The sequence below is a fragment of the Hydra vulgaris genome, chromosome 06 (genome assembly GCF_038396675.1).
Source record: "Hydra vulgaris chromosome 06, alternate assembly HydraT2T_AEP".
In the NCBI taxonomy this organism is placed as follows: Eukaryota; Metazoa; Cnidaria; class Hydrozoa; order Anthoathecata; family Hydridae; genus Hydra; species Hydra vulgaris.
The window spans coordinates 4,474,691-4,546,779 of NC_088925.1; the positions used below are offsets into that span (position 1 = coordinate 4,474,691).

Sequence of the window (72,089 nt, forward strand, 5' to 3'; positions counted from 1 at the left end):
CACATGGAATATTAATAAAAGTCTAAAAGGGTGTTGGCAAACTCTTCATGGAATATTAATAAAACTCTAAAAAGGTGTAGACTAATTTTTCATAATAGCCTGGCTTGGCGTCAAGATTATGAAACAGTCACGGATGCAACAAAATACCCTCTTTTGTGCAACAAGGCGGGTTGAAAACAAATCTGTTGCAGATTGTGGCATTGAAACCTGGCCTAATATATGCAAGTTAATTGAGTTTTGGGAAAAGTTACCATCTTCAAAGCAACCCAAATCAAAAAGCTTTTTAATTGTCAAAAAAGCTGTTAAAGACAAATTTATTCTTTTAAAATTTGAAGTTTTCAGCTTTGTTGCCATCACATTAGAGCCACATTTATTCAATAACAAGCCAATAATTTTATGTATGTATAGTGACTTAGAAAGACTGTTGCGGACCATACTGAGCTTGTTTGCGAAAAACAAAGTTATTGATAATTGGTCTATACCAGAAGTCGATTTTCATAAAAAAGATTATCAACTTAAGGGAAATCAAATCAAACTAGGATTTGCACCTGAAACAAAATTAGCTTCTTTACAAAAAAAAGATATAAAAACATTTACTGATATTCAAAGTTTCCCAAAGGGAAACTTTGAATATCAGTAAATGTTATTATAACTCCATTAGGGTCTATCATTATATGCAGTTCTCATGTTTTTAACCCTAATGCATTGATAACAATGACTCCAGAAAACGCTGAGAAGGAGTACAAATCTTTATTGACCCACTTGAATAGCTTAAAGTATCTTTCACGAGTCTTTTCTGATAAAGCTATAAATCTTTTTACAAATTTCTTTAGAGAATCAAGGTTTTATCAAAACAACTTTCATGAATTCAATAGAGATAGTTTAGATGAATTTTATTTTGTGAAAGTGCAACCTAAATAAATATAACAAGTTAGCATCAACTGTCAAAATACTTTTGACACTGAGTCATGGACAAGCTTCAGTTAAGAGAGATTTTAGTATAAATGCTGCCGTACTCGAACAAAATTTGAATGAAAAATCAATAACTGCAAGACAATTAGCTAAAGATCTCATGCTATCAAATAATCTTCAGTCACGTAATATTGAAATTACAAACAAAATGATAATCAATGTAAATTCAGCCCATGAAAGATATAGAATGTACATAAGTTAAATATCAGGCACAAATAAAAAAGAAGAAATTGGCTAGGAAAGTTGTTAGCGATGAAATAAAAGATGTGGAAACACGAAAAGATCAACTGAAGAAAACCAGTGAAATGTTGAGGCTTGAATTTGTAACATTTGTTGAGGAAGCCGAGGAGAAGCAAGATTCAGGTTTAATTTTTAAAGCTATGAAACGAAAAGCAAATGAGAAAAATGAAGAAATTAAGAAACAAGAGCTAGCACTTAGTATCTTAGATCAAAAGAGAAAGTTACTAAAATAACTTTATATTGAATGGATCTCAAGTAAAATTTATATTTTGTTACATTACTTTGTTCAATATATCTTTTTAAAAAAATTTTAATTGTATGTTTGTAATAGAAGAATAAAAAAAGGAATTGGGTTTAATTATCAATAAATTGCATAGAAAAATTATAATAAATAATAAGGAAAACTCAGGAAAAATGGATTTCTAAAACTGCCATGACCCCAGTTAGAGAATAAACAATTTTTTGAATCTTTTGAAAAAAAAATTTATATTTAAATGTCATATACAACCAAAACCAGAAGTAAATCAGCTTGTCAACTTAGTAACTTGATTGGAAAGAGTTCAGAGTTTCTTCCATCAGAACTCCCAACTTCAAGAGATATTCTCATGTATGGCCTATATTTAAGGGAGATTAGTGGAAAAGATTACAGAAACTATACTGTAGATCAGCTTGTAAAGGATATTATTCCAGAAATCTTGTTACAGTGGAAAAAAGCTAATTCTCAATTTATAAATCCAGTTGTTAATTCTGAAAGAAGAATCAAATGTAAAGTAAAAGATTTGTGGTTGTTGGCAGTTAAAGTTAGTAATGGCAATGTAGCCTCGCCAATTAGAAATAGGTTTATGAAAAAAACTTGATAAACTTTTTGATTTGTTTACATGCATTTGTAAAATACTTTTTTGTTTAGAGAATTGTGAAGAAGACTGTGACAGAAAAGCTTACATTGTATGTACTTGTAAAAAAGAAAAAAAAATTCCTCTTCTTGAGTTGAACTTTGTTAGATATGAAAGTGAAAAAGTTGGAAACAAAGCTATCCTTCAAATAGCTGGCATCGTATTGAAACTCGAAAACAAAATAAAAAAATTGAAAGATTTTCAATAGAAAATCAGGTTTCACAAATAAAAAAATAAAAAACAGACTAGGAGATTCTTAATCAAGAAAATGATTTTTTTTTCCCAAGAGACGAAGACGAAGTCTGTGAAGATATAAATGATAAATTAAAAACTAATATTTCAAAAACAAAAATAGTAAAAGAAAAAAGTGTATTATATAACACCATAAATACAAAAAAGATAGAATTAGCAAGCTTGTACCCAGCCAACACTATCATGTGTTTTTAAAACCCTAAAACGTTAACACCTTTATACGTCTTAATTCAGATAACTATAAGACGTCTAATTGTATTTATTTTAAAAGCCTTCTAAAAGATGACTACTAATAGGGGTCTTATATTTATCTGAATTAAGACATCTAAAAGTGTTAACATTTTAAATGCGAAAAAAAACGTCTAAAAGGACTGTTTGTGCCGACTGGGTGGCATCATACAGGTTTGAGAGAAACTGCCAAAATAGCAACCACTGCCCTTGTTTTTGCTAAAATTATCACTAAATGTGATAATTTTAGCATCAATAAGGGCAGCAGTTGGAAAAATTAAGGTGAAATTTTGTGTTTGATTTTATTGACAAAAGTTTGCGAAACTTTACACAATTCAGTAATTTCCCATTGTGAATGCTCTGAATGCTGTATGCTGAAGCTGCATTTCTCAAATTTTGCTTGGACTTATGTCCTGACCCTTATCCATTTTTTATTTTTTTATTTAAAATTTCTATTACAACCTTTACACAAAAAATGTTAATAAAATGGAACTATATAATATATCCCACTATTTCTTGTAACTTTATAAAATGTATTTAAAATAATAAAACACTTTTTACTAGAAAAAAACTGTTCAAATATAAAAAAATGTATGTGACAGGTCAACCCTGTCCTTTTTAAAATTGACGAAAATTCACATTGCTCATTATTATTTTCTATTTTCGAGTCAATCGGTATATTAAACTTAAGAATTTTTAAAGCAGTTTAAAATTCTTTGAAAATTCTGTTTCAAAGTTATTATGTATCAAAAATATTTGATGTTTCTTCTAATATATTGCAAAAGTTTATAAAGGTTTTTCAAAAGAATTTCATGATTTTAATGAATAACGTGTGATTAATGAATTTCATCAAAAATGCATTAGTCGCGCGTTATTAATTTGCTAAAGAAAACTAAAGCGTACTTTTCTTTTATTTGTAACTCCATTGCAATAGACAACTTTCTTCCTATTTGCTTTATTCGTATTTGTTTTTTCACTAAAATCTTCGTTGATAAAAAGGCTTTGATTCTAGAGTTTTGCTTTTAAAAAAAAAGAAATTTCACTTAATTTTTCCAGTTTGATTTGTTCCTTTGATTATGATGTTTTCGCTATCTTATTGCTCATCCTAGCTTAATTTAAAAAATATAATTTTATTCTCCGTATCTTGCTAAGTTTTATTTTCATTTTCTTCTAAATCATTTATTCTAAAGTTTTTTGTGCGACTAATTATGCTTATTTAGTACTAATAACCTTTTCTTTTTTTTATGTTGGCTGTTTTCACTTCCGTGATGGTTCCGTTGATGTTGCTGTTATTGTTTTTCAAGTGTTGCTTAAGTTTTCGTATTTTTCACTTACTTTCGTTTGTTTTCCTGAATTCCTTTACGATTATTTTATCATATACAACAACACAGTATTTGCCATTATTCCTGTGCAACTTCCTTTGTGCAAAATTTTTTTTTCGTATAAATGCTGCTTCAACTTAAAAATCTTCGATAATAAATATTATATACCGATAAACCGATCGATAAACCGAATCTTTCAGTTTGTTTGCATTTTTTCGTATAATTGTTTTATCTTTATAGTCAAGGAACTTTATTATAATAGTTCTTGGCTTACTTAAATTAAGCTTAACAGTCCGATGGGCTCCTTCAATATGTACTACATTTATATTAAGTTGGTTTTCTAGTAAGTTTATTATTTTGGTTTCAGAATTTTCCCAACTTTCTGAACCTTTTCCCGGAATTCCTTCAAAATATAGATTATTTCTTCTTCGGCGATCTTCAAGTTGTCATACTTTATTCTTACCCTTATTTCCTAATTAAGATTTCGAAGGTATTTTTTTTTTCTAAATTCTTAACCATTTTATCATGAAAATCTTGTGTAAACGATAAACTTTCTTTGATATCTTTTTGAACTTTTTCATAATTCAACAACTGATTCTTTGTCAAAGTAAGTTTCGTTTTTCTTTTTTTATTTTCCGTTTTTAAAGATTCGCATGTGTTTATTTAGTAGTATAATATCTTTTTGTAACACGTCTATTCGATCGTTGGTAATTTTTAAGTTTCCGCTTATCAATTTAAATATATCTTTTGCTGTTTCTGAAACATCTCTTGAAAAATTTTCCGTGCTAACTTTATTGATATTTTGTAGTCTTTAATTATAGACATTTTATTAAACAAGAAAAATAATATTGATATTAGAATATATCAGAATTCAATACTCCGTTTTTCTTTGAGCAGCAAAAACACGTTCTTGTCTATTAAATCGTTTCGTAAAACTTTCAAAGTTTTGTTTTTTTTAAAAAAGACTTAGCTCTAAGTTTTTTAAAAAAGACTTAGCTCTGAGTTTATTATATTTTAGAAATATTTCCGATCCTCGCATTTATTATACTATCCACTGTTTGTTACCCACTATTTGTAACCCACTGTAACATTTAACAACTAGGTTAAATGGTAGTTTTAACATTTTCCCATTGATATGTCTATATGAAAGCAGAAAATAAAATAACTAACAATAGTTCATTGCTTACATTCAACATGAAAAGAATACATTTAGTTGCTATAATTCAAGAGTTAGGAACCATTTATTATACTATCCACTGTTTGTTACCCACTATTTGTAACCCACTGTAACATTTAACAACTAGGTTAAATGGTAGTTTTAACATTTTCCCATTGATATGTATATATGAAAGCAGAAAAAACATTTTTTTAGAAATTTTAGAATCTTGTTTATTATATTTTAGAAATATTTCCGATCCTCACATTTATTATACTATCCACTTTTTCAAGAGATATTCTCATTTACATTGCTTACATTCATCATGTAAAGAATACATTTAGTTCTTATCAGTAAAAAAACTCATGCTTAAGCAGATGGTGCTAATTATCAAACCTCAAAAACCAAAGTATGCAACATTTGATGGCATAGTGCATGTTTTAAAATTTAAAACTTGCGTATAAAATAACTAACAATAGTTCATTGCTTACATTCAACATGAAAAGAATACATTTAGTTCCTATAATTCAAGAGTTAGGAACCGTGATAGTTTACTCGAGGCTCTTCTATGTGAGTTTTTTAGACTGGAGGATCCACACTATGAAAGTATTGACCAACCTGAAATTATAAATCTAAAGAAAACTCTAACAATATTTAAATGTAAATTCCGATCCAAGTTGCGGAAACATTCAAGAACCTTCTCGAAGACTTCTGGAACACGAGCGAATTTGGTTGGACAAAGATGTAAAAGTTGATAAAAAACGTTGCAGCACGTCCAGGTAGAAAGTGCAAGGAGCAGGAAGATTTAGGTTGAAAAAGTTTAAAGTACGGAGATAAGTTTTCCGATAAAAATGAAAACCGAAAATGCCTTGACCAAAATATAGTGCAACCTTTCTGATGAACAGTATCAAGTTATTAAAAATTTATCAATAATACGCAATACATAATCCTTCACTTCATGAAATTAAAAATGAGAGACGCAAATGTTATTCTAAGGGTTTCATTGTGACAAAAACATCTGCTTCAACTCCTCTACTGGGTATGTTTAATCATACTCTGACAAGGATATTAACTTTTAAGGAATGCCAAGACTCTATGAGAATATTTTCTGAAAATGGCACCATCAAAACCACCTTTAAAGGCCTACTTCACGGGGGGAGGTTTAAAGGTCTACTTCACTTTAAAGTTAGTTTTGATGGTGCCTCCAGTCATAGTGTCTATAAACAAAAATATACTGATATAAATATTGATGAGGTCCAAGTTAACAAGCAAAGTCTTTTCCAGACAGCTATTGTTACCCTTTAATTAACCATCATGAATAAAAATGTATGGTTAAATAAGAAGCCCTCTAGTTCACATTACTGTAGAACCCTACATCTCCAATATCAAAAAGAAACGGAAGAATTGATCAAAAGTCTATATGAACTTTTAAAGGCAGAAATGAATAGACTAGTCAAGTTCTAGGTAAAGTTAGAAGTAGAGGAAAGCAAACCGGATAAGACTATTACATTTAAGTTTAAACTAGATTTAACCATGTGTGATGGTAAAGTGGTTAATGCCCTCACTAAAACTCTGACCTCCCAATCATGTAATGTTTGCGGAGCTAAGCCCACTGAACTTAATAATCCTGCATTGATCTAAACCAATCAATGAAAAAGCTTTATCTTTGGGCCTTTCTACTCTGCATTGCTGGCTCAGATCTTTTATATATACTTTACATTTAGGATATAAGTCAGACATTAAAAAATACTTTGCTAAATTTTTTTAATTTTTTACTGATGCTGAAAAAGTATGAATCGCATCTACCTTGGAGTGTTCCGAATTGAATTAAATTGTGCAGAATATGTAAACATACTTAAAAATACTAGATAATTATTCTTTAACTTGAATTATTATTGAAAATTTATATTTTATATTTTTATACTTTATATTTTTATACTTTATATTTTTTATATTTTATATTTTTTATACTTTATATTTTATAGATTAGACTTTTATTACTTAATTCGATTTTAGAAACTTTGAAAAAACCCGCTGGGAAGCCATTTTAAACTACACTTAGCAAAATTAAAATATCTACTACATTTTAATATGTATTAAATTAGGGGCTTCTAAGAAATAAACCATTAACAGAAGTTGCACACACTAAGGGTGGAAATAGCGGCAAAAGAAAACACCATGGGTAGTATACCTCTTTCAATAAAAACAGGCAAAATTTTGCGGGAGACATGTTATTTTGGAATATGGAATAGGAGATTTTTAACGCAAATCTACCACCATGGTATAATCTAATAGGGATTAACCAGGGCCGAATTAAGAGCCAAGTGGGCCTAAGGCTGCAGATTTGGAGAGGGCCAACAGCTTATTATTAAAAAATTACAAAAAGATACAAAAAGTTAAAATGTCTTTTTTTATAGTTATATAATTTAATGCAGTTAACATTGTTTTCAAAATATTTACTGTAAAGAATAGTTTTTAATTTAATGAAAAATTGCAAAAAATTTAAACAATCTACATTTATACTTGATGCATTGTCATAAGAATGTCCTCTACAGTTTTTAATGCTTATGCCATTCTCTTCTAAAAATGCAAGTAGTATTTTTGCCATGTTAACTCGTTTGAATGCGAAACATCCGGTGTTGAGTCTATTGAGACAAAATAGTATTTTGCATCTTTTATCTCTTGTATGACCTAATCACTTATAATTAAAATAAAATCATCACAAATTTTTGATGAAAAATATGATATGTGGCCTCTACCTTTGTTAGCGCGTTGTTGAATGAGTTCTGAAAGAAATGGATCATACTCCAACATCCTACGTAACTCCAACATCCTAAGTAATTTCTATTGTTCACAAATCCAATAACCTCGTTATTTCCACGAAAAGCAATACCTCTTGCCGATAATAGTTTGATTACACTTGAAATTCGTTTAAGAAGTTAACTCCAATAGTTCCTTTCAAACGTGTACTGTTCTAAAAAACTTTTCTCTTCGCTTCTGTGTAGTTTTTATATAAATAACTTTTTCAATAATATTTTTGTACAAAGTACTGACTTTATGGCAACTTTAATCCCTGACTGCATTCTTCCAATTGTAGTAACCACTAATTGCTAACAATGACGTTTCTTTAGCTTTTGCAAATAGTTTACAACTAACTCAGAATATCTTACCAGTTTTTGGAGAATAACAAAGCTAATCACGCTGAACTTTCTCCCCGTTTAATTGCTGTCGAAAAAAAAAAGATTTTAAACAACGTCTTTTAAACGTATTACCTGGAAATATACCTTTTGACATGCTGAAATTGCTTTTCATGTGTGAAAACTAGCAATTCCTTTAAAACAGAAGTAATCGTGCAAAACATTAGCAACCTTCCACATTCCTACATTATCAAGAAACTTTGTATCTATATCTGGAAGTTTATCATTGGATTTCCTCTTTAACCTCTTCTGCTAGACTTTTTACTAGTACTGGTTTGTCTTGAAGTTCTTTTATCTAATACCTCCATACCTTGGTCATGATCACAGGTTTGACAAGTTTCAGTTGCAATTGCGCTACCAAGTTCAATATTCGATACAAGCTTGGTATTGTTGTGGAATTGATAGAGTTCAGTAATCTTTATAGTTACTGCCAGAACTTTTTTGTAACTTTTTCTTTCTTAAATTTTGATTTCTCCCATCCGCTTTTATATTTTTTCATGATTATTAATTTTATTTTAATAAAAAGTTATTTATTAAAATAAAATAATCGTTATATTATTTTAATAAAAATAGTATAACGAGCAAACTGTGTGCACTAAATTTTTTTTTATTTTATTGAATCGGATATAAACAAAATGAAAACGAGAAAAAGACATTCGTGCAACGAGGTAAAATATATTGTGGCAGTGCCTAGGTTTCCGATAAATAAACATCCGATAGATTAACATTTTTTTAGGGATCGTACATAAATTATGTAACGTGAAATTAAATTTTTAGACAAAAGACAAATGGTTAAAAGTTTTCCTTCGCAGAGCCTTTAATTAAATCAAGTATACAAACAACTTTACAAGTGTGAAAACTGCCGCGCAAAAGGGCAAAATGATGTCCAACTTATATTTTTAAATAAGTTTGGCGTTGCGTAATTTATGGACAATCCCTTACAGTGTCTAGATGTTTGAAAGTTAAAGTGAGGCCTTAGCCTACTATAATTACAAGGCTGGGTATCTTGCTTTTTGGAGCAAAAAATTAGAAGGGTAACTTTTCAAAACATAAATGTATCATATAACATGGTTGGCCACACATACCTTAATAAAAACTATAATATTTACAAGGGTTTTTGTGTACGGAAGTGTGTATAAAGTGTAAAATTTGTTTGACATATGATAAAAGTCCGATAAATTTGACACTTTCCTTTGCCTGATGATTTTATTTTTATAAAAAACTTATACCGCTGAAATAAAAGAATTTTATATCGTACTTAGAAAGTACGATATAAAATTCATTGGGAGCGATGACATTTGCCGTGTACGTCAACCGGCCGGAAAACGCTTCGATTTACGTTACTGCCATAAGACCGTGGAACATGGTAGAGGCAATGTAATGGTCTGGGGATGTTTTTCTGCTAACGGTCTAGGTCCAATACATTGAAACGATGGAATAATGGACCGTTTCATGTATAAAAATATCCTGAAAGATGTTATGTTACCTCATGCTGAATGGAATATGCCAATAAAATGGGTTTTTCAGCAAGACAACGATCCGAAACACACTGCAAAAGTAGTCAAGCAGTGGTTTCAAGACAACCACTTATCGGTGATGGATTGGCCGCCTCAATCTCCGGATCTCAACTCTATCGAGAATCTGTGGGAGATCGTCAACCGCAGAATTAATCGTGAAGATGTTCGTAATAAGAATCAAATGTTTGAACAAATCCAAAAGGCCTGGGCAGCGATTCCACAAAGTTTCATTGATCACCTGATCGAATCTTTGCCTTGAAGATGCAAGGCTGTGATCGACAACAAAGGATTCGCCACGAAATATTGATAGCGAAATACAGCTTGGTCAACATTTTGTCGAGTTGCACTTGTTTGTCCAGAAGGAAATCAACTTTTTTTAATACTTTTGATTAATTGATTAATTTTCGTGTACAAATAATGAACTTTGTGATGAATAAAACTTGAAGAACTTTGTCTCTAAACAGTTACATAGTTGCTTCTCTGAATTGAAAAAATGCAGCACTTTTATATAAAGAAACTAACATAGCATTATTTGGTTGCAATCGTTTTGTCCGATACTGTAGTTGTATATACTCATGATGGTATTTTTTCAGTTAAGCAATAAATAATTGGAAGGAGGTTAAAGTGCCCAACCAAAGGTTACTCTGTTGCCAATTTTTAAATGTTTTTCTTTAAAATGTCTAGCAAAATTAATTGAATTTTTACTGGGGGTTCAAATTTTGATTGATAAATTAACATAACTTTCGATTGATAAATACTACCCACTGTTTAAACAACCAAACATTATTTTTTGGAAATCCAAAAATTGGATGCTTTTCAGGAATAAAATCAACTTGATTCCTCTCTTTTTATACCCAGTTTTACAGTAAACTACAGCACATGTATTAATCATATTATGAATATTTAAATAAACAACTTTATAAGACATTTAAGAAAGTCCGAAAGTTACCCTTCTAATTTTTCGGTCCGTAAAGCAAGATATCCGGCCGATTAAATATAGTAGGCCATGGCGGAAGTTAAAATATCCGATTGTTGATAATTTGGTTTTTTTGCCTGTTTGACGTTTTTTAAGATAGGCCTTTTTATTTGTCGATATATTTTTTTTAAAATTGATTAAGGGAAGAAACTGTTTTAAGACAGTCGTTTAAAAGTGTATTCCGTAATTTAGGTCCTCTGTTTGTTATCGAGTATTTAGTGGCTGAATAATAAGTTTTGGATTGACTATAATTATTGTTTGAAAATCTTGTGCTAAATATACGAAGTATCTTTTTAAATAATGAGTTAATTAATAATGATACTATTTTTTAATCAAGTTTAAACATAAATGTAAAAATATGATATAGATTTAATTTAAAAACGTTCAGTATATTAACTTTACTATAAAGTATTTTTGTATGGGAGACGATTTTTATTTGTAATAATTCTAATAGCATGTTTTAGCAGGGTTTGCTTTGCAACGTAAGCGCTGAACCAAGCAATAATTCCATAGTTTAGATAACAATGTATAAATAAAAAGTATATGTATTTCAAACAAATTTGAATTGAGAATTGCTTAGCTTTGTACAATATACCAATATTTTTTGGCATTTTATTCTCAATTACATTTAATTGTTTTCTTGATGTAATGTTTTCATAAAGAATTATACATATCATTAAACGATAAAAATGCTTTTATTAAAACTTAGCACTGATAGATTTTAAGTATAAATTATGCTGATTATTTGCTAACATAAAACAAAAAAATAGTTAAATGTAATCCTTTTTATGCGTTTTTTTCGTTACAAACAGGTGTTCGGTAGTATAGTTTGCAATATTCGACTGAATGCCGAATAGTCAAAGAAATAGCCTGATAGGCTGTATACTGAATAGTCGCCAATTATTTGTGATATCTCTAATTTATACTATGGCGCGGAATATTAGGTCGGGTAAATTAAAAAAAGCAACTGCTCTGAGTAAAAGCTAAAAAATTAAATTTATTAAACATAAAAATTAAATTTGTAAACATAAAAAAGCGGCTTCACTTTTCGTCCAATAAAAACCCCGCAAGTTAGACATCAAGTGTATATATATATATATATATATATATATATATATATATATATATATATATATATATATATATATATATATATATATATATATATATATATATACTTGATGTATCATAATAATCGTGTACAAAAAAAAAAAAAAAAATAATAATAATATATTAAATTATACACACAAACAGAACTGCTCTTTTTTTGTCGGCATTGCCGAATGCCGACCCTAATTCCGAAGGTTGCATCTGTCCAACATCTGTAAATACACTGAGGTATTATAACATCTGAAATTTCATTGATGCCTAATAACGACTGTGTAAAAAGTATATGATTACTACAGATGTAGTTACATCTTTTCATTTATCTAAGTGTTACAACATCTGTGCAACTACATCTGGAAATTTTACAGATGTAGTTACATCTTTTGAATTATGTTAAGAATAGCTACATCTGTACAACTACAACAGTGAATTCTACAGGTGTAGTTACATCTTTTCAATTATATAAAATATAACTACAGGATTTTATGAAACTATTAAATAATAATGTATTATTTTAACCAAATGTAGTCGCGTGTAAGATTTTTCATAGATGTAATTAAACCTGGAGGAAATTCTTCCAGGGCTATTGGACTTGGAGAAAAATTACCGGATGTAGTTACATCTTCGTAAAGATGTTGTTTGGGGTCATTGAATTTCCAGATGATTTTGGACAGATGTTGTTTGAGTAATAAAAAATACAAATGATTTTGGATAAAAATGTACAGATGGACTTAGACTACTCTACAGATGTTGTTGGACAGATGTAGTAATCTTTTACCAGATATCCTACTTCTTTTTTTAAAATAAATATAGCGTTGCGTAAATTAAGGGCAATTCCTTTTCTAATTTTAAAAACCGATTTACAATAAAAAAAATTTTTTTTTAATTTTCTACGGTTTCTTTGATGATAAAAATTAAAGTGAACAAACGAGGCTAGGATAGAGGTGGTGGTGGTAGGGGAAAGGAGGGAGCGGGAGGGGTATTAAAAAGCTTGAGGTGAGTGGGAAAATTTTCTTAAAAGCAATAGACTTCCCCTGCCATTTATTACCACCTGAGAGTTTTAATATTAGTAATATGCTCAGCTCGTTAATCTGTATGAAACCATATAACAGACTATAATTGCTCTCCCGTTTACTTATAGTTGCCCCCCCCCCCCCGTTTGCTTATAATTGCTTCTTCGTTTTTAGAAAGTAGTTGCAAAAAGTAAAACTTTTTGCAAAAAAAAAGTAAGAAAAAAACTTATAGAAACTTTAAAGAAATCATAAAAATGATTTACAATTCAAACATAAAAAGTAAAACTCCTTTTTCTGACTTTCAACAACAATCGATTTCGAGCTCTAAATAAAAGAAATGTACCTATCAAATCTCCACTTAAATTAGTTAAGTAACTTCAGAGTTCAAAAGTTCAGTAAGTGAAGTAACTAGGTTTTGTCATTTTGTTATATTAAATTATATTTATAGCGGTTACCTACAAAAACTTTTTTAAAAAAATAAAATTTTTGTTTTGATATAATTTGAATACTTATGCATTTTTAAAAAATTTAGGAGTTAACTCTTAAATTTTATTTTAATTCTTGTAATCTCCTAATTTATAGTTTAAAACCATTAAAAATACATATTTTTCATAACATATTTAAAAATAAGTAGATACTTTCATATAAATATAAAAAAACTACCTGCTTTTAAAACAATCAAAAACTTTTTAATGCAAAAAACTATTCAGAAATAAAATCTGTTGCAACTTTGGTCTTATGTTAAATAGTAAACGACCGGGGTTGATATTTGAGCGGGGCCGGGTTTAATAAAATATAGCCAGGGCCGGGCTTGTGACCGGAGCTGCGTAAACTTCTAGACATCCTTATGTACATTTTTTTTTTCAAAATTTATGCTTGTTTTTGTATATATATTGCATTTATATGCATTTATAAACATCATCATGATCAACATAATCGTCATCATGATCATCATCATCATTATCATCATTGTCATGATCATGATCATGATCATCATCATAAATATATTCCTGAATTTAATAATACTAGTTATTTAATTCTGACATAAATAGATGCCAGAATTTAATAACTAGTAAATGTAAGTATATAATTATAATATATAAAGAAATATAAATTTATTTCTAGCCCCGGCTATCAACCCTGCTAAATCTTACAATTTTGCAGGGGCCGGATTTGCAAAAAGTCTCATTTTTAGCTGGGACCAGCCCCGGTCGTTTACTAATGTTAAATCGTGCATCTCTTATAACAAATCAATTTTACAATAATTCATTAAATACTAGATAACGTTATTAACGCTATTAACCTCATTTTAATAAACAAATGTGTTTAAATTTCTGTTAAAAGAAACAACAACTGCTAAGGGTAGTTTTTGCTAAATTTTGCTGAAACTAGAAAAGTGCAAGATTGTTAAGTATAAAACTGTTTTGGATAAAGAACTACTAAAAAAAAATTAAAATTAAGAGTTCAAGTCAAATATGCTAAAAAAAGTTTTATAAAAATTTTTCGCTCAGTGGAACACACAAGTCAAAATATCTTAAAATATATCTTTATAACCAATTTAAATGAGCTCATAAATGTAACTTTTTTTATAACCATTTTAAATGTGCTCATATATGTAACTTTTTTTATAACCAATTTAAATGTGCTCATAAATGTAACTTTTTTTATAACCATTTTAAATTTGCTCATAAATGTAACTTTTTTTAGATTGTTGTGGCTTTTAAGTTATAAAATAATTAAAAAATAATTAAAAAAAAACTACAAATTTCTGTTAATATCATAGTTATAATAGAATCCTCAATAGAATAAAACAAAAAGAAAATAACATGTTTGCAAGAAATATTTTTAGTAAAGCGGTAAAGAAAAACCCAAACAGCATGATGAAAAAAATTCTTAACATTGAAAAAGCTAAACGAGCAATACTAGGTAGCTAGGTTTATTGTGTTTTCTTAAATTTTAGAAGATATATTTTATTAACTTCAATGTGTAAATCTGAGCCTTTTTTATTATCTTTTAAAGATGATCAACTATTAAATAGACTGAATAATTTACAACATATAGTTTATAATCTTTTCAAAACTAAAAAAAGAGAATAAAAGTAAAAACTACAAAATATTCGATAAAAAAAGACAAGAAAAATAAAAAGTATTTTGAAAGAAAAATAAACTTATGTAAATAAAAAACAAAACTAAAAAAAAAAACTAAAAAAATAAATAAGAGCAAGTGAGAAAGTTTTATTTCATCATTAATGATTATAAATATCTCCTTATATTTTACCACTAGTGATGTAAATTTTCCGGTATAATTTGATTCAGAATTTACCAGTAAATTTTAAATCGGAGAGGGTAAATTTTCCTTAAGAAAAAAATTTTTTTTTTAAACAAAATAAAAATAAGTTAAAAAAATTTCAAAATTTACCAGGCGGTAAAATTTCCAAACTTTCCGGTAAATTTTACCCTCACAACACTATTTACCACCTTGCAGTTTCACAAACAATCGGAGCAAATATCTCCATTATTTTCCCTAAACCCCCTGGATCTTGTGACATTTTTGTTGCAGCTAAATTTTGTAGCTGCTAAAGTTCGTTTATATTCATATTATACTATATTAAAGAACTTTAAAAACAAAAAATAATAATAGTAATAAGGTCCAAGATGCTTAGGAAAAATGTAAAAGATTTCCTTAGAATAAATGCATTATGCCATTATCAAATGCATATTTTTCAGATATCAGGAATAGCAATTATGAGAATCTGATTATAAATGTATGTTAGATCAGTTCTTTATATTTCAATCAATGGCCAGTGGGGCACTTTCTTTGATTGTCCTGGTTTTTACTTACCTTTATCTAGATTATGTAGATTAAGCTTGAAATTTCAGACTTCCATGTGCAACGGTTTAGAAATTATAGCCTTAAAAACACAACACAATGGTCCCGGTTGATATACAAATAGTAAAAATAGACTACTTAGATTAACTCATAACTTTTTTTCTAACTTTCAACAAGTGTTTAATTTTTTCTTGAAATACTATTTAATAGACAGCTCTCTCTTTAAAATAGAGGTTTTTATTAACTTTTATAATATTATAGAGAAAAATATAACCTCAACATAGGATAAAATATGAAAACTGCTTAAAAAAAAAGCCAAAATGTTAACTGTAGTGTTTTTCTATTCATTAACAAGTCTTTACAGGTAAGTTTTTTGATTAGCTACTATTGTCTGCAATAAATGTACAAAATATAAGCAGCTTCTAGCACTTTATATTGATCTAAGATTAACAACATATAAGACAGATGCAACTATATAAAAATACTATTTTTCAATTATCAATGCTTGAGTGCAATATTGGAATCCAGTGCCCCTCCAACCTGCCTACTCATGTGAGGGAAGCGAACCAATTTTTCATTATTTCTTTAAAAAAAAAGTTACGGTTGTTTGCTCCCTTCTTGATCTATTTATCATAGTGAAAAGGAGGAAAATTAAACGGGCAGTTATTTTTTAGAGCTCTGCATTATTGTTTAAATGTAATACTTTTAAAATATTTTACACAATTAAGAGGTGTTTTATTTACCTATTAATCACTTTTTGCAACATTTTAAACAAAGCATATTCAAATTTTGTTTAAAAACAATCTTTGAGATTATATATATGAATTTCTATTCAAATATTATATATATGTGAACTTTCTATTAAAAAAAAATTAGTTAAAAAGCATTATTTTAACTTATAATTATAGGTTAAAAGCTGTTGCATCACTTAGTCCATCAACGGGATAATTAGCGTATTAAAAAATTGAATGGTAAGGAAATCAAAATATCATCCAAAAATTACCCCAAGAATTCCTTACGGCCTTATCATAGAGCACCGCGGAAGATCATTTAATAGGAAGTTCATGCCTCCTTCCCAACCAATGTCGCAGAGGTGGGGTTTGAACCATGTATCTTATATTTCTGAGGCAAGTGCAGTACCCTTGCGCCACAGCTGCTCGAGAAACATAATTAGTTTGGTATTCTGCATAAAGTTATTTTCAGTTTTTCAATTTTGTTCAGTTTTCGTTGTTGTTTTCAGTCAAATAAATTTTGCCTTATAGTAATGTGAAGAGCTATTAGTAAATATTTGTAAATTATTGGATTTATGTTGGCATTTTCTTATAAAGTTGTAGATTTTTAAGAAATTGAATCATAATTAGAAATAAGAAAAAACATTATGCAGAATACCAAGCTAATTATGTTTCTCAGAATTCTGATAAAAAGAAAGAAATGTCTAGAGTAAGATCTAAGAGAAAAAATGAAAGCCGAATCTAATAACAAAGCAGCTTGTACTGCTAAAGCAAAATTAAGAGTTGTAAAAATACGAAAAAGCCCTCTAAGGAAAAAACATAAAAATCGATCTCAAAGACTAAGCTCATCTTTTAAAAATGTTCAACAAAGAGAAAAGCATTGAAAAAAGTTTTATAACCACTACCAAATTCCAAAAATTCGGGTCTACCTCCAGCGTGTTCAAAGCTGTATGGTCTTACTGAGGAAAGACCATACAGTTTTTTGGGATAAAATTTTATAATGGGATGAAGTTTTATAAGTACAGTTTTATAATAAGGATGAAGCTTCTCAAATATCACCGGAAAAAAAAAATGTCACTCAGATTCAATTATCTGACAGAAAAAACAAAAAATATTCCGATACCTCGTTTATATTAGATGCTTAAAGAAGCTTTCGAGTTAATAAAAGAAAAGCATTAGCACATCAAAATCGGACCTATAGACCTTCGTAATGTGAAATTTGTTACGAAATTTCCGCATAATGTTCGTGTTTGTAGTTTGCATGAAAATATGCGATTTGACAAATTTGTTGCGTACAAAGGTATGAAGCAGTTCAATAAACATTTGCAAACTGTTGTGCATTTAGTTTCAAAGTATCCTGGGATGAGTGGAAAAAGCCTGAAACTAAAATATATGCAAACATCAAAAAAATTTTAAAGAGGTTTACTGTAACAGAACTCATCCAAAACATATCAGAGATGCGTGATAAGTTCGTTAAACACGCATTTTTAAAGAAAAGTCAATCAACAATTTTTAAGAAACTGAAGGAAGTTTCGATGAGTATTAATTCTGAAATTGCAATAATCCAAGTTGACTGGGCTAGAAACACTAGGTGTTTCTATCGAAATGAACCGCAAGCGGCTTATTTTGGTCAAAATCAAGTTTCTATCATGACCCTTGCAGTTAAGTCTTCAGTTATATCGTACATTGACAAAATCATTCACTTTATTCCTGATTGAGTCAAAGAAGTACACATATTCAGCGATAATGCCACTTCTCAGTTCAAAAACAAAACCATTATGGCTGCAATGGTAGTGTTTGAAAAACATTTTCAAACACTACCATTTTTACTACCTTTCAGAAAAAATTCTTCTGGGATTTCTTTGCAGCAATGCACAAAAAAAGAATGGTTGACGGAATTTGAGCTACTGTTAAGCGAATCGCAGCCCTGAGAGTTAAATCTAGTCAATGCGAGATCAGGTCAGCAGAAGGTGTTGCGTAAGAATTACAAGATTTGTAAATATCTGTAATTCATGTCAGAAAACAACAAATAAAAAATGAACTTGGATTCAGTTTAATTTTAAGCTATTCAAGAAAAATTAAAGATACATCAAAATCACATTATTTTTATGTTTAGAATGATAACATTGTTCTGATGCTATTTTCACCTGAGTATAACTAAAAATTATTACAAAATAACAAAACTTCTTAAAATGATTTTAATTCCATCTTTTTGCTTTGTCACTGAATGTTGCATCACTGAACTGATAGTTTTTTTCTGTAAAATAAAATGGTATGAAAACTTTGTTGTTTGTGGCTTTTTTATGACTGCCTTATTGCCAAATGAATAAGTTACAACAAAAAAATCTAATTAGTCTAGCTAGGATTAAAATTTCAGCGAAAACTCCATTTAAAAATATGCTGATAAAAAAACTCTTTTTTCCGCAACTTATCCAATTTCTCGAAGTCAATTTTATGCCACTTACTAAGTTTAAGTTATTTTACTTAAGTTATTTTATGCCACTTACTAAGTTTATAAGTTTTTTTCGCATCTTATGCATCATTAGGCATTAGTTTTTGACATTACTTTTTACTCCTCCCATAAAAGTCCAATAGGAGAGAGATCTTGTGATTGGGGAGGCTAAATCATTCTATACAATATTTAATCATTCTCGAACTCAGTAAAACAACTTATACAATAATCTGAAGAATATGTTTTGTATTTAAGCCTTAAGTCATTTTATTTTAAAAAAATAAATTGTTTCCCATTAACTCAACTTTCCAAAGGTATTTCATGACATTTTAAGTGTCCAAGTAAACTACTTTTTTTATTATTCCCTCTATTTTTACAATGTCACCTATGGCATTCCAACCAAACCACCCCTAAACCTTAACACTACATACCTCATGTTTTACAGTCAATAATACCCAATATTTTATCATACACTTAATGATGTTTTTCTTCAAACAAACAATCTCTTTTGAAACCAAAATTTACAATTTCTACATATCGGTCCACATATACAGTCATCGATGGTCCATTTTTTATGTAGTTTTGCCCACTCTAGGGCAAAGGGATTTTTATCAAAACATTTTAATCAAAATACTTTTATGCTTTTTAAATTATCTAATAGTGCAAAAATAAACATAAAAAGTAGTTAAATAAAAAATAGCATTTTAATGCAAAATTTAATGTCATCCGAATAATTATTAACGGTAGAGTGTGTGTGTGTGTGTGTGTGTGTGTGTGTGTGTGTGTGTGTGTGTGTGTGTCTGTGTGTGTCTGTGTGTGTATGTATATATATATATATATATATATATATATATATATATATATATATATATATATATACATAAATATATATATATATATATATTTATATATATATATATATATATATATATATTTATATATATATATATTAGGATGTGTCATACTTTATGATTTAAAAAAAAAAACGTTTTTACAAAAACCCAGTATATAGAAAACTTGTGTTCAACTATTTTAACATCAAAAACAAAACAAAAACAAAAAAAAAATTTCGGTTAAGCTACCGGGAAGTGTGTCTTGAAATTGCATACTTATGGTCAATTTTTCGTAATTAGCTTTGACCCTAACCATAGATACTGTTTTGCGTCCACGCATTTTTAAACGCAAGTAATTATTTACACCCACTCACTTTGAATTCTATGTAATATCAAAACTATATAAAGTTGCTGATTTATAAATTTTATGTTATATGTTAAAAAATATTATTAAAAAAATATTTACGCAAAAAGTTAGCAAATTACGAGCTTTGCTATTTAATCATGGCAGAGTCAATATCCTCAAGAACTAGAAAAAGGAGTGGATCAAAGCTTTCGAAATATATAGGGTCTAGAATAGATATTCTTGTATTGGAGTTACCAACGCTAAGAGATCTTCTTAGATATGGTCAGTTTTTGCAAGAAAGAAACAATAGAAACAAAAGAAATTATCCAATAAAATCTTTAATGAACGATGTTTACTAAAAGATAATTAGTAAATGGATCCACGCCAATGCTTTATTTGTACATCCTGTAATACATATTAAATATTATATTATTGCAACATTGGTGAATGATTGGAATGCAGCCAATTTGGTTGCTAGGGGAAAAGCAAGCGTAAAGGATAAAGATAGATTGGTGGCAAACCTTGACAAGTTGTTTGATATACTGAATTGTAATTGCCAAATTATTACTTGTCAAGAAAAAAACTGTTCGTCAGAATCTAACGATGAAGCCCACATTAATTGCACGTGCGAAAAAAAGAAAAAGATTCCAAAGAAAGAGTTAGTTTTTATACTTAGGCAAAGAGCTAAAATAGGGACTACTGGTCCACATCAAATTGGGTTAGCTGACTTGAAAAATCTGTTTTTATTTATTAATTATTTATATTACAAGTAAATCTGCCTGTTTCAACTTAAAAATAACAAAATATAATTAAATTTAAGTTACGGTATTTTACAAAGCATTAGTTAATAAAAATTCAATTACTTTATCTATAGTTAAAACAAAAAACGTCTCAAGAACAGCAACAAACAACTAAAAGTCAGGAAGAAATGTTTGAATTTGAATTGAGCGAAACAGAGGATCTATTTAGTAACGAATGTTTTGTAACAAACAGCAATACTGAACTCAATCTAATGTGTCAACAGAATGAAGTTCATGAACGTTTACAAGGACAAAGGAATTATGAAAGTATTTCCAACATAGCTTTAGCAAGCATACGGTATGGTACAGGCTTACGGAAAACAGTTGCAATTGCAACGGCAGCTTGGATGGATGCAGGAATAATGAAAGAAGATGATACCAAGTTAGTTATTGATCACAGCAAAGTCAAACGAGCACAAGAAAAAATTATGCAGTTTCTCTATAGAGTTTGATACTCAATGCAGGTCTAGCATTATTGATTGCATTTTTTTTGATGGCAGAATTGATAATACAAAAGTTCAATTAGTAGTCAAAGGTTCATCTAAATATTATCCTGCTACAATCAAAGAGGAACATTATACAGTATGTCAAGAGCCCGGAGGGAGATATCTTTTCCATTTCACACCTGAAAAGGCTCTAAAACATATGAAACACGCTGAATTAATTGCTCAGAATATATATGAATTTTTAAAAAATAATAGTACAGATAAAAGCTTAAAAGCGATCTGTGGTTATTCTACTAGTGTTAACACAGGATGGTCAGGCGGAGCAATACATTGGCTGGAAGTGAAATTAGGAAGAAAGCTAAACTGGCTGGTTTGCGCACTCCTTAAAAATTCCTCTGCATAATCTGATAACTACTCTTGATGGAGAGACTCTGAGCAGCAACAAATGGAGAGGCAGTATTGGAAAATTATTAAATGACGCAACTGCTCTGGAAATTAATCTATCCTTTGAAAAAATTGATGTCGGATATCCGCTTATTCCTCTAAAGGACGAAGTAATAAAAAATTTGTCCTTCAATCAGTTTTATGGATATAAAATAGTCTCTGCTAATAGAAGTGGAGAAATACCCGCAGACTTAGCTTTACTTGATATTGGGCCAGTTAATCATTCCAGATGGTTCACAACTGCTAACAGACTTTGTAGAGTTTGGGTCTCAAAACATGAGTTAGAAAGCAAGAATTAAAAAACTAATAATTGAGTTCATTGTTGGAGTACATGCCTATGTGGTCTAAAATTAAAGTCGAACACAGGTTTACTGAAAGACCGAGACATATTCTTTACCAGCTTAGTCTTCTGAAACATCAATCAAGTGAAGTACTAGAAATTGTTATGCCAACCGTTCGAAAATCAGCGTGGTATGCTTTCTCTGAGTCCATCATGCTCTGCCTGGAGAATGTATAGGAAATGCTCTGCTTGGAGAATGTATAGGAAAGAAAGAACGGTATAGGATTAATTGTGAAAATCAGAGGTCCTGGTGATAAAAAACTTCAAACTAGTGATAAAAATGTAAGAGCTAGAATAACTCCAGAAATAAAACCAGATGCAACAACGCTTATACAACTAATGAACTGGAATATCTCCTATGAGCCTATTCTTACTTGTGATCAGACAACAGAAGAAGTAAAACAGATAATAATTCAGCCTATGAATGTTCCAAATAGGCCTTGTCATGGGCAGTCAATTGAAAGACGAGTTAAACAGGTAACAGAAGCAGCAAGCAAAGTTTATTCTCATGAAAAAAGAGATGGTTTTATAAGAGAGCAGGACTTATCAAGACAATTGATGTCTACTAAATTAAATTAATATTACTAAGTTTATTAAATTAATAACCAAATGATAGATAAATGATTATACACAGAAAATATTATAATCGTTTTAATAATAATAATAAAAAAAAATTAAAAAAAAAATAATTAAGGCCGACAAAAATATACAACCACAAGCAAACATTTACTATTCTTGAAAGAAAGTTTCCGGAAATTGAGGTGAATCCTCCTAAATCACAATTCCCGGTAGCTTAATCATTTTGGATTTTTAAATCTAAGCTTTTTTTAGTGAAATTATATATAAATACAAGTTTTTGGAATACAAGGTTTTCAATCCGGAAGAAAAAAATAGTATGACACACCCTAATATATATATACATACATATATATATATATAGTTCTATAGTTTGTTGCATTTAGGAAGAGCGGAAGGAAAAAAATGATTCTTACACCAACACATACGTCACTTTTAATTACTTTTGACTTCCTCCAACATTTGGGTGTTATCAGAAAGTTAAAACCATTAATTTAATTACAAATTAATCGTTTTTTAAAAAAACCACAAAAACGCAAACTTAATTGACCAGAATTTTTTTTAAAACATTCTGAATGTTTTTAAAACATTCTAAATGTTTTTAAAAGATTCTGAATGTTTTTAACAATTAAACAATGTTTTTATTTTTATTTTTTTTAATAAAATGTTTTTATTTTTAATTTTTTTACTGTAAATCATGCGCGGAGTGTTGCTATATCGACTATCTTATAGCCTGACTCGCAAGGGAGTGCTGCTACGTCAACTGACAAATAACCTGACTCGCAAAGGAGTGCTGCTATATCGACTGAAAAATAGCCTGACTCGCAACTATATCGACTGAAAAATAGCCTGACTCGCTACATCTACTATCTTTTAGCCGGACTCGCAAGGGAGTACTGCTACATCGACTGAGGGTTTGGTTGGGGCAGGCAGTCTATCAATTAATAAAAAAAAAAAAATTCCGGTCTAGCATTTTAATTTTTACTTATTGTCAACAAAATACAGAAAAACTTTGACAACCAGGTAAGAGTTCTATATATATATATATATATATATATATATATATATATATATATATATATATATATATATATATATATATATATATATATATATATATATATATATATATATGTATATATATATATATATATATATATATATATATTTAAACAAATTTAAAAAGTATTACACACAATAGAGTGCTCAATGTTCTTAAAAGAACAGAGCAATTATATATTAGTAGAAAATCACTTAACAAAAGTTTTTTTCATTTAACACTGTGTTTCATAAAGTGATTTTCTACAAATATATGTACATATATTTATACTGTGTTTCATAAAGTGATTTTCTACTAATATATATATATATATATATATATATATATATATATATATATATATATATATATATATATATATATATATATATATATATATATATATAAATATATACATATATACAGTATGCGACAAAAGTGTTTACATGTTTTTGAAAAATATTCTTTTTTTAAAATAAATGATTGAAATACATGTTTATATATCAATATATATATATACCAAAATAAAGGTAATTCATTGTAGTTTCATGTTTTAAGCCTGAATTTAAATGAATGAGAAGTGTTTATAGCAAATTATTTATTGAAACAAAATGTTAGATGTAAACAGTTTTCTCGCGATTTATGCTATTAATAATTTTAATGCGAAACTAATACTTTGTGTAGCCTCCACGACTTCTAATGACAGCTGCAATTCTCGCAGGCATGCTACCAATCAACTTCTTGCATTCTTCAACAGTTATCGAACTCCAAACATACTCAACTCGTTCCCATAATTCTTGTCGACTGGCTGCTCTTGTTTCATAATTATAAACTCGATTCTTCACAATAGACCAAAGAGTCTCGATCGGGTTAAGATCGGGACTTTGCGCAGGCCGCTCTAGAATCTTAAATTTCTTCGAATTTAGGAATTCTAATGTGATTTTTGCCTTGTGCTTCGGATCATTGTCTTGTCAGTCACGATCAGAAATTCCTTTTCCAGCTTTTTTCCATACATATCAAATGCCATCAGAGCCAATCAAGTTAATCTTGCTTTCGTCTGTCCAAATCACCTTACTCCACTCAGCAAAAGTCCAGTTTTCATACTTCTTTGCAAATTCCACTACTAACACCGAAACATCGTTGTTTACGATGTTTCGGTGTTAGTAGTGGTTTCTTGATCTTCTTTTTTGCCTTGAATCCAATTCTCTTGAGTTCTCTCTGCACTGTTCGAGTACTTACCACTGTACCTTGAGCATTATTTAATTGTTTCTTTACATCGTGTGCTGATTTTGCTTTATTTGTCATGATTAATCTAGAAATTGTTCTCTGATCTCGAGTAGTGAAAATTTTCTTGCGCCCATTTTTGTTGCATTTCTCCTCTATATCGTTTCGCTTTTTAATTTTATAGACTAAAAAATAAGATATATTAAGTTCTCGTCCTATCTCACGAAGAGACAATCCTGATTTAAGCTTCTGAACAGCTAAATTTTCAATTTCTTTCGACACTTTCTTCATTCTTTCAATTATAATTTTTCTGTTGTTTACATTACGAATTTTAAGTTTAAATAAACCGTTTATTACTAATTGAGATAAGTTTTATTTAAACAAATTAAAAATATAGCCACAAAGTATTAATTTTGCATTAAAATTAATAATAGCATAAATCGCGAGAAAACTGTTTACATCTGACATTTTGTTTCAATAAATAATTTGCTATAAACACTTCTCATTCATTTAAATTCAGGCTCAAAACATGAAACTACAATGAATTACCTTTATTTTGGTATATATATATATTGATATATAAACATGTATTTCAATCATTAATTTTAAAAAAGAATATTTTTCAAAAACATGTAAACACTTTTGTTGCATTCTGTATATATATATATATATATATTATATTTTTTTTTTTTAAAAAAAAAAAAAAAAAAAAAAAAAAAAATTTTTTGTTAAGTGATTTTCTACTAATATATAATTGCTCTGTTCTTTTAAGAACATTGAGCACTCTATTGTGTAGAATACTTTTTAAAGTTGTTTAAATATATATATATATATATACATATATATATATATATATATATATATATATATATATATATAGATATATATATATATATATATATATATATATATATATATATATATATATATATATATATATATATATATATATATTAACAAAGAAAAAACAACTTTTTTTATGGTACTTTAAGTTTCATGCCTATACGGCAATCATTAGCCATTAGTATTCAATGGCTGATGATTGCCATTTAATTTGAAACTTAAAGAACCATAGAAAAAAATGTTTTTTCTTTGTTAATATATATGTGTGTGTATATATATATATATAGATAGATATAGATATAGATATAGATATAGATATATATATATATATATATATATATATATATATATATATATATATATATATATATATATATATATATATGTATATATATATATATATATATATATGTATATATATATCAATATTTTAAGGTCGATTTCCCTGACATTTCCTTAATCTTCTACCTGTTTTCTCTGAATTAATTTAAAGTTACCCAAAGTCAACTTCACAAAAATTAACCTAGATTCGTTTAGAAAAATGCTCTTCAACTGCAAAAATATAACCCACATTAAATGTATCAAGAGAAGTTCATAAAACTATCTGCCAAATAAACTTTTATATTACGTGTACCATATACAACTTATTTAAGTTATGTAAGTTTGATGAAGAGCCATTTTCCCTGATTTCTCCCTGATTTTTCTAAAATTTAATCTAATTTCCCTGATAATCCCCTGATTTTTTTGCAGATATCTGAATTCCCTGACTTTTCCCTGTTTTCCCTGATATGGCAAACACCCTGAAAATATTGAGATGAACCTTTCTATGCAAAAGCACATTTTGTACATATTTTAAGTCTCGAGCACAATTAAGTTTGAAATAAAAATATTGAGATACTTGGTATCTAAAGCCACAGAACTCGGTTATTTAAAACACTTTTAAGGATGTTAAGATAACTAAGTGCAAAATTAATTTATAACTTAATTAATATATTTTTAATTGTAAAAAATTCAACAAATGATGAAAAAATTACAAAAACATACAAAAAGTAAAAAAAACAAATAAATATAAGACCTATAAAAATGAAAACAATGACAACTTGACTGCCTGATACACATGCACACACATACATAAATACATTACCTATATATTTTTTTGGTTTCCCTTAAGTTTGGCTTTGAATGAATTGTTGTTTTAAAATAAAAAAGCTTTTTTAAACACAATCACGCATAACAATGTGATGATTTAAAAGAGCTGTTGTCGAAAACTAGTACAAAAAATGAAGCTTAATAAATATTTATAAAAATTATACAATAGTTTCTGCTCTGTTGTAGATGTCAGTTATCAATCAAATTTAAAATCATAACATAAACTATTAACATAAACTGATCATCTTTATCATATTTATGATAGAGATATAGTGTTAACATAAACTGAACGATCATTTTTATCATGTTTATGATGGAGATATAGTGTTAACATAAACTGAATGATCATTTTTATCATATTTATGACAGAGATATAGTGTTTACATAAACTGAATGATCATTTGAAAGAAGGAAAAAAAAAGAACCAGTTTTTCCTTATTATCTAAATCATTTTTTGTATGATCTTAATTTTATATCTATGCGAACTAGGTACGCAAAGTTTATTCAAATGATAAATTTTCAAATTTTAGATTCATAAATTGATTTGAATAAAGTGCTTAAAGTGTTGAAGTTTTTTGCGTTTGTGACAATAAAAACATTTTTTCACAGAAAAAAATATCACATTATTCAATAAGTAAGGATACTGACGCCAATTTTTAATGTGTGTTCTATAAAAAAAATTTGATTCGAGGCATATTCACCGATAACTCTAGTTGTGCACCACTTTCCTGTCAGCATTTAGCAAGCTTTTAAATCAGATTTAAATTCAGGTTCTAAATAAGTTATAAGTAATACTTAACTATGCAAGGTTAAGAAAGACCAAGTAAAAAATACTGGAAAGTATTTGATGTTTATCTGAGGGGTTAGAGAATTATCAGTTCTAACAGCAAGAAGTATGAGGAAAAAAATAAGTTGATAAGAGCATAGAGGAACAGTTACAGTAAAAGGATTCAACTTGAAGGAACAACATTCAACAAATGATGATAGCTTGCTTGAGTTGCGACCATGGTGGTATTTGTAAAAAAGAGAAAAAAATGCAGCCTTAAGACCATTGAAAATGAAATGAGCACGTTCATAAGGAAACCTTATGATCATGCTCAAGTTAGAGCAAGTCCAACTACATTTACAATGTGTATTTAAACATTATCTTAAAAAGAAGAGATCATTAGAGGAGCCAACCCACATATATCAACAGTAATCTATACAAAGACAAATAAGATTCTGAGGTTAAAAAGTTCTAACAGATTCTATAGTTTCTGATGTTGAAAAGTAATAAAGGATTGTCTGGGAAAGCATAAAATAGAGGCCTCAGAATGTTGCAATTCATCAATATAGGAAACTCAACAGCATGGCAATAATTATTAGCAGTAAACCTGAGTTTTTTACAGGTTAAAATTCACTAGCAAGGGGAGCTGAAAATATAGAGGTTAAAATTCACCAACATAGAGAGCTGAAAATAGAGAGGTTAACATTCACCAGCACAGAGAGCCCAAGCTGTCAAAGAAGAGATCACATTTAAGATCTATTCTATTCAATAAAAAAATTGACTTTTTGTCGAAACTAGAGTAAATAGGTGCATAATCAGCAACAGGACCAAGGAAGGAACCTAGTGGTACCCCAGAAGTTACTGGAACTGAAAAAAAATGTAGCCCATCAATCGCAGCTTCAATACTGCAGTTGAAATGAAATGATTCAACAATTTTTAAAGTTTTTCCATATATGAAGAGACATAGAGAAATCCATAAAATGCATGAAAAAAATATTTTTTTAAACTATTACTATTTTAACCTTATTAGTTTTGCATTTTACATAAAATTAAATTGAACATTTTAATATCAGCATTATACTTCTTTAGTACCAAAATATTACATATTTTTCAAAAAACTTACGATTACTTATGAAACACTTAAGATTATTTACGGAACATTTATCTGCTTGAATGAAAGATACTGATCAAAAGCTGTGGGTTTATTTGTTGCCCTAACTTTAACAAGTTTCTGGCAACTTTTCTCTCACTTTAATTTTTCACAGCTACTTCTACCTTGAATTTAGCATTACAAAAAAGTCACTAACCTCTGCAACATTTTCAACAACTGGAAGTGTAAAAGAAAGTACAAATAAAAAAATTTTATGCTTTAATCAGCAAAAGCAAAAAGTTTTATGATAGTTGTTCGTACAATGTAGAGGAGATCAGTGCTCTTGCAATATCCTAAAATACACATAAAATAAATGTGGAGATCAGTGCTCTTGCAATATCCTATAATGCACATGAAATGGATGTGTTTAAAGGAAAAAGATTTTTTAGAAAGCTAATATTAATATGAATGCTACAATGAGATATAAGTTGCTTTCAAAAGTGTAAAAGCTGCAGTATTGTAGCTCCATGGCCTACTGTTATTATACGGCCTGATTTGTTGCATTTTCCATAAAAAATTAAGAGGCCAGTTTTTTACGGCGAATGTTTATTTTATCAAGATGGTCGAGGAATACTTGAGATTATCATCATGTAATTACATTATGCTCTACAATATTTTTTGCTAACTGATTCCCTGTTTCAGTATATTCCAATAACATATGAAATACTGGAATAGGCTTTCAAATAGCTATGTATCAAAATGTTACTAAAACAAATTTACATATTGCAAAGACTACTTACAACTCTTATGAGGAAATAAAAACAAAGGTTTGTAATTTTATATGTATTAAGTATTTGAGAAGAAATCTTTTATTAGCATTAGCTATCAGTTCTTTGTCTTTTTTAAACTCTTTTACCTGATCTTTTCTTGCAGGATCTGTAGTTTCTTTTTGTAAATTATTATAAAAAATATTAATAACAATTCAAGATCCATATTTAATTCCCCATTATTGGTGATTCTCGCATGTAAAATCAACACTGCTATAATAAATCTTAAAAATTTGTTCTGCAAAACTTTTAAGAGATAATGAATAACTGCAATGTTTGATTAGAATAGGAGAAATAATATCTAGAATACTAAAAAGATGACAAAAAAAATCAGACAAGGATTGACTTGGACATATAAGTCCACCTCTGGATAATATTTTCAGATTTCGTTTTTCAGATATTCGTTATTAAATTCAGATTATTCGTTATTAGTTCGTTATTATTTCGTTATTAATTCGTTACAGATTCGTTATTAATTCAGATATTCGTTATTAAAAACATCTTGGCTTGTAGAAACCATTTTTTGACCACAAGATAGACATTTAAATCTTTTTTTCAATTTTTTAGCAATGTAGCCTACTATAGTAACAGCACCTTCCATGCTGTATACTCAGAAAGCTGACACTAATATCTCTGAAGACAACAATGCAATATCTGGCATAATGTTTTCTAATGTAGAGTATTCAAATGTTTGATAAATATTTTCATCCCAGAAATTTTTATCTTCCTTGAGAAGACTTCTTACTGCTAAAATCTTTTCACTGTTGCAAACTTCTAAAAGACTTACAAGAAATTGACCACCGCTCATTTGTCTATACTTACTAAAGTGTAGCTCCAAAGGATCACTTTGTAACCTGGAAGTAAGAACAAATGTATAGCTTTCTTCAAGCAAATCATCAATAAGAGATACAGTTGCACATAATGTTGTGATAAGAGCATGAGAAGTTTGTTTGGTTAAAGTAAAATATTCACATGTTGACCAAATTTCTTTCCAATTTGCTATTTCTCTATAAAATGTGGGTTTTTATCTCCTTTTACAGCAGCATTACCGAGCTGATTGGATGTATTAAACACCTGCTTTGAATTAAGTGTGATAAATAACTTATGAAACAATGATAAAAATTGTTCTGAGATACTAAGTTATTTTCCTGAAAGAAATCTTTCAGGAAAATAACTTAGTATCGCAGCTGTAGTTGTTTCATCAAAAATTGCTAATGCAAGGTTAACATCTTGTTTATTGTTTCCAGGATGAGTGACCTGATAATTAATTTTCCTCGTTTTTTTCAAGTTTCTATTTAATAATTGGTCTTTTTCATAAACTTTATGAAATAAATCCCAAGTAATGTAAAGTGTAAAATGTAAAGTAAAGTAAAAACCAGCTGGAACTTCAACTTTGTCTCTGAAGAAATCAAACAAAAAAGAAGGAAAAACAAATTTTTTTTCCATTCAACAAGTTATTCCTAACATTTTTTATTAAATGGATTATATCATATAATAGATAAGTTTTTAAAACTCCATTATAAGCTGGATGATAAATAAATAGTTTTCCATCTCCAGTATATGATTTATGTAACTCTGAAAATGCATTAACATTGGTAGAATGATTATCTGTAACAATAGCTCTTACTTTAAAACCTGATTGGTGCAATGAGGTAATGAACTCATCAATTTCTTTTTTCAACCATGATCCTGTTGTGCAAACTTCAGGTAATGATCTCACAACATAAGGAATAGCTTTTTGAAGCCTTGCAATCATAAAAACAACAATACTTTTATAAAGATTACTTTCTGAATCTTCACCAATATATTTCCCATTTTGATATTGGGCTGATTTCTGCAGATACATTTCATCCACAAGAAGCACATAATCACTTGATACACAATGTTTTTGTAACAAAACTGTTATAGCTTTATACGCATTTATATCACCACTTTGGATTTTTCTAAGTAAACTAAAAGATGGTTAAGGTAGTTGTTCTAACAATAACTTATAAGACTGTGTTGAAGTGTGACGTAAAATTAGCGCATAACATATAATGGATGCAGAATATGGAGGTCTGCCTTGAGGAGAATAGTATCTAATTTCATTTAACTCTGTCAAAATTGATTCATATCATTGGCTTTATTTCTAATATAGACAGGAAAATTTTCTAACATACTACAGTTTGTTAATTTGCAATTATGACCACTACGGAACCATTCAGGTTAAGAAATATGATAGCCTTTATATGACAATAAAACATAAAGATCTTTATTTACAGCTATTGACTCAAAAACAGTTGGTATGCCTGATTTTTCATCAAAACATAGTTTATAATAAACAAATGTTGTTCTGTCGAAGAATCAAGATTAATTATTTTATCAACACTTTGAAAATTTTTAAACTCATCTTTTCCTAAATTGCAACTTTGGAACCCTTAGAGTCGACAATCCACTTATTTCATCGGTTTGAATAGTTGGAACTGGAAGAAGATTCTATTTCAAGGTGCATCTTTTTCGGTAATTAATAAATTTTTCATCAAAATGATTCACAAAAATAGCTGAATATTTTGATGGAGCCCAATCTTTTCTATTAACAAAGTATACCCATTGTTCTCGCAAATCAAATTCTTCAGAAAAATGAAATGTTGACTTTTTTGGACCATTAGAGTAATTAGTTTTACAGTTTGTAACAACACATTTATTAACCATTTTATTACTAAAACAAATCAAAAAAATGTAACACAGTTGTTTTTAAATATAAAGTTCACTTACATTTATTATTGGAATTATCTCCACTTAAATAACATTGCATAAAAAAGCAGTTCGACTATATACAGTAATAATAATAGACTGCCTGTGTGTCTATTTCATTATTCCACTCTCTAATGGAATATAATGAAACAGGCAATCAGTCAGAATACATTCACATAACAATCAGTTCAGAATATATTACATATTAAATGACTATAAAAACCAATGCATGCAAGCAAATATTTATATAGTAATTGTTACAATATTATAATTCAATATTTTAATCAACACCTTTGTATAATATTCACTGGTAAATATATTGTTATCGTTGTTGCTGTTAACAAACCCTTTCATACATAATTTAAAATTTAGAAATAAGCCATAAAAAAACTGGCCTCTTAATTTTTTACGGAAAATGCAACAAATCAGGCCGTATAATAACAGTAGGCCATGGTAGCTCCTATTATAAAGAGTACAATACTGTAGCTTTTTAAAAATTGATTTAAAAATTATAAGAGCAAAAGATTAAAAAGAAATTAAAATGTTCCACAAAACTCATTTATGCAGCAGCAAAATTTTAGCGCAATTGAATGTTTAATACAATGACTTAATAAAAAAGGGCTTTAATAAAAGTGTTATTTTGCTCTCTGATATTTTCAAATAAGTACTGCTTCCATAACCTCTAGAATAAAGTCTTTATTTCTAGATTAAAACTTCTGAAGATCCATAAGTCCAAGCAACTAAAGCAAGTAACACTCAGATCTCTATTTTGTATTGCCACTGAAACACCAGAACCAAAATGTATTACTAATCAGAAAAGCAAAAATCCAAAAAAAAAATTTGTTTATAAAAACCATTTTTATTGCTTTTTTATTTCCATTTGTATTTTTAATTAAATTCAAATTTTTGACAAATCTAATAGTTAACATGTATTATATTTGTTAATAGCTTTGTCATAATATTTATGTGCTAATTTAAAATCAGCATATAAATGCTGTAAAGAAAAATGAAATATGTTAGGTACAATCCCATCTAATTATAAAAACATCTTTAAAATTCATTAAAAAACATTCGAGGTTTCATAGAATTGCAGGCTTGGACAGGATAGGACTGACCACGCTTATAATTTTTTTTCTTTACAATTTGACTACGGTGGTATTGATGTTTTAACCATTTAAAGGCATAAAAAAAAATTGTTATGTTATGAATAACTTTGAATCATTGATCTTTTTAAAGTTTTTATTTTACAAGAAGGCTATAAATAAAATAAAAAATTAATTATAGTAATTGTTTAAAATAACGCAATTTGTGTAATTTAACAAATAATGTTACATATAAATTTTTTATGTTAGCATGTATTTATTATGATAAAATTATGATAAATTAAACTATTTTTCCATGTCTTTCTAAAAATCTTTTGAAAGAATTTTTTAAGTTACTTTAAATTATGTATAAGTTAAATTAAATCTTCTGTTGCAATGCAATGATTTAATTGCATTATTTTTTTTTGTTTCTATTTTTACAAAGAATTGTTTAAAATTTTTTTTTTTAACTTGACTAATTAATCAGAGCATGAAATGATTAAAAATTACTATTTTTATAGACTACAAATAGACAACTTTTTGGAAAAAAGAAATGTTTATACAATTTAAAAATAATATAAGACTTTTTAATAATTTAAATAAAATTTGTTTATTTATTTAACAATCGTTAGAAGTAATTTGTAAATGCGTTTTGCATAACTTTAAAAAACATCTAAAAAGATAAGTTTTAAAGTTATTTATTTCAAACGTGAATAAAAAAGAAACAAAAAGTAACTTTTGCTTTAAGATTAATTTTTCGAGTTTTATTTTAGTGCTTATATATTTCTATTCATAAGGAATTATATTATTTTTTCATTATCTTTTTTTAATTTCTAGTTTAAGTTTAGCTAGAGTTACCTTTTTCAGTGCATTTTTAGAATGTTTAAAAATCATCTAAACATCTAAATGTCGTAGTCAAGCTGTCAAAAAATAAAATCATTTGCATGGTCAACAATAGCGCTCGATCGCACACGGTTCTGTCCAAGCCGTAATAGTTTGTAAGTCAATAGGTTTGTTACTTTTATTGAAGTTGCAGTTGATACAGAGACTATGACATAACTACAGTCCAAATAAATCCTAAGAAAAAAAAGTCACCTTGCATGATCAGGTAAAAAAGAAGTATAAATAAACATTTTGACAAAATATTTGCAAGGTAGGTGAGCTGTGGCATCATTTATCTCCTTTAACTTCCATTGTCACAATCTCTATAATAACTGTCAACTTTAATGAGAAGCTGTATTATAATATGTAGCATTTACAATGCAATTTTTAAAATCTAAAAAAAATTTAATAACTAATAAATTACCAGTTTTTATTCAATTTTAGCAGCTTTTCTCCTTGTTTTCATTGTATTTGAAGACTTTAATGCTAAAAAAAAGAAAATACCAAAATGAAAATTTTATGTCACAAAGTAAATTTTTGATCTTCTTATAAAATGGTCTAAGAAAACAAAATGTTAAATACTATCCCCTAAGCATAGCCTTATTTTTGTACAAATAATAATAAAGAAAAACAACTTAACTTGATAAACCTAAAAAGTATTTTTCTGTTGATAAAATTTTACTTAACTTAGAAATACAAGTAATTTTCCTTAAATATATGAGCCTATGAGAATCTGAATGGTATAAGCCAATATTTTCTCAATTTGAGATTTTTAAGGTTTTATTAGATTTACTGTAGAGAAAACACTGCAAACTAAAAAAAATAACAATAACAACAACAACAAAAAAACAGCTGCCAGTGTCTTTAACAGAATGATGATTTTTAATCATAAGTATTGACTTGATTCAATTTTTTCTACTTACACCATGTTGATTCTCACCAGCTCATATATTCTTCCTCTTCTGAAAATAACATTTTCTTTTTTATTATTTGATACTTTGATCTTTATTTTTTCAAAACTTGTTTATCTTATTTGACATTATTTTTAAAATTTTCTTCAACTGATCTAATGATGTTAAAAAAAAATTTACATATAAATTCTTTATGGACAGATTACATGCCATACTGTTTCAATTCTGTCATGTTTCTGGATTTGTTTAACTTGATATCTATAACCTTTCTAACCATATCTTTATTTTATTAAATAATTATCTTGTTCCTTATATATCTTAATGTCATTAGGTACAAATTCAATAGTTTGCTCTCTTTCAAAACACTTGCCAGTTTATCTCTTTTTGTTGTAAACTTTTAATTGTATTTTGATGACAGTTAATTATATGTTCTGAGCCATCCACAACTGATAATTGAATAGCAGATTTCTGGCTATCCTCCATATAAATGATGCCTTTTTGTAAAATTCAAGGAATTTAAATTTAAAACTATTTTAAAAAATTTAATAAAACTTTGAATTCACAATCTTGACTTGTTTATGAGGAATATAGAGTGGGTCTTTATTAATCATTCTTCTGAATTAAGGTTGAGATTTTGCAATCCTGACCTTAAAGTGTCAACAATTTTTTGACAACCTTGTTTTTATATTGTTATGGTAAATTTTAGCTAAAAAAACTCCAATACTCATTTAATATAGAATTAAAAAAATTGGCAAATATTCACAAGATAAATTATTTATGGTTAAAAAACTTTAGAAAATTTGCCAATCAAACAATTTAAAGATTAAATTTTTTTTAGGAGAAATATAAATGTACAAATATGCCTATTTGCACTTATTTCTGTTAAACACACACACACACACACACACACACACACACACACACACACACACACACACACACACACACACACACACATTATAAAGGTTATCAAACTCTTCTATTTAACCTCTTTATTAGATTGCTCAAATTTTTTTAGTGAAAAACGAAAGATAATTGCCTGTTCTTAATCTAAAACTATCTTTCTAAAGGAATCAGCAATTGCAAAGACAGTATCGCATTTTTCTGCTTCAATTTAACTGATCTTTCTTCTTTCAATGATGCATTGTATCAATTGCATGCTAAACTTTCAACTTTTTAATAGATTATTGGGAAACTCATACTGATGGATAACAATGTCATGAGAACTGATGTGTTCATAAATTATTCTTTGAAAAATAAGATCTTTCTTGAAGATTTTTGACCAAAAACTGTTTGTTAACACTGAATCCAAATTCTATTTACATTGGCCATGAGATAAAACAAAGATGAAAGCAAAAATTATCCACAATGCTAAATAGTTTAGAGCTCTGTGCAAACAGACACCAAGAAATTTATCAACAGAATCAGTTTAAAATTTTGTTAAAAGATTTACATTTTTCATTTGAACAAATTCTGCAATAACAAATTCACCATACTATTGTCTTACATCATTATCATCATCAGTTGAAAGCAATTTCAATACCATCAATCTTTCAGTAAGACCTTGAATTTCAAGGTGGATACTTCCTTGCTTTTAAACATTTCATTTGGACACAAAGATGAAGCACTCCCATTTAAGGATGGTTTACATTGTAACTAAAACAATAAAAATTACAAAATCTGTAGATATCCAAAACAATGCATATAGAATCATTTATCATATGGATTATTCAAATTTTATATTTTTTATGTTATTTGCAAAATATATTCATTATTGGCTACTTTTACACTGGTTTTTCATGAGAAAAAAATACAGAAATAAATATTTTTAACTTTCCTTTAACATGGCTTAATATAAAAAACACTTTATTTTTAATAATCTTGCTTTTTCAGTAGGCTTTTTAAACAAAACCTATTACTTTCAGGATATAAAGAAAGTTAAACTTTAACTAACTTTTTACACGATAAATAATTTTGCTCTGCAAAATCAAAAATGTGAATCAAAAAGAAAATTAAAAAGTTGTATTTTGCAATTAACTTTAAAAATGGCAACACTCAACTCCAATAGAATACTTTAATGATGAAACTACAGTTACATAAAAAAAAAGTTGATAAATCTGATTATTTATTATCTGATTATTATTCAACATATAAAAATCAAAATACAAAGTAGAAATCAGAAAAAAAGTTAAACATTGTTTACATTAGTAACTGCATCAAGTTTGTCACAAAATACAATGTATTATAATCAAGGCAATTTGTTTCTCTGAGCAGTGTCCTTGCTTTTCACAGCTTGTTTAAGGTTTTCAATTTATTTTTATAATTTATTGTAGTTATGTTACAGCAAATATTCTCAAAAATTACTTTATATAAAAAACAAAACTGACAACTTGTATTTTTAAGTAAATAACTATTAGTAGAGCTTAAACTAACAAGTCCATCACTTAATTTACAGGCAACTAACATTTAACTATGAATAACATTAAATTATAAAACAATTGGACAAAAGTTGTAGTGATGTAAAATTGTATTATTTCAACTACTTTCTCTTTAACAAATTTATTTTTCTTGATAATATTCTTAACTTGTAGTTATAACATTACTATATTAAACTTTCAGAATTAAGAAAAATGAGGTCGACAATGAATTGCCAACCTCAAACTGTTACAGGTCGGCAAAAAAAATTTCACACAAAAGGGTTACCATAAAACATAGCAAAAAGAACAGCAGTTTTCCAAACACTTTTAGGTCGGCAGTTAGGTCTAACTTCGAGGGTTGTATATTTTATTAAGATATTATTGCATACACTAATTAAATAATAAACACTAATGAAAATAACTTAAAAATTAAATTAAATCTAAACCTTTTTTCTTCTTGGATTTTTCTTTTCCATCAATTTGTTTAATCATTAAATATGCTAAGTAACCACATATAAGCATAAGAGGAGAAAGGATTAAAAGAACTAAAAATAAAAAAGATGTGTATAGAATTATTTTTATTAAATTGAATTTTATTAAGATGGAGTTCTTTAAATTTTTTATATTAAATCTAAATAACTAAAATTTGCAATATTTAAAAAAATCCTTTATAACAAGAATTACTAAAGATTTCTCAAAAAAGATTTCTTGAGAAAAATTTTTCTTTTCATATATTATCTAATATATGAATAACAAGCTTTTATATATTTTTTTATACTATACCAGGCTTGGTCGGGAAGCGGGAGCTATCACTCTCAAGGTTTTGTAGTCGTTTTGAGATCATTAAGTTCATGCATGTCGTAAAAAAAAAATTTTGTTTTACAGACATACATGGAAACATACATAAACTTGAATGTTCTCAAAATATCTTGGTGCGGAAGAATAAAAAGAATATCCGCAAACACTAAAAACCCGCCAAATCTTTGAACAAACTAATTCTATTGGTTTAAAAAATACGCTGACTAAGCAAAATAAAGTTCTAGAGTTTTCTGTTGAATTGTTATAAAAATTGTATTATTCGAATTTTATAGATATTTCTAACATATACTGTTTTAAGAACATATATTATACGAACTAATACTTTAATACTATGGCTCATTCTCAGAGCCACATCTGCAAAGCCGTAAATCTTTTAAACTAATATTACTTGTTTACAAAAATAAGTGTTTAAAATATATATTTTTTAAATTGTCAAAATTTTGAAAGTTTATTATTTATTATTGATTTTCATTTTTATCAGTATATTCTTATTTTTTGGTTAAAAGTATGTATTTTTTATGTAAATGAAATTAAGTGCATCTGTTTTTTATTCTAATGTAATCTTTTAAAGAATTTTTTACGAATTTATTTGTTAAACAAAAAGACTTTCAACAATAATTGCGTTTTGAATGAAATTGTTAATAATCATCGAAGTTTAATAAAACTAAATATGAAATAAACTTGAAAGAAGTTTCTGGTTATTAAACACAAACATGCATACAATGTAACTCACGCTATATATATATATATATATATATATATATATATATATATATATATATATATATATATATATATATATATATATATATATATATATATATATTATTAGAATCTTGTTAGACTTTTCGGGGCTATTTTTATATTGGATGCCTTTTTATGTGCCACACCGTAAAAACGACTTGACTATTTTGGGGCCCCTAACATTGCAGGGCTCTGGGCCCCCTTTAACCCAACCCTTCTGTTCAACACTGGAAATAAAACAAGAGTATATAAATAAAAATTATATTAAACTCTTTATTAAATAAAAAAACATTTGTTTCCTTATTAAGCAATCGTGAGATGTTTTTTATATAAAAAAATGTCGCTAAATTTTATAAAAAAAACTATAAAAGAGCGATGTTTCAAAAATATTTGTTCTAAACGTAATTTATTTTGCTTTAAGTTTTTTCGCGTTAAAAGTTATTTTTTAGATTTTTTTTTTTTTTGTAATTGTCTCTCATCAGTCCAATTAATCTTTATTGTGCTTTCATTTTGTTTTTTGAAATGTTCTCAAAACGACTAAAAAATCTGGCCAGCTTTTTGCAACTAAATATTATTCCAGTGATCAGTTATCGAGAGCGATCGCTCCCGCTTCCCAACCAAGCCTGTATACATGCAGTAGTGGTGTAGTGGAGGAGTGCTCGCTTCATAAGCGAGAGGTTCCGAGTTTGATTCCCACCACATCCCTGGTAGTACCGCACTCAACATGCTTCTCCGCACAGCAACCTTGTTCGTCAAGGTTCGTGTTTTAGAGTTATAGAGTTGGAAGAGGGTTATAACAAAAAATAATAAGCCTCCTGTAGTGGCTTTCTTTACTTTTATATACTACACTGTGCAGTTAAAATTCGATGGGGAAGTCATACAGTCAGAAAGTCTAAATTTTTAATAAGTCACAAAATAATTTATCAGAGAACAAGACACTAGAACTTGCATTAGCCTTTAAGCAAACAAGATCTTTAGATGCGGCCTAAAAATAATTCAAATTTATACTCTCAATAAACTATACTGATCTTCACTAACACTGCATCTATTTAGGGTATAAATTCATTCTTTCAAAAACCATCTAATGCCATTAGTAATCATTTAGCTGCCAGTAATCATAAAATTTTAAGAAACTTTGTCGATCTTCTAATTTTTCACCAGCTATCCCTAAACTTGAAGATAACTACTTCTGTTCCACCTCTCTGTCATATTAGTGACAAATATATATATATATATATATATATATATATATATATATATATATATATATATATATATATATATATACATATACATATATATATCGCTAAAATTTAGTGTTGTTATCGACTTGGACGAGTCGAAAGTTGAAATTAGTCGACTTTAAAAATCAAATAGTCAATTTAATTGACTATGAACTTACTACTAATCAACTAAAAGTCAATTTAGTCGAGTAAAAATCTCAAAATCCTTATATCTTTTCATTCATTTTAACTTTTCAATCTTTGGTTTTTGTTTGTTCATTTAATAACAATAGTATGTACTATTATAACTATTACCTAGTTTTTTGTTTACTTCCCAGGGCCATTCCAAGCTGACTTGGGGCCCTAGAGCAAAACTGGTGCGAAATACACTTAAATTACTATCACCGATTTAGTCGACAATTGAATAATTTAATAGTTGTAACAACACTACTAATATTATTACAGAATTTTTTTTTTTGATATATTAAATAAAAGCAGCTGTCCAGATCTTGGTAAATCTTTTTCACACTGACCATTTCTATACTTACTCCTTATTTCAATATTTTCAAGTAAGCGGTAGAAAAACTATACATACAATATGTGCAGTTTTTCTACTTTTTATGAAAAATTATTTTGTAATAAAATTAACTTTAAAAAATTAAACGCTTCGGTAGCTGTTGTGATACCCGTCTAAATAATATTTAGAATAACCTCTTGAAATGTGTTGGTTAATTACAATAAGTATAAAAAGTTTAAAAAGCATGTGAAAATAAACTTAAAAATATGTGGAATAATGAACTTAACATGATTCACATGGCTCAAATTTTTTTTTTTTTCTTTAATTCACCTCCTCACGGCCGAGAAGGCCACTACAGATGAGGAGGCTACTTATTAGTGGTTAATAACCCTCTCTCAACTCTATAGCTCCGAAACATGAACCTTGACGTACAAGGCTGCTGCGCGGAGAAACAAGTTGAATTAACATAAAAAATTAACGTAAATAAATCTTATTGCAAAAAAAGAATTTTTTTTTTAGAAATTCTCACCCCCCCCCCTGTTTTATTGCTGTTTTATAAAGTTTATAACATTGAAAACATAAAACGCAATGGGTTTTTAAGTTGATATTTTCATTAAATATTTTCTTATAAATTGTTTTGTTTTAAATTAACGTGAGAGATAAAATTTGGTTTAATAAATCAAATTACATTTCCATAAGTCTAAGCTTAAATTCTTATTATATAAATAAATAAATATATATATATATATATATATATATATATATATATATATATATATATATATATATATATATATATATATATATATATATATATATATATATATACAGTATCACACAAAACGAGTGCAACCAAATAATGCTATGTTAGTTTCTTTATATAAAAGTGCTGCATTTTTTCAATTTAGAGAAATAACTATGTAACTGTTTAGAGACAAAGTTCTTCAAGTTTTATTCATCACAAAGTTCATTATTTGTTCACGAAAATTAATAAACTAATCAAAAGTATTAAAAAAAGTTGATTTCCTTCTGGACAAAACTAGTGCAACTCGACAAAATGTTGACCAAGCTGTATTTCGCTATCAATATTTTTTGGCGAATCCATTGTTGTCGATCACAGCCTTGCATCTTCGAGGCAAAGATTCGATCAGGTGATCAATGAAACTTTGTGGAATCGCTGCCCAGACCTATTGGACTTGTTCAAACAGTTGATCCTTATTAAGAACACCTTCACGATTAATTCTGCGGTTGACGATCTCCCACAGGTTCTCGATAGGGTTGAGATCCGGAGATTGAGGCGGCCAATCCATCACCGATAGATGGTTGTCTTGAAACCACTGCTTGACTACTTTTGCAGTGTGTTTCGGATCGTTGTCTTGCTGAAAAACCCATTTTATTGGCATATTCCATTCAGCATGAGGTAACATAACATCTTTCAGGATATTTTTATACATGAAACGGTCCATTATTCCATCGTTTCGATGTATTGGACCTAGACCGTTAGCAGAAAAACACCCCCAGACCATTACATTGCCTCCATCATACTTCACGGTGTTATGGCAGTAACGTAAATCAGGGCATTTTCCAGCTGGAAAACGCCCTGATTTACGTTATCCTGTTTGCTACATCTCATATTGACATTCCAGTCAATATGAGATGTAGCAAACAGGAGTCTTTTCTTCTGGTTTTTAAGTGAAATCAGCGGTTTCTTTGCAGGGCGTCGAGAAAACAATCGGGCTTCAACAGCACCCGATTTGATAAAACTCACTTCGATAAACTGTCTTGATAATACTGACTGATTGACTTCCATATACTGACTGAATTACATGTCGATATACATGTCTCTTATATAGTAAAATGAACCTGTGTGAATCTGTTCTGGAAGATTCTAGATGCTTCTTTTCGATGCTTCTGGAAGCTTCTGGATGCTTCTGAATGTTTCTGGATATTTCTGGATGCTCCCAGATGCTTCTTCTGGAAACTTTTGGAAGCTTTTGCATGCTTCTGGAAACTTCTCGATACTTCCTTTAATTATTAAAAACTTCCGTGACGTTGACACGGAGCAGACTTAAGAAAATGAAACAAACCAAAAAAGTTGCACTTGTTTTGTCCGCTGCAAAATGGCACTTGTCAACAAAATTCTGCCTGTGTGCTGTCACCTGTCAGCTGATTGCTCATGTCATGGCATGCTATGACTCCAGACTCCTGAACTGTGTGCTGTGGTAGTATAGTTCGTTTCGTTTTTAAGACATGTAAAATTGGGAATACTTTTTAGCATTGTTCGATGTTGGTTGCAAATGTTTTGTCCAATACTGTATATATGTATATATATATACACACACACAGTGCTGTGAATATGTTTTAGACCACTTTTTATTTTTTTCAGAAAATCCCGGAAAATACTTAATAAATAATAAATATAAAATTCTTATTTAAGTTTATATTATAAACTTATTAAAACACATGTATTTCTCATATAATATGGAACAATAACAAACTTTTTATTGTTAAACTTCATAAAAAACTCTTAATATCTACTATGTTCTTCATTTGCCTTAATCACAGCCGATATTTGCTAGGGAATAGATCCACATTTTTGCCTCTCTATTAAAGATATTTTACCCATTTAATTAATCTAAAAATGCAAACTAAATAATTAAAAATAAAACAAACATTTAATTTATCTAAAAGTGCAAACTAATAATTTTGTTTAATTATTTTTAAATATTTGTTTAACTGTGATAACTTTAAACTTCGTCTTGAACAACATATTAATAACTTTCAGCAAATTCTCCTAAAATTAAGCATTTGCTTTGGTTAAGATTTTCCTTACAGTTTTTTAAGTATCTGCTAATGTCAGGTCATGCTATCCTGCTACTGGTAACATGTAATCCAGTACAATCTCCTTCATGTCCTACTGCTTTTTAGGATATGTCTTTTTAGGCAAAGGCTAGGAGATGCCAACTTCGACTTAAAACACCCCCTGCCTTGGGGCTCTTGGTTGAGTAAAGGCTAGAGATGGTGTCTTGATAAAAATAATCATCTTGGGAAAATGTTAATTGTATCTGGCTGCTGTCTTGTAGAAGGCCTCCTAGGCAAAGACATAAAGGGTAAACAGATTCTATCTGTTGACCAGCCTCGCAACCCTTCTTCAACTATTAGGCTGGCGCAGAAGTATTTTTAATACATTGTTTCCAGTTTAGGATGTTGAATGCTGGATCTTCTTGACTCAATGCATGGGTTTTGCTTGTGTCTCTGTTTTTATGACTAGGCAACTCATTCTATTATCTCCTAATGAGGGTATAGCTCTAAAACTCAGTTTTGAGGTTCTGAGGCCGGCTGGTAGTCAGGTTTCCTGAACTCTGTGGTAGCTCGCAGAGAGGCTGATTCCATCAACAGCTGAAAAATATCAAAGTATTAACAGTGCCATGTTGCACAGTTGCGCATGTTTAAAGCAGTGCCATGTTGCGCATTGCGCATGTCTCTGTTTGTACTTTTGGTGTGCATTGTCAAGGCCACATTTAGAGCCCTTCGTTATGGCTTAGGGTTTATTAATAGTAATGAGGCAATTGCTTTAACTACTAAATAGTGTTCTGATTACTATCTGTGCTTTAAGTCAAGTTCTTTAACAAACATAAAAATGAGTAAAAAGTACCAAAAACTATTAAACACAAAAAACCAACGTAATCACCAAGTTATCTAAATCTATCATTCACTAATATTTGTGGTCTTCAAAGTAACTTTTCTTCTGTTGAGTCTTATCTCTTGCAAAATTCATTAGACCTACTAGCTCTTAGTGAGACTAATTTGAGTTCAGCTGTCTCATCTTGCGATCTTAGTGTTGATGGTTATCTTTCTTTAGTTCCTAAACTTAAAAGACTCCTATAGTCACATTCTTGGTCTAGGCATTTACATTCGTAAGAATGTAAATGCCACCCATTTGTCAGGAAACTAGGTTTGAATCCACAGACTATTTTTTTATGTGCTTTCATTTAGCACCACTTCACTCTATCCCCTTTCTCTTTGTTCTATATTGCTCTCCTTCATCTCAAGACTGCACTCTTTTTGATGTTATTTCTGAATATATTGACTAAGCCCTCTCTCTTTATCCATCAGCTAATATCATTGTTGTCGGTGACTTTAATGCTCATCACACCAAATGGGTTGGCTCTAGTGTCAGTGACTCTGCAGGCATTAAAGCCCACAACTTTTGCCTTTCACAATCCCTAACTCAAATAGCCAACTTTCCAACTCACTTATGTCTTGTTTCTGATCCTAGTAAGTGCTCAGTTTCTCCACATTCACCCTTAGGTGCTTCTGATCACGGTTTGATCTCTCTGAAACTATTTTCTCATTCTTCTTCATCATCTGAATCCCCCTATTATCGTACCTCTTATAACTACCTTAAAGCTGACTGGGATTCTTTCCGTGATTTTCTTCATGATGGCCCTTGGGTAAAAATCTTTCGTCTTCCTGTTGACAAATGTGCTTCTTACATAACTTCATGGATTCAGGCTGGCATGGAATCTTTTATTCCCTATCGACTATTCCAGGTCAAGCCTCACTCTCCTCCATGGTTTTACTCACATTGTGCTGCTGCAATTGCTAATCGAAACCATTACTTTTATATAAGCCCATTATTCTCAGGTCATAAAACCTTGTACTTCATTACAAAAATTAGGCTCTCGTGACTTCTCGTGAAAATCTTTATTAGTATCAATAATAAGGGCAAATATGTAACTCCACCTCTATTGTATGGTTCAGACTTTGTCACCTTTCCTAAAGATAAAGCTGAATTGTTTGCTAAGAACTTTTTATCAATATGATCTCTTGATTCAACTAGTTGCGTTCTACCTGATATAGCCATCAAACAGGATGATCCATTGCTTAACATTTATATCACTCCAGCTTCTGTATCTAAAGTGATTTCCTGATTTGACTCTTCTGCAGCTTGTAGCCCGGATAACATACCTGTTATAGTCTTGCAGAAGTGTTCTCCGGAGCTGTCGCCTATACTTTCAAAACTATTCAACAAGTGCTTATCTGAGTCTTGTTTTATCTGTTTGAGGTCGGCATCAGGTTGGCAAAGAAGTTTTGACAAGAGGTTACCATAAAATATAGAAACGAGGTCGGCAATTTTTTGCCGATCTCAAACGCTATTAGGTTAGCAATGCCAAATGCTGACCTTAATTCCAAGCGCTGATATATATGTATATGTATGTATGTATGTATGTATGTATGTATGTATGTATGTATGTATGTATGTATGTATGTATGTATGTATGTATGTATGTATGTATGTATGTATGTATGTATGTATATATATATATATATATATATATATATATATATATATATATATTAGGGCTGTCCAGAAATTATTACACAACCCAGAACATAGCCTAGTGAAGTTTTTCCCATTATACTATCAATGCTTTATTGAAAAACATTTTTTACAGATTTATTTAAAGTCTTCAAGGGATTGCTCAAAGCTCTTGAACATTTTAAGTAAATTTTAACAGAAAATGTACAAAAACGCTATGTTATTTTTAGTATAGCTGTCGAAAAATGTTGAAATTGATCAATTTAAGTTATTGATTAATTAAGTTATGGATGCCAATTGATAAGTTGATGATTATTTAAGTTATTGTGAGTATTTTTTTTAAATTTTACACAATTTTGACCCAATTTTGACCCAAATCAAACAAATTGTATGTCATTTTCTAAAACACATAGGAAATAATGTTTTTGTTATAATAGTTATTTATTTTACCTGCATGCTATGATTGGGTACATACAATTTTGCTTTTTTGTTTAGAAAAAATAGAAAATGTTGACTAGGAGTGGAAAAGAATTAAAAGTGACAAACCCAATTATACCGTCTTCGCCATTACCTTCGAGTGTTCCCGCAACTCCGTCATCTTCAAAACCTACCACTAGAACTAGCACAAATTTTTGGTTGATTGGTCAGCCATGTTCATCAATTACAGGAGCAAAGTTACCTACACGCAGACAGGTGATGAAGTATGTTTTATATCTGAGACATGATCCTGATAGCGTTGGTAACAGTGTTAAGAATGAAGAAATTTCTTACACCGTTGCAGACAGTGTTGCAGATTTTCGGCACATGGCTTGCATCAAAACCAAAGTAAGACAAAACTGTATGTTTGATGTTCTTGGATTATGGAATGAATGGACCAGTTTAAAAAAAAAAGAAGTCGTGCCACCGACCCTGGTAACAAACGAGAAAACTTCATCTCAGAGCTTGATATGCTTTTCGACATTGGTGCTCCAGATGCAATTGATGACATAAGAAGATCTAGACTTCTATCTCAGAAACACAAAGATGATGACATTGCGTTTTATCTTGATCAGAAACATGAAAGAAAGTCTAGTATGAATGGCCAGGATAAAATTTTTGAAGCAAAGGCTTTACGGTTTCTGACCAGAATTGAACAGCAGCAACAACGACAAAAAGAAACAGAAAGACTAGAGAAAAGAGCAGCTGCAGAGCTAGAAGGAAATGTATTTTTTGAAGAGTCCGAGGATGATGCACAAGTTGGTTGTACGGAAATTGATCCGGATTTTGAGCCAGATCACATTATTGAAAAAATAGAGTTTCAAGAATTTGTTACACTTCAAGTTCCCAGAAAAATTATGGAATGTGACGAGTTAACGACAGCAGCCGATCGGTTAAAGTTGTCCGACAATCAAACTACAATGATAGTTTCAGCTATAATAAAAGCAGCAGGTGGCAATCTAGACGACTTCGATGTATCCCGTTCAACTACGCGTCGAAAGCGAATGTCAAACAGACAGCACATTGCAGAAAACATAATGGTGAAAATAAAGGAAAAACCACCTCAATTTGGTGCCATGCACTGGGATGGAAAGTTACGGCAGGACTCTCTTGGTGATAAGTTTGAACGTCTAGCAATTCTTCTGTCAGGTTCACCAGAATTTTCATCGGGAAAATTGCTGGGTGTGCCACAACTAGGAGATTCTAAAGGACAAACTCAAGCTGATGCCTCATATGATCTCTTAGAAGCATGGGGATTAAAAGAATCAGTTGTCACTTTGGTATTTGATACTACAGCAAGCAACAGTGGGGTCCATAAGGGTGCAGCTAAACTTATTGAAGAACTTGTTGATAAAAAGCTATTTTATCTTGCTTGTCGTCACCATATCCTTGAACTTGTAGCTAACGCTGTTTGGAAATCACTGTTTGGTGAAATCAGAGGACCAGAAAACAAAATGTTTGCTACCTTCAAAGAGGCATGGTCAGGTCTCGATAACCAATCACCTATCCAGTTGCTGAAAATTGAAAATCCATGGTTGTTGGAAGTTAAAGAACGAGTCATTGAAAATTTAAAAATGCTGCTCAATAGCAAGGAATCATCTGTGTTTCCTCGGGATGGCTACCGAGAGTGCGCAGAAAATAATCTTATTGTTTTGGGTGAAACACCACCTTGTGGTACTCATTTCCTCAAACCTGGAGCCATACATCAGGCTCGTTGGATGGCTTGCAAAATATATGCTGGGAAGATGTTCATGTTTTCAAAAGCAATGAAATACGACAAGGAAACTGTGATTAAACTGGAACGTATAAACAGATTCTTGGCTCTTTTTTACACCTCAGCATGGATGCAAGCCAGTATTGGAGCCGATGCTCCCGTAAACGATCTAGAACTCATTCATGACATGATGGATTTCCGCAATGTAGACAGAGAAATTGCAGATGTTGTGGTAGCCAAACTAAACAACCATCGATGGTACCTCACTGAAGAAGTTGTTCCTTTTGCTTTATTTAGTCATCATCCTAAAATGAGTGACCATGTTAAGCAAGAAATAGCAAACAAATTGTGGACAATAGCAGTGCCTGAAAACTTCCGAATGGGTAAACCAATCTTCAGACAAATAAAACGCAACACAACATTGAAGAGTCTGTTAGGACCGGAGTCACATCTGTTGTTCCAGAATCTCAACATCAGAAGAGATTGGCTTGCTAAACCAGTGAATCAATGGGCAGCAGATGAAGACTTCCAAGTTGCTGAAAAGTTTGTTCGAACAGTAAAAGTTGTCAACGATGCGGCCGAACGAGGCGTCAAACTAATCTCAGATTTTGCAACAATAATAACAACAGATGAACAACAGAGAGCATGGCTATTGCAAGGTGTGGAACAACATCGGAAGCTGTTTCCAAGTTTTGACAAAAAAACACTAAACATTTGAAACTAATAACTTGAACTTACTAACTTGAAGCAACAATTTCGACATTTTTCCTCATTTTGGACCTTAAAAACTATGAAAATATTGAATTATTTTCCAGAAATATATGTAGAACGTAAACAAACATGCACAAGTTGTGCATCATATTACTACTGTATAAAAAATAACAATTTCCATAACTACTTTAATAAATTTTATTGAGTAAGACCAAGTAAGAACAAAAGTAAGATAGCGTTTTAATACATTTTCTGTTATATTTTAGTTAAAATGTTCAAGAGCTTTGAGCAACCCCTAGAAGACTTAAAATAAATCTGTAAAAAATGTTTTTCAATAAAGGATTGATAGTATAATGGGAGAAACTTCACTAGGCTATGTTCTGGGTTGTGTAATAATTTCTGGACAGCCCTAATATATATATATATATATATATATATATATATATATATATATATATATATATATATATATATATATATATATATATACATATATATATATATATATATATATATATATATATATATATATATATATATATATATATATAATGACACTATTTTGAAAAATATTTAACTATTAATAAAAATGTTTAAAATATTAAAAAAATGGTATTGCATTTTTCATATTCTATTCAAAATTTTTTGTTTAAATAATTTTTAGTTAAAAGCTTATTCTCAAAAGATGTTGTGATTAGCTAGTTAACTCCTTATAACCCAGCTGGAAATTAGCAAGTTGAAAGACACAATGGAATTATTTGGAAATTTAATACTACTCAGTCTTAAATCTCGAAATCTACCCATATCATCCTGTATTTGATAAAACTCTTTGTTTTATCAAATACACTTTATGCTATAAGATCTTTATTATGTATCAGTATTACTTGTAGTCTACTTGGACATCTTTTTAACTATCAATAAAGATTGTCATCAGATTCTTCAATTCCTTAATTGCTGATTTACCTAGGAACAGTATTCATGAAGAAAAACAGGCCCAAAGTACGAAGATTCTATAAAGGAAATATACATATATACATATATATACAGAGGGCTAAATTTAATGGTCAGATATCGTCACCCCTTGGACCATTCTTGAGACCTGCTAGAGGAGGGCAACATACCTTTGTTGATTTTTTCAGTAAAAAAGACAAATGATTAGCTGCCCCCATAAATGGGGGGCAGCGATGCTTGACCATTAAATTGATCCCCGTATATATATACAAGCCTTCCCGGGAAGCACGTGCGGTTAGACACCTTGTTTGTCCACATTTAAAGTAATTTTTTTAGACAAACTGACAACAGCATTTCACATTTTTTAACTTATAAAGCAATTCTATAATTTGCGGCAAAAAGCTTAACATACCTACTAAGAAAAAAAAATCTTAAAAAAAGGAAACAAAATTGTAACGAAATATCAACTTTATTTAAATAAACTATAAAATTTAATAATTAAAAATAGTAAATAATTTTTTTTTTTAAATAAAATTTTATACAACATTTGTATTCTTTTTTTTAGAGTCATTGTTGAAAAAAACTTCTTTTATAATAATTTAACAACAATTGAAAGTTTTGATATGCAATTTATTCACAATTTTTATCAGATCATATAATTAAGAAACTAATTTTGCTATTTACGCTAGTACTATGAGAAAGTTTGTTAATTTTTTTTCTTATGTTTATTTGTTTTGGAAGTCTTTTGCCTTTAAAAATGTTTTTGCTATACTTGACATTTTTTTTTAATACTTATATAATAGGAAAATAAAAAAATAAATTGTTATTTATTTGTAAAATATATTATTTTATAAATAAATTTTGTTATGACGGAATAAGTTAAATAAAAAAATAACATGGTTTCTTTTAATAAATGCATTTACCACATTTGATGCATGTCTGAAATTGTTTCCTTTAAATTGTCCAATTTCCAATGTTAATACGAATTACTAGAGATGTGAACACGATTGCTCTGTTTAAAAAAACAGAAGCATTTTAAAACTTTAAAAAAAGTTTTAAATAGGCTCCTAAACATTTTGTTAAAAAGTTCAGTAAAGTAACAATGCACTAGCCCACAAGCTTTTGGAGCATCGTCAATAACAATAGTTCATCAGGAAATAAACTTTCGGGCTTAAATGCACAATTTGGATAATCCTACAAAAGTGCAGACTATTTCTATGGGGGTGTGGAGAACAACCAAATGTTTTATATTTGAATATTGGTATTAATGACTTTTTTTTACATGAAAAACTTGTTAAAAAAATATTTTTTTACAAAGAAATAGCAATTTTTTTCCTCCCTTTCCTCTGCATTGATAAAAACAGTAAAGTTTAGCAAAAACATTTGAAAAACAAATTTAAAAATTGTCCATGTTACTAGTGCAAAATATTAATTATTTCCTACTGACTAAAAAGAGTCACAAAAATTGTATATCTAAAAATATTTTTATTTTTGTTATATTCTTATCTACTTTTTTTCTTGACGTAATTATTTCAACGAGCATTTGACGATGCCAAAGTTTGTGAACTTGTGAGAATTTAACTTTTGTTTTAAATTGCACAATTTTATAGTAAAAATGATTTTGGATTATACCGTGATGACATTTTAGCAATTTTTTAAACTATGAGTGGTCCCTAAATAGAAAAAATCAAAAAACATTATGTTGAAAGATTTAAAAGAAACAAACTCACTATATCAATACAGTGCAACATGAAAGTTAAAAATTACCTTGATGTCATATTAAATCTCAATGACCATACTTTTTAACCATATCATACACTCAGAAATTCTTTAAATTATTTTCATGCTGATTCGAACCACCTGCCTAATATTTTAAAACAGCTTCCACATTCAATTAAGTTAAGATTGTTATACCACCCTTATTTAAATTTACCTTTTTTTTTTTTTTTTTTAAGCATCTTCGCTTCCAACAAGGCTGCAAGCAGCCACTAATTAAAGTTGGAAATTACTGAAGAGAAAAGATAAAGATTGTAAAGCAAGATAAAAATTGACAGATGACTTAAAGAATTGCAAATTATATGAATCAGGAAAACAAGATGCAGGAAGCGAGCTCCAAAGAGCTGATGTTCGAGGAAAAAAACTAGACGAATAAGCGTTTTTGGAGCACTCAGGAACAGTCACAGAAAAAGGATGAGACTTAATTGAATGACGAGTAACACGAGAATAAGTTTTAATTGATGGCACAAGAGATGCTAGCTTTAAGAGCAGTGCCCATTATAGTATTTGTAGAAAAGAGAAAGAGAAGCAACATTACGACGATGTGATAATAGTTAGAGGTTGGCTGCAAGAGCAGGTCCAACTATGTTTACAATGCGTTTTTGCACCTTGTCAAAAGAGAAAGGGCATCATTAGAAGAACCGCCCCAAATATGGCAACAGTATTCCATACAAGGCCGGATTTGAGATTTATAGAGATAGAGAATAGAATCCGAAGTAAAAAAGTGACGAACTCGATAAAGAGATGCAACCTTAGCAGATGCTAATTTTGCAACTGATTTGATATATGGTTTCCAAGAAAGATTGAAAGTAAGAGTTAGTCCTAGAAGACGAAGAGTAGGTGACTCATCGAGTACATCACCATTCATAAATATAGGAAGATCTAAACTATTGCGATAACGATTGGCTGAAAAAAATTGAGTTTTATCTGAATTAAAGTTCACCAGCCACTGTGAGCCCCATACTGTAGCAGAAGTGAGATCCTTTTCAAGCTCAAATGCCCCCTCCAAGCAATCAGATATTGTTGGCTTCTTATCGCGACAAGAATAAATGGTAGTAGTATTATCAGCAAACAATGCCACCTTAGATGTGAGAAGATCTGGAAGATCGTTAATGTAAATTAAAAAGAGTATAGGGCCAAGGATAGAACCTTGAGGAACCCCTGAAGTTACAGAATAAGAAGAAGAGTGCTGTCCATCAAGGACAACTTTTATACTACGATTGGAGAGGATGGATTCAATAATCTTAAAGATGTTGCCAGATACACCATAAGAAGAAAGCTTATGGAGAAGACCAGCATGCCAAACTTTATCAAAAGCTTTTGAAATGTCAAGAGCGATGACCTTAACCTCTTCACCTTTATATAATGCACGATAAAACCTATCTGTTATTGCTGTTAGCAAATCAGCTGTAGAACAAGAAGATCGAAATCCATATTGATGGTCAGAAAGTAAGTTATTAGATTCAAGATGAGAAATTAAGTGTTTGTTAATTAAAGATTCAAAAATCTTGCTTATGATAGGAAGAAGACTAATGAGACGGTAGTTAGACGAATCAGATTGCTCTCCACAATTTTTGAAAATAGGAACAAAAAATGCCGCTTTCCAGCAGGCTGGAAAACAAGACTCTGATAAGCACTTGTTGAATAGTTTTGAGAGTATAGACGACAGCTCCGAAGAACACTTCTGCAAGACAATAACAGGTATGTTGTCCGGGCCACAAGCTGTAGAAGAATCTAGGCAGGAAATCACTTTAGATACAGAAGCTGGAGTGATATGAATGTCAAGCAATGGATCAACCTGTTTGTTGGCAATATCAGGTAGAACGCAACTAGTGGAATCAAGAGATGATATTGATGAAAAGTTTTTAGCAAACAATTCAGCTTTGTTTTTAGGTGAGGTGACAAAGTCTGAACCATACAAGGAGGTGGAATTAAAGATTTACCCTTATTATTGATATTATTAAAGATTCTCCACAAGTCACAAGAGCTTAATTTTTGAGATGAAATACGAGATTTCATGACCTGAGAATAGCAGGTTTTGGCATGAGACAAAACCTTTTTACAATTGTTTCTAGCAGTAATAAACAGACGTCTGTTTTCTGGAGAATTGTTTTGCTGATAAATATGGAAGTAACGATTTCGATTGGCAATCGCAGCAGCACAGTGTGAGGAAAACCATGTGGGAGAGTGAGGCTTGATCTGAAATCGTCAAGAGGGAACAAAAGATTCAATGCCAGCCTGAATTCACAAAGTTATGTAAGAAGCACATTTATCGACAGGAAGACAAAAGATTTCTACCCAAGGGCCATCACAAAGAAAATCACGGAAAGAATCCTAGTCAGCTTTACTGTAGTTGTAAGAGGTTCGATAATAGGGGGATTCTGGTGATGAAAAAAAATGAGATATTAGTTTTAGAGAGATCAAACCGTGATCAGAAGCATTTAAGGGTGAATGTGGAGAAACTGAGCACTGACTAGGATCAGAAACAAGACATAATAAGTTGAGTAGAGAAGGTAAATGATTCGGGTTGTTTGGAATGCAAGTTGGAAAGTTGACTATTTGAGTTAGGGATTGAGAAAGGCAAAAGTTGTAGGCTTTAATGCCTGCAGAATCGCTGACACTAGAGCCAAGCCATTCAGAGCGGTTAGCATTAAAGTCACCGACAACAACTATATTAGCTGATGGATAAAGAGAGAGGGTTTGGTCAATATGATCAGAAATAACATCAAAAAGAGTGCAGTCTTGAGATGAAGGAGAAAGATATAGAACAAAGAGAAAGGCAATATAGTGAAGTGGTGCTAAACGAAAGCACATGAAAGAATAGTCTACAAATGGGTGAATTCTTACGAATGTAAATGCCCAGGCTAAGCATGTGACTATTGGAGTCTTTACGAATTAAAGGAAGATAACCATCAACACTAAGATCGCAAGATGAGACAGCTGAACTCAAATTAGTCTCACAAAGAGCAAATAGGTCTAATGAACTTTGCAAGAGATAAGACTCAACAGAAGAAAAATTATGTCGAAGACTACAAATATTAGTGAATGATAGGTTTAGAGAACTTGGTGGTGATGATGGTTTTTTGTGTTTTATAGTTTTTGGTACTTTATTCATTTTAAAATCAGATTGAAGAACTTGACTCAAAGCATAGATAGTACTCAGAACAGCGTTTAATAGCCCAAGTAATTGCCTTATTACTACTAATAAACCCTAAGCCGTAACAAAAGGCTCCAAATGTGGCCTCCGCAATGCACACATAAAATACTAACAGGGACACCATCCATGCGCAACATGGCACTGTTAATACTTTGATATTTTTCAGCTGTTGATGGAATCGGCCTCTCTGAGAGCTACCACAGAGATCAGGAAACCTGAATACCAGCCAGCCTCAGAACCATAAAACTGAGTTTTAGAGCTGTACCCTCATTAGGAGATAATAGAATGAGTTGCCTAGTCATAAAAACAGAGACACAAGCAAAACCCATGCATTGAGTCAAGAAGATCCAGCATTCAACATCCTAAACTGGAAACAATGTATTAAAAATACATCTGCGCCAGCCTAATAGATGAAGAAGGGGTGCGAGGCTGGTCAACAGATAGAATCTGATTACCTCATAACAAAAACCGTAAAAGCATCATTGGGTTTAAAAGCATCATTGGGTTTAAAAATCTTAGCACTAATGTAGGAAAAAGCTATTTATCCTTAGTCAAACAGCACTTCCCAATAAATTACAAACTCCACAAAATTTTTAACAGAAACACAATAAAAATAAGTTATAGTTGCATGTCGAACATGAAATCTATTTTAAATGCACACAATCAACAAATTATAAACAACAGAAAAATTCCACGTAAAACTAACTGCAACTGCCATAATAAAAATACCTGCCCTTTATCAAACTAATGCTTAACAAAAAACATTGTATACCAAGCTAATAAAACCTCCAATAATCCTACTAAACTACTGTCAAGAAATTCTACATTGGTATAAACAAAACACCATTCAAAACTAGATACGCCAACCATAGATAGATAGATAGATAGATAGATAGATAGATAGATAGATAGATAGATAGATAGATAGATATTAAAGGACGTTTATTACAGCAAAAAAGATTTTTTTTGCTGTAAAAAAAGTTTTTTTTTTTTTTAAATTAATAGAAGTTTTTGTGTTTTTTTTAAATTATTCATTTTTTAAAAACTGTTAGGATTTAAGTCACTATATAGTTTATAATGATTTATCAATTGTCTCGATTATTTTCCACATCTCTTTCACTGGGATAGTCTTAATATGCTTGATTTGATAAGGTTCCTGTAAAAGTTGTAATTATTTTCAAAAAAGATTTAAAGTTAATAATATATAACTATAGACTAATATCTCTGATATTTTTGTAACTATAAAGAAATCGAGTTTATGACTTTTTAATCATTCCAAAATTCTTAGCACTTTAAAATTTGGTTTCTAGATAAATTATTCAACATCATTTGCTTTATCATGTTTGACTGAAAACATAAGATATGCTCTAGATTATGACTTATTTTAATCATTATCCAAACAAATATATTGGCCTCCAAACAGTACATAAAAGGAGTTTAAACTTAAAACAGTTTCTTCTCAGAAACAGAAAATAATTTTTATTTATTAATGGCATGACTTCTAATGTTTATAGGGAATTATTTATGCACTGAGACAATTATCGTTTTTAATTTATGTAAATGATATATGTATAATTATAGCTTTATTATAACTATTATAATTTGTTTAACACTTTGACACAAATCTTCCTAACTTTAACAAATCAAACACCAAAATTAACAAATATGTTAACTATGATCTTGAAAATTCTGCAACTGGTAAAATGCCAACATTATTGTTCTTAAAATAAGTTTTCTTCATACACAGTTGCATAAATAATAAACTGCCAACTATCTTTACTGTTATCTATTTTATTCTAATAAAACTCTTGTTGTTGGGACTTAAATTAAAATCTTTTACATAATTTTAGATTATGCTGCTTATTTAGGTTTATATTATAAAACAAAATCTAATAATATACTTACAAGTAACTAAAAATTCTTTAGGATTTTTAGCAGCAAACTCTATAATATAATGAAAGAACTCAGTAAGTTTATCCCGCCATTGTCCCCAATTTAAGTATTCAGCCATTTTAATTGGTGAAAACTAATTTTCGAATCCGCAAGTAAGTTTTTTTTTTTTGTCACCATGGTTAGTTAATCTTAACCACGGTTTGTTATATCTTAAAAGAAGCATATTTAGTGTCAATACATATGCGTATTATTTTTACTCCATTTAACTTAATTCAGTTTTTTAACTTTAATGATGACGACAGCTACAGAAAATAATGTTTTACAAAAGAAAAATTAATCAAAACGGTGACACAACATTGTGTTACCTTTTTGGCCTCAATATTTTCAATGTAGAAGCTATTGCCCCATTTACAAGCACTCGCGACCACTGTATGATCGTTTTCGATTGTAATTGGGAGAAATCTGAATCAATTAAAAAATCAGTTAAATGCAATTTTTACAAAGGTGATTACAACGCCATACAATCAGATTTACAAAATATAAACTGGTATAAGCTTGCCAAGCGAAATCAAGATGTTGAAGTATTCTGGCAAAATTTTTTGTAAATATTTAAACTTATCTATTTCCGCACATGTTCCAGTACATTGCAATAGAAAAAATAACTTCCAACCTCTAGCCATTCGGAAATTGGCCTCTAAAAAACGCACTCTCTATAGAGAATACAAAAGAACTTTTAATACATTCATTCATATCACATAAGGTTTGTTCTCGTTTGAATGCAGAAATAAATAAATATTGTATTTTCAGAGAGAAAGATTTAGTCGATAAAGCTAATACTACCCAGTTTTATTCTTTTGTAAAAGCAAAAACCAAATGCTGTAGTTCTGTTGCACCACTATTATGAACAGATGATTCTCTTAGCATAGATGGTTGTGAAAAATCACATCTTTTAAACAATTTTTTCAGTTCTGTTTTTGTTTCAGATTATAGTATTGCACATGTCTTCGATTTGCCAACACACTTAAACTCTTTAAGTAATGTAATGTCTCCATACAGATCTGTAGTTTCATCCCTACAATATCTTCCATCAAAGTCCTTCAAATCATCTGATGAATACCCACAATACTTTTAAAATCAATTGGAAATGCCATAGCTATTTTCTATACTGTTTGAATTTTCAATGTCTAAAAATGCCATACCTTTAATCTGGAAAAACGCTATAATGTGCCCCATCTTTAAGAAAGGTAATCCATCTTTAACCACAAACTACAGACCTATTTCTATGACGTGCATTGTTTGCAAAGTTATGGAATCAATCATTGCAGAAAGCATTGCAAATTACTTGCTAAATAATAACCTTATTACCACTCATCAATTTGGCTTTTTAAAGTGTAGGTCCATCTGTACACAAATGTTGACAACCTTGAATGAGTTTGAACTTAAACTCATTCTAAGTTACTGTTCAAACTGCATTGTTATGGTATCCAGTATGAATTGCTAAACTGAATTACCAATTTTTTAACAAATCTTTCTTAATGTGTTTGCATTGGTAACTCGTATTCAAAAAAAGTTCTGGTAAAGAGTGGAATACTGAAGTACTCTTTACAAGAATTTTTTTTGGACTGTTTTAGGACCCATCATATTTTTAGTTTTTATAAATGATGTAAGTTCATGTCTTGATGGTGATTGCAGCATTAATTTGTTTGCTGAAGACAGCAGGTTATATAAAACAGGCAATGATGGAAACAACATGCACCTCATCAATACCTTAAAAATTTTTTCAGAATGGTCAAAAGTTTAGTAACTTAATATAGCAATTAAAAAATGTTTTCATCTACGCTATGGAAACAGTTCTTTACCATTAAATTCTTACTCAATGAACATTAGTACACCTATTTAATCTATTAATTCAATTCAAGATATTGGTATCTTCGGATATAAAATTTTCTAATCACTGTTCTTTCATTGCAAGCAAGGCACATTCTTGTTCCTACTTACTTTTAAATATCCTTCATCAGTAACAGTTTCAAGCTTCTGATCAAAGCTTATAAATTTTATGTTCAATCTACCATAGATTCTTGTACCTATGTGTGGAATCCCCATCTTTTAAAAGATATACGTTGGTTAGAAAAGGTTCAGAAATCCTTTACTAGAAATGTCTGTAAAAGATATCATATTCCTTATAACAAAGGTGGGCACCCGATAATTTTTTCTTAATCCGATAATCGATAGTCCGATAGTTTATTTTCTTAATCCGATAATCGATAGTCCGATAATTTTCCAGATTCACCGGTCCGATAATCGATAGTCCGATAGTCCGATAGTTCAAAAAAAAGACCAATCCGATAATTTTAAGTCCGATAATTTCCCAGATTTACCGGTCCGATAATTTAAGTCCGATAATCTTAGTTAAAAAAATTAATTGATGAAATTATCTCTTCTCTTGAAAGATCTTGTGTATTAATGTTAAAAAATTCCAGAATAAAAAAATTTCCTCTGAGGTTTTTTTTTAACATGTTGACCTCCAAAATGCATGTTCCGATCATAATTATCTCAAAATATCAAAAACATAAATAACTAAATGCATCTTATAGTTTATCTTGTCACCCAAAGCAGTATGCCATGGTGGTATATAGAAAAATTGCTGTCCAGCATATAAAAAAAATAACAACAAAAATTTTTGCATTAGAAAATTTCGACAAAAAAGAGAATGGTAATTTTTCCAACAAATTTTAGAAAGTTGTAAAAAGAAAACGTACAAAAAATTTATTTTAAGAAAGCAAGGGAAGGTTACCCTTGATAAAAACAAGTTTTTCAAAGTTGTCGGCTGTCAGGTTCAACCGCTTAGGCCTCAAGATATCTGAACCACTACTGAACAGCCTCTCCACAGCTGCGGAGGAAGGGAGGGGGGTGTTGTACTTGAGGAACATATCCAACCAGGCAACTCTGTGGAGCAGGGGGAACTGGTCATAAGAGACACGTAGTTTACTGTTCACTCTGATTCTGTTCCACTCATCGTAAGCTTTTTCAATGTCCTCCTCAAGGACACCCTTTCTTGCCAACAGATCGTCGTCGTCCCTCATGTACTTGAAGGGGTCCTCCTCATCTTCTTTCTGCATCTGGCTAGTCTCTCCACCAGTCTCTTCTCCAGGGCTGGCCCTGATCACCATCTGTCTGACAATTTGCCTCTTGATGTCACCTTTCAAGGCTGGGTTAAGATACCCAACCACACTTAGCTTGAAATGGGGGTGGAGGGCAGTGGCCACTAGAAGGTCCTTATCCTCAAACATCTTCTCAAACCTCCCCTTCAAGGCCACACGTGAATTTTGAGAGTTCTCCAGCAGGTATGTTATCAACGCCTGCCCCTCAACAATGCTGTTATCCCTCCTCAAGCCTGCTACTTGGTCCTTCATCAGCTTAATAGTAGGCAGGAGAATGCCCATATAGGCATTCACTTCAGACTGCAGGGTGTCCAGGTATGTTGCAACCGGTTTCATTATTTTGCAGTACTGAGCGAGCAGGTCCTTATCAGTACTGTACAAATAAGGCAAGCTTTGCTTAAGCATTACAGCATTCAGCTTTTCCATCATATCTCGGTCCTCCAGCACCTCAAGCAGAGCAGCACAGGAATCGTAGTATGAGTTCCAGCGTGTCACCCCTGGTGTCTGAAGCTTTTTACCAATGGCCTCCTTGATCTGATTGGCCGCCACTGTCCTCCTGTTCTGACAATTCCACAATCCCTGTGCCTTGCCATCTGTCTTAGTGAAGGGAGCCCTCCCACCATAGTTCAAATTACGCGCCACCTGTCCAAGAATGCCACGGAAGGCTGTCTAAATGTCGTCTTTTTCGTGAAAAATATTTTGAATTTCAAAATCCAATTTTGAAATTCAAAATATTAAATATATGAACATTTAAAAAAATAGAAGTCAGATAGTTTTGAGTCTGTCCGATAATTTAGTCCGATAGTTTTGAGTCGGTCCGATAATTTAGTCCGATAGTTTAAAAAAAAATTTTATTACGATAATTTTTCTTTGATCCGATAATTATCGCTTTATCGGAAGTTCAACTTTGCCGGTCCGATAATCGATAGTCCGATAGTTAGGTTAGTCCGATAATCGATAATTTTTTCTTAATCCGATAATTATCGATTATCGATTATCGGAACTCTTATCGGAAGTGCCCACCTTTGCCTTATAAAGATTATTCTTCAAGACTCAATATCTTCAATCTAGAATCCCTTGAATGCTGTAGAATAAAATTTGATCTTGTAATGACCTATAAAATTATACAAAACCTTGTCGGTCTACCTTTTTCTGAGTTTTTTACATTTGCTCTTTCTTACTATTCTACAAGCTGTTATGCACAAAAACTTTATTGATGTATTAAATGTAAAAATGATACACGAAGATTTTTCTTCAGTGAAAGAGTTATCAAGATATGGATTTCTATATCTGATTATATTGTTTACTCGCCCACTTTGTCTTTGTTCAAATCAAACTTAAAAAAGTACAATGTTCATCATGATTGCAGACTATTTTATCTAGTTGTTTTTTGGTTTTTTTGTCGGTGTTTACATAAGAGTAATTTTGATATTACCTGTATCACCTTTTTGTATTTCTTATCTTTAAGTGTAAATAAATCAGAAAATAAATAAATAAAAAATATCGATTGAGAAAGAAATCGGTTGCCAACTTGATTTGGATCAGGGGCTACGACACCGGGGGACTGAGGGTCATGTACCCCCCCCCCCCCACATACACACACACACTTTTTTTCTAAGGGACTTTTTACTTTATTTTTATTTTAAGAAAATTCTAAATATATAGGACTTTTTTTAGAAACTGACGATTGTGGCCATCCACTTCAAAACCTATGTCGTCGGTCATGTGGATAAAGTGATTACCCAATTTAGAAAAAAAGGGCAAGAAAAAACAATTTTAAAATAGGCACTGGAAATTAAGCTTGCATATTAATTTTGTTAATAAATGAGTTGTGATTAAGTAGATATTTATTAAAGAACTTGTATACAATCGGAGAAGCAAGTCAACAATTATTTTGTTCATAACAGAAGAATGTAAACACATATGCAACCACTAATCAGAGGACTGAAAGCTTGGCTTTTTTTAATAACAAACTAGCAACGTTGAATGGTATTTTGCATCAGAATTTCCAACTTCATACTTTATTTTCCTATAGGATTATCAGGATTGCTAACTTAATATTTGGTTATCTTTAAATTCGGACATTCTAAAAGTTAAGAACATATGAGGCTATTCTAATTCATATTGTATATAAAGTAGTAAAGCCTCAAATAATCTTTACTAAAAATTTAAATTTAAATAAATTTTTTTAATTTTTTTTTAATTTTTTTTACATTTTTTAACTAACTTTAAAAATCGAAGGGGCGCACCAATTTTATTTACTTTAAACATGAGCGCCCGCATGATTTTTTAAAGTTTCAGATAGAACACTGCTACACATTGTGCAAACTCCAAACTTAAGTATTTTCATGTCTATTCCAAATATGGAGGCCTTGCAAAAATTTAGGTTGGTGGAAGCTTGGGAACAAAAAAGCCTTAATACACTTACCCCCTCCCCCCTGTCCAAACTTGAGGGCACTAATATAGCAAATCTTTACTACCTTAGACTAAACTTTTAAATTTGACGATAAATTTAAGTTTAGTTTAAGATGATAAAGTTGAAAATTTTATTACTTTAGTACCCTCACGTTTTGGCAGGGGACAAGAGTTTTAGACCTTTTTTGTTCCGAGGCCTCCGCTAACCCAAATTTTTGCAAGGCCTCCTCATTTGGTTTAGATATGAGTATACTTAAGTTTGAAAAAGTATACTCATATCTAAAAAGTAAGAAAGTGTCCTATCTATAACATTAAAAAAATCCCGTGGGCGCCAATGGTTCCAAGCATAAAATATGTAACATCACCATTGTGTTATGGGTACCCATATGGTAAAGAATGCTATTTGAGTTCATTCATATAGTCATGTTTTAAATTCATATAATGTAAAATATGACTATATTTAGATATTTTCTGTTTTTGTTAACTTTTGTTGTATTCATACCCACTGTGTATTTTTACTTATCGTATAAAAAAATTTCTTTTTTTAATTTTTTATTTGTTCAGTGATCAAAAAAACAAAACAAATACAATAAATCTATTTTAATTTGATGAAGAGGTGCTACAAGAAGCCCCTCTATGCTGACGAAAATAAAAACACAGAAGCTACAGACAAAACAGCAATTGTGAAAAGGTCTAGGTGGTCGCGGAAAAATGACTGATGCAACTATTGATTGTCTCCAAAATTGTGTGCGCCATAAATAAAAACTGCGACTGCGAATTTCTATTCGCTATTGATGCGGCTGGCTCTACTTGTGGTTTGACGTTTAGGTCATTGGAGACCATCACACCAAGGTCTTCTTCGACTACATTTTTTTCGAGTGGATAACGCATGCTGTCAATGTCGGCCATTCAGTACATGCGCGGCAAACATGCATTACTATGTATTTCTCAATGTTGAAATGCATGACCATTCCACTGCTCTGTCAATGTCAGCTTGAAGAGTGATACTGTCCAACTCGTTTTTAGTTATGCCAATAATTTTACTGTCGTCAGCATACAGTTTCACATGATTAGTGATACTATCCGGCAGGCCATTAATGAAGATTACAAAGACCCAAGACCGAGCCTTAAGGTACGCCTCTAATGATAGCTTGCCATTCAGGTTTCATGCCGTTGATGACTACTCGTTGACTTCGGTTGTGTTACCAAGCTGAAATCCATTCTAAGAACGCACCTTGAATAGGCTCTTAACTTATGAAGAAGACGTTTATGTGGTACTTTGTCAAACGCCTTCTCAAAGTTTGCGAATATGACGTCTACTGCGTGGCTGCTATGAATTGCTTGTGTCATGATGTCCCAAGTTTCTAGCAGGTTAATGACGCAACCCTTGCGATGAACAAACCCATGCTGTAATTAAGCCATTAGCAACACAGTGTTCCATGATATTTGTTTGAAAAATACTTTCAAAAAAGTATAATGGAACACTGTGTTCCATTATACTTGTTTAAAAGTATTTTTATTTATTTATTTATTTTCACTAGTTTGATGCATTTATTTTCCTCCCTTTCTTGAAAAAAGGCGTTACATGCGATTTTCTCCACAATTCTGAAACTACACAACTTGCGAACGAACTCTTATAGATAAGCGTAAGAGGTTTGGCAAAGGTAGCTTCAGATTTGCTGTGTAATGATGTAACTGATGTAGGCCGTTGTAGCCGGTTGACTTTCGTTCATCAAGGTGGCTGAGGCACTTTTGTACTATATTGATGGATATATTACATATATCACTGAATAAAATCATACAACAAACGTGTATTATAGATTTTAACAGAACTACAAAACGTCGTATAGCAAAACTAGGGTCTCTAATGTTGCAGACTCGCGTAAACACTTTTATGATTCTTTATAAGACAATTATAAAACTTTTTTATTATTGTTTATAGTTTTTTCAGGTGTATTACTCAAACAAATTTTGTATTGAAATATTGACACACAATTTTCTTTTGTTAGACGCAGAAAAGTAAAAAAACTTTACAGTGTTATAGACACAGTAAAGAACTCTATAAGTGGTCAGGACACGTCTTTTTTATCTAGTCAAGGGGTTGAAAAAGCCAAGATCGATACAAATTTATTAATAACAAAATCACTTCCTCAATTACATGACACTATCTATTTAATTACATTTTTATGCATAAATCTGCCAAACCTTGCATTAGGAGCTTTTAAATTAGTATTATTCACGGTTTTGACTTGTTGATGTTTACAACACTTCCCTTTTTACAATTGACTTATATACTGTTCACACTGGCACCTAAATAAACTATAAAATTATAAAGAAATGCAAAAAGTACAATACTTTGCACTTTAAGTTTTTTAACCAAAGTGGTATGCATTGTATCAGAATAAATATTCATATATAAACAAGTCATTAGACTTATTTATATATGAATATTTATTCCTATACAATGCGTACAACTTAGGCCTTTGTCGGCACAGCATTGTTTTTTAAAGCTGCTAATGGTAGTATTTTTAGGTCTAACCTACAGTTTTTGCTCATCAGAATAACGCAGGCCTGCTGACGTCTGGCTGTAATTAAAAAAGCGACTTCAGGCAGAAATCAGAAAAATGACGTCGGGCCAAGATTTGAAAAATCGGACTGCTTCGGTTTCCATAAATAAAATGATAGTTGACCGCTGAGATTAAGTTGAGATAGCATAAGGTGGCTCATATAGAAAAAACACTCAATTTAAAAAAAAGATTCTAATTTTTTTTTAATATACTATTTGATTCAAAATTTATAGTTCTTTCAGAAAATATATACATTTGGCATAAAATACTTACTAATATTACCCTACTTAAACTTTTTTATTGGTCAGTTTCATTTTTTTTGCTAATGATTTCTATTTATCGGAAATTATTAGCAAAAAATCACGGTTTTCATAAGGTTTTAATTTTATTCTTTTTTTGAACTTCAAAACATGATATCACGAGAATAAGAAAAGCTTTTTGGCTGAAATTTTTATTATGTATAAATTCGTGATTTTTTCAAGTATTGTGTCCCGTTTTTGATTTTTTAATAATTCTTTCATTCTTTTAGTAGAAATGAATGAAAATAATGTAATGAAGCTATAACCAAAAAGTTTTTGAGTTTAGACCAAAATGAATCAAGACATATTGTTTTGAATTTTTTCAAATTTGCGTTTTTTACCTCTGATTTTGTTGAAAGTTGCCTAAAATATAATTTATTTACAGTTTTTTTTAACGAAATTTGAGTTTCTTATATCATCAAAAATACAATAAAATATATATGAACCGTTGCAATTTATTCTATTATAATTTTTTTTTTCTATATGAGTCACCTTGAGCTACTCTTATTTGAAAGCATTAGGAAAACAATATCAATATATTTAACAGCCTTTGATTTAACATTGATTTTGTAAAGTGTTATTTTTCCGAGTTTTTTTTTCCTGTCTTAGTATTGTTATTTTAATTTTATTCAACACCCAATTAAATTTACAAGGTAAAAAGAAAAATAAGAAAGTTATTTCCGGTAATTTTTACTTGAGAATTTTTTCTTTAAGAATATCTTTGAAGATTCCACTTTGTTCTTTTGCATTCCAGCACTCTATCGCATATTTCAATATTTGTTCAACATCGGAGGGAATTTAACTTTTGGAAGGTGCAATTTTTACCTTCTTTTTATTTTGAATCAAATTTTTAAAATCTAACATCTGAAAATGGCATAGTTCCTGGACATTATCAACAAACGAATATTGAAACAAAGGGCGTTCCAGCTGTAAACAGATAATGTCTGCAGTAGATCTATTATTCAGAAGACATAATGCATTTGATCGATTTTTAGCTAGTAAAACGAGCTAAAAATCAATCAAATTTCTATCTTCTAAATTACATTTAGCATAGCAAAAAACATTGCACCTAATGCTTTTAAAACTTATTTACTATGTTTATATTCAACGCCATGTCAAGGCCGTAGACAACTTTTTTTGATGTTTGAGCTAAGCAACTTTGAAACATGAAGAAAACTCCATATTTAAGTATGTTCATATATATGAGGAATGAGGATGCTACGCAAAAATTGCGGTGATTGGAGACTGGGAATAACAAAAACCCCAAAACGTTAGCCCCCCCCAGCCGATCAAAAAGAGATTGAATCCAATTTGAAATTTGTCGATGAATATAAATAAAGTTTAAAATTTAAAAAAAAATAACAAATTTGACTTATTGCCTTCTTATTTGGGGCTGGGGGGGCTAACGTTTTGGGGTTTTTGTTGTTCCCAGTATTCAATCACCGCAATTTTTGCGTAGCATCCTCATTCCTCATATATATGAACATACTTAAATATGGAGTTTTCTTCATGTTTCAAAGTTGCTTAGCTCAAACATCAAAAAAATTTGTCTACGGCTTTGCTTGTTGATTATGAGCTCATAATAGAGTTTCTTTGATTGATATTCAAATCATTCCTGAAAATTTTTACAGTTTTTGCGATTAGAAAAAAAAAAATTTTCTAGTAGTTTATACCACCGTTATGCGATTCTTTTTGTTAGAATTTTTTTTTTGCTTTTTATAAGTTCAATATTAAAACGTGCTTGATGACCTCAAATATTTTCTTGATGAACATGATTTATCTTTTAGTTTTACAATAAATATATATTTCTTACATGATTGATTGTAATGATATAAAAATTTATCATAACATTTGTCGATCGATATGTTTTGAGATTTATCATTCCATTTATACTTTTTAGATAAATACTAATTTTTTCATAGTTTCTTCTACGATATGCAATTTTTTTAGATGTTGGCAAAAAAACCATGTTTTTGATTTTTCATTTTAAGAAACCATTTTAAAATATGATGTCTTTTTCTACTCAGACCAAGTGGTGGCAAATAAGATTAACCAAAAACACGATTATTAATATCTACAATTAATAGATCCTAAGTAGGTAACAAAAAAAGGTATAACAAATAACCTTATGTAGGTAAAAAAAAAAGATATACCAGATAAACCTTGGTAGGTAAAAAAAAAAAAAGCTTTTCAAAACTCAATATTAAACGAAATAAACAAAAAAATTTAACAAAAAATGTATAAACTATTTACAAACATAAATAATATATAAACATAATATACAAATCTATATAACAACTTGCAGAAGCGTTTTAATAAATAAAAAAATGGAATAAATAAATTAAAAATAATATTAAATAAAAGAGTAAGTGGAGCCAGCTATTTCAAATAGTATATGAAACCAAGTATTACAAATAGTAAGTGAAGCCAAGTATTTTAAATAGTGAGTAAAGGCAAGAATTTTAAATTTAAATGATGAATGGCAAATTTTAAAAATAAATTCTAATATTTAAATTCATAAGTTTAGCAAATTTTTTTGTTTTTTATACACAAACATTAAAATTACTAATAGTAAACTACTTTGATCACCTTGATAAATAATATTCTTAAATAACAAACCATTGTCGTATATGACAATACCTTTGTGATAATACATATATGTGTGAGTGTGTATACATACACACAAATATATACGCGCATACATACATATATATACTTAAAGATAAACATGCACTACATCATATACAAATGCATCCTATATAATGCATCACTCTATACATATATAATACATCTTTTAATCACTTTAACAGTGATTCAAATAAATCAATTATTTAAAAAAACCCTTTTTGTCGGTATTGAGTTATGAACGGAATATTGTTCAGTGTAGATAGACTTACAACTTAAGCATAAAAGAATCACTACTATAGTATCTTTACGAAGCCGTTCTCTTAATTTTGTTCAACTTTCTTTTTTCATAGATAATCAGTTTTTATCGATTATCTCAAAACAAAGTCGTGTGGACGATTGGGATTTTTCAAATAAGTGATTAAAATAAAAAATGAATTTACAACTTAAAAAGCACAAGCATAAACGTTTACCAAACGGAGCACTTCACTTCTGGATTCATAGGAGAGCCGATGGGACAATTAAATATCTTTGCAAAGTCTTTATTAAATTTCACAGAACCACGAACCCTTAAATTAAATTTTTTGTAGCTATATATGTATTTTATAGGCAACATCATCATTATATAACACTATCCTAAAAAAAAATATAAAAATGGGCGTCAATATAAGGGATATTAGAAGATATCTTTTTTCATTGATTTAAAGAACAGAAACACCGTATAACCAAAGCTGAATCTATTTTACAAAATATGAACAAAAACATTTTTTGTATGACTTCATTATTCAAAATATGATCTTATTTTTTTCCAAATGGTTTATGGAGCATGACAAATACATATTACACCAACACTGCGCATGTTAATAATACAACTTACTTTTGGATATAAAAAAAAATTAAAAAACTATTTTTAATTATGTTTCGTGTGCAAATATTTACATTTTCATAATTAAGATCCAGAGCTGATGGTAGAAAACCACATTCGTAAACCTTTAAAATTTGTGTTAAAAAAATTTAACTTACCTGTCAAACTCTGGAGAGTGCACATCTGTATTTATTTGATCAATCAACACATTGCTTAATTTAGATGTACACCAAGACTATATATAGAAATAATAGAATAAATAGAAAAAATATAGAATAAATAGAAAAAGAAATATAAAATTTAAAATTAATAAAATTTACAGTGTGTATGCTTAAAAATTAAGACTTTTTTACATAATTATATAATTTTACATATCTTTTACATATTTTTTATAACTAATAAAACTGCATTAAAGTAAAAAATCTTACAGTTGATTTAATGCTGTTCTTTACTTAAATCATACAGTTGATTTGCTAACTGCATATATTTAATATATACAGTTGCTTTTGTATTTATGCTTAGTGAATCAGTGAGAATTCGATTTTCGGTGTTAGCAGCTGCTCATCATGTTTGAATTTCCATGTAAAAGCTTTCTCAATAGAAAAGATCTGCTTATAGTATTCATAAGTGCTTTCTATATGCTTATATGGATTTTCTACATGCTTATATGGATTTTCTATATGCTTTATATGGATAAGTGCTATGTACAATCCTATTTTTCATTACTTCAATTTTTTTGTACTGGTTCATTGTATGCATTAACACCATATAAAAAATTCACATAAACTATTTAACCATATGCAAAAAAAAAAGAGTAAAAATTCAAACTTTTGTGTGATAATTGTGATAATTAAAAGAATGTAAATTGTCAATGAATGACTCAACTAAACTAGGATACTTATCTAATTAATAAAACCTTATAGGGTCCAACAGGACTAGGTGAATAACTGTGTTTTGGCCTAATAATTTTATCTTTGGTTGTTTTCACATATTGTGGTTGTTCTCACACATTTCGCTGCTGAAAATGGCTCTGATTATAAGTTTAAGAAAATGTGTTGAGATAAAAAAAAATGAACAAAAAACCAAGCGTCTCAAAATCATGTTTAATCATCGTAGTGAAGTTTCCTAAAGAGAGGTTGCTTGAAAATTTGAACGTAGCACAGCAATTAATAATTACTTATTAAAACAATGGATCAGCATCAGTTTCCATAAAATGAAAAATATACCAATGCAAAATAATGACCAGGAAGAACGAATTTGGCTAAGATGTAATTGTAGCGGAACTCCGTTTGTAGCTGTGATTTGCAAGGAAAATTGCGCTACAGACGCAATTTTCAATTGTTTTTCACTCAAGTTGCAGTTTTTCACTCAGGTTTTAGCTTTTCATTCAAGTTACAACGTTGAGTAAACACCTGCGTGGGTAAAACATAGAAATTTGCAAAATTTACTAAAAATAGTTTTATAGTAAATTGTTTTTCCAATCGTTATAAAAATAAAACGATGGCAAAAATCAAACAGTTTGTTCCCAGCATATTGCAATTGATCAAAATCTTTACTTGGTACATGGCATATTAGTGCCTTTTAACAAAGAATATTTAATATGGCCACAACCCGCCATTAAAACAGGATTTATGGAGTATTTTTTAAAGGATGGTACAAAGAACTGACAGGTAAGAAATTTGAAACAACTTAGTATTAGGATAAATTCTTGCCTCAAGAAAGTCGACAAGAACCTTATAAAACACCTAGCTAAGTCAACTCGTTCTCTAATTGGAAAAACCCAAGCTCTTGCTACAATAGATATTACCACTACGCAAGAGCTTGCTATAAGCAAGTATGCTGACAAAGTGGGTTACGTAAATTAAAAAAAAAACTAAAATAAACCTGAGCAAAAGCAATGAAGAAAACTTCATCATTTGATTTTCCTAAACCAGGTAACATAAGCTCTTCTCCATTTTTCTCGACCCACATTTTGTAAGCCTAAATAAATTATAAAGTGTTGAAAGTCTCTCACAAAATCACAAATAGTCCTAATTTACAAAAATTTAGATTTGATCACTAATTTTGTAATAATTTTAATAAAAACATTAAATATTTTCTCTATATAACCTATTAATACAAACTATTTTCTCAATAACAATTTTCTGGCAATATTTTTAAGTTTTTCTGTTTTAAATGTTTATCTTTAAATTTTAAGTTTTCTGTTTTAAAAATTTATCTTCAAATTTTTAATATTTATCGTCAAATTTTAATTTTTTCTTTGTTTTAAATATTTATTTTTAATTTTTAAGTTTTTCTGTTTTAGATATTTATTTTATAACTTTAAAGTTTCTCTGTTTTTAATATTTATCTTTAAATTTAAATTCTTTTTAAAATTTTTATTTTTAAATATATTAAAATACTAAAAAACTTGAGTCTGGAAACTTGTCTAAACTTTATTTAAAAACTGATTTTCTTAATCCTAATGTACTTTATTTTTCCCTTCGGATTTCACAAATTGTGACAACAAATTTATACACAAAAATTTTAATAGCTGCTTTACAATAATTAGAAATAACTTCTTTTTTTTTAATAAATTACAAAAGGAAACAATTAGAACAAAATATAAAAAACCAATAAACAAGTGTGAAAAAATGTTTGTTAAGATTTTAGCAGTTCAATGTTTAACTAATGTTAAGTGTTAAACAGTCCAATAAAATTTAACCTGTATATTAAAATATAACTTGATTGAATTGAACAATCATTAAAAAACTTCCATGATTGAAACTGTATAATTGAATTCATATAATAAGTAAACTATTGTGCAATTTCCGATTATACAAAAACATCAAGAAAAATGGTTGAATGCAATAAAATGGAAAGATTCTAATCTTGAATCCATGTTTTTTCATATTTGTAATGATCAGTTTATTTCAGTTAACAATTAACAACATTATTAAAGATCTTACAAATGGAACTGTTTATTTTTAGAGAAAGTCAAAGCAAATAAAAAACTTTTCACTGTCTGGATAAATACTTAAGAAAACATCAAAATTATAAAAGAAATGGTTTTTCTTCAGAAATTAAAAGACAAACGGTTTTTTTATTGAATCTGGTTATATTTGTAACTTTAGTTTCCAAGTTCTTTATCTCATTCTTAAGATTTTGTTTAATATTTATATCAAAACCATTTCCTTTAGTTCTTATTTTGAATCTAATGACCATATTCATCCTATCATC

At 29.6% G+C, this 72,089-nt stretch overlaps 2 protein-coding genes across 2 annotated transcripts in view; both read right to left on the bottom strand.

The window, feature by feature from the left end:
* Positions 1-13,099: 13,099 nt before the first annotated feature.
* LOC105844993 (small integral membrane protein 15) lies at positions 13,100-57,107 on the bottom strand. The gene is made up of 4 exons (XM_065799034.1): positions 56,951-57,107; positions 38,080-38,178; positions 34,730-34,791; positions 13,100-13,197 (listed from the first exon to the last, which is right to left on the bottom strand). The coding sequence occupies exons 1-3, from the start codon at positions 57,054-57,056 to the stop codon at positions 34,736-34,738; spliced, it is 261 nt and encodes an 86-aa protein (XP_065655106.1). The 5' UTR covers positions 57,057-57,107; the 3' UTR covers positions 13,100-13,197; positions 34,730-34,735.
* Positions 57,108-68,433: 11,326 nt separating this feature from the next.
* LOC101237456 (endothelin-converting enzyme homolog) overlaps positions 68,434-72,089 on the bottom strand; it is a 61,439-nt gene continuing 57,783 nt past the window's right edge. The window contains exons 11-13 of the mRNA XM_065799035.1: positions 70,755-70,850; positions 69,029-69,105; positions 68,434-68,574 (exon numbers count right to left, since the gene is read on the bottom strand). Of these exons, the coding sequence (XP_065655107.1) occupies positions 68,475-68,574; positions 69,029-69,105; positions 70,755-70,850 (273 nt within the window). The 3' untranslated portion in view covers positions 68,434-68,474. The remainder of the gene's footprint in view (positions 68,575-69,028; positions 69,106-70,754; positions 70,851-72,089) is intronic.

Coding starts and splice junctions, on each gene's coding strand:
- LOC105844993 (XM_065799034.1), bottom strand. CDS start 57,056: ATGGCTGAATACTTAAATTGGGGACAATGGCGGGATAAACTTACTGAG. Junction 38,179..56,950: donor TAAAGAATTTTTAGTTACTT/GTAAGTATATTA, acceptor TTTTATTTTTAG/TTCTTTTAATCCTTTCTCCT. Junction 34,792..38,079: donor AAAATCCAAGAAGAAAAAAG/GTTTAGATTTAA, acceptor TCTTTTTTTTAG/CATTAAAGTCTTCAAATACA.